The sequence below is a fragment of the Helianthus annuus genome, chromosome 9 (assembly GCF_002127325.2).
Source record: "Helianthus annuus cultivar XRQ/B chromosome 9, HanXRQr2.0-SUNRISE, whole genome shotgun sequence".
NCBI lineage: Eukaryota > Viridiplantae > Streptophyta > Magnoliopsida > Asterales > Asteraceae > Helianthus > Helianthus annuus.
In genome coordinates, this window is record NC_035441.2 from 169,389,172 (window position 1) to 169,461,260 (window position 72,089).

General features: G+C 38.9%; 1 protein-coding gene and 1 long non-coding RNA gene across 2 annotated transcripts; one reads left to right on the forward strand and one right to left on the reverse strand.

The window, feature by feature from the left end:
• The first annotated feature begins 17,488 nt into the window (after positions 1–17,488).
• LOC110874914 lies at positions 17,489–18,227 on the forward strand. Its single transcript, XR_002556333.2, has 3 exons — positions 17,489–17,676; positions 17,814–17,887; positions 18,006–18,227. It is a non-coding gene; the product is annotated as an uncharacterized LOC110874914 (long non-coding RNA).
• Positions 18,228–24,615: 6,388 nt separating this feature from the next.
• LOC118482224 (alpha-ketoglutarate-dependent dioxygenase AlkB-like) lies at positions 24,616–25,639 on the reverse strand. The gene is made up of 2 exons (XM_035977841.1): positions 25,437–25,639; positions 24,616–25,002 (listed from the first exon to the last, which is right to left on the reverse strand). The coding sequence occupies exons 1-2, from the start codon at positions 25,614–25,616 to the stop codon at positions 24,745–24,747; spliced, it is 438 nt and encodes a 145-aa protein (XP_035833734.1). The 5' UTR covers positions 25,617–25,639; the 3' UTR covers positions 24,616–24,744.
• Positions 25,640–72,089: the final 46,450 nt, after the last annotated feature.

Here is a 72,089-nt window from a genome sequence, read left to right on the forward strand (position 1 = left end):
CGCTGGGCACTCCTTACGGATCGTAAGGCAGGACCTTTACGGTCCGTAAGCCTTTACCAGAAGGCAAAAAAATTTAACCTTCCAAGCTTCGAACAGGCAACTTGCATAGTGTGATTTTGAGCTAGGAATTGTCAGTATGAGACCTTTAACCCATGCTTGATCAGTTGTGTCTACCATATCATGTAGAATTATTGGTTTGCACTATGATGGAAAATATAAACGAAGGTTTATCGTGCATTATTTCAAAGGATCCATTCTTGCAAAATTTGGAATCCATTATTATTAGAAATCACCGGATTTAAAGGTATAATAGATGTTTATTATCATGTTAGGGTCTTGGTATTTATAATGAAGTCGTTCAGAGGTATAAATTAACATGTCGACATGTTCAAAAATCCTGCCATACATCTTTAACTAAATCCGGGTTTATAATGCTTTTGTCTTACATGACACGTGTCGTTTATATGTTGAACACAAATTTTCGAGGTGTTACATCCTCACCCCCTTAAAAGAAATCTCGACCTCGAGATTTACTGAAACAACGAGGGTATTTCTCTTTCATTGTGGATTCTACCTCCCACGTATACTCGGGACCTCTACGGGCATCCCATTTTACCTTTACAATAGGCACATGCTTCCTTCGAAGCTTGATGTGTGTAAAATGCAACATATAAAACACATCAATTAAGGCATAAAACTAACCCTTTTTTAGTACTAATGTTGGAAAAAGAGTGTTTTTGTCTTCCTTTTGTATTTTCAGGATGAAATGAGCTCAAAATCACAAAAGAAGCAAAAAGACCACTAATTCTACCATAAATACAAGAAAAGGAACAAAAGTAGACTGCCCGGACCCTCAACGGCATCTCCCAAGGCAAAAGAGAAGAAACAGAGTCTGAACACGCCCCGTGTCCAGCGAACACGGGGGCGTGCCCAGGAAGCAGCAGAAAAGACAAACCAGTAGAAGCTTCCATTGCCCACCACGGGGCCGTGTCCAGCGGGCACGGGGGCGTGGTGAAAGTACAGCAGGCGCATTAATTGTAATTCGCAATTACAATTAATGAGGAGAGAGAGTGTCAGGCGGGCACGGGGCCGTGTCCAGCGGACACGGGGCCGTGTCCAACCTTCTGTTCAGCCTATAAATAGAGGAGCTTGGCTTCATTCTCTCTCATCCCTTGGCACACCACCTCTCTCACACCTCATCCACCACCCACCACCACCATAACACCATCATCCACCACCATCATCCATTGTCCATCGTAGAGTGTGTGAGTCGTCTCGGGATCCAAGATTGATCGTAAGAGTTCTTGACAATCAAGGCCATGTTTGCCTAAGTCTCTTACATCACTTGGTGAAGACAAGTGTTTAGTATAATACTTTTTATTTTTAATCTTTTGCACTTTTTATTTGGTTTTGTATTAATGACTTTAATAACTAGTTACTTATGTTGAAGGTGATCTTTCCTTATCGTTTGTCCGTGGTGTCTTGGCATTATTTTACTGTCTATATAAAATAAAAGATTTTCACCATTCATATCTCCACGGTCTATATGGAGGTATGTTGGCTACCTGGTCGGGGGTTAAGGGAACGGTTTGGTAAGGGTCTTGCCCTTGTTCAGCGTTTAGAGGTCCTGCTTGGGACCTGGGTCAAATTTAGTAGGATCTCCTTCAATGCCCATAGGTATTGGATGGCGGGGATCCAAACTCTTTGACCCCCTCATAAGTTAACTACTATTAATACTATAACCCGGCTATTTAGGACTGTATCCCTGCTGACTCAGACTACTTAGCCGAGGGTAACGTCACCGCCAAAAGCGGGGCCTACCACAATTTGCATTAATAACTTAATTCATTATCTTTCAATAATCCGACCCTTTAGGATTGTATCCTTGCTGACTCAAACTACTGGGTTGAGGGTAACGTCGCCTTCAAAAGAGGGGCCTACTATAATAACTAAGATAATCTCTTAAACAAGTGCAAAAGTGCGAAAATAATCAAAGGTTATACTAATACACGTGTCGGATCCAAGTGATTCATCTTGTCTATCTGTTTTTATTTTATTTTTATTTTCAGCATTTAGTTAGTTTTTATTTTTCTTAGTTTAAAACATTTTTCTAACTTTTTGATTTGGTTAGACGTTGAGGATAAACCGGTATTAAAAGCTCTTGTGTCCTTGGACGACCTCGGTATCTTACCAACACTATACTACGTCCACGATAGGTGCACTTGCCCATATGTGTGTTTAGTGTTAGTGAGTATCGTGTTTTATAAATTTAAAACTTGGCTAAAAGTGTAAAAAGGGATTAAATTATATATTAAAAATATATTACACTACACACGCATCAAAGCTTCTTAACCTGTCGATCCTCGATCGACACAGGTTTTTCAACAAACTTCAAGCTCTCTTCTATGTGCACATCTGTGTGCGGTATGACTAGTTATTCATCAGCGAAACATTTCTTCAGATTGCAGATGTGGAATACATTTTGAATACCACTGAGCTCTTCAGGTAGTTTTAAGTTATAAGCAACTGATCCGACACATTCGATGACCTCGAATGGTCCTATGTATCTCGGGCTTAACTTACCTTTCTTTCCAAATCGCATCACTCCCTTCCAGGGTGATACTTTAAGCAACACTTTATCCCCTACCTCGAATTTCAGAGGTTTACGCTTTAAGTCCGCGTAGCTTTTCTGCCTATCCCTGGTAGCTTTCAGGCGTTCACTAATCTGGACAATCTTGTCCGTCGTTTCGAAGACTATTTCCGGTCCTGACAGTTGGACATCTCCAACTTCCGCCCAACACACGGGAGTTCTGCTCTTTCTACCGTATAAGGCTACGAAAGGCGCGGCCTTGATGCTGGCATGATAGCTATTGTTGTATGAGAACTCGATTAATGGCAGGTGGTTATCCCAGTTACCACCTAAGTCAATTACACATGCACGAAGCATGTCTTCCAAAGTTTGGATTGTACGTTCACTCTGCCCGTCCGTCTGAGGATGGTAAGCCGTACTGAAATTTAAGCGCGTGCCCAAAGATTGTTGGAAACTTTTCCAAAAATGAGATGTGTATCTAGTATCTCTGTCAGAGATAATAGACACAGGTACGCCATGTAGAGATACAATCTGATCTGCGTACAATTGGGCTAACATGTCAGAGCTTTAGGTCTCCTTAATGGGTAGGAAATGTGCTGACTTAGTCAACCTATCAACTATTACCCATATCGTATCATTTCCTTTCCTTGTCTTCAGCAGCTTGGTGATGAAATCCATTGTCACCATTTCCCACTTCCATGTGGGTAGTTCAGGCTGTTGTATCAAACCTGATGGCTTCTGATGTTCAGCTTTGACTTGCGCACATGTTAAACATTTAGCTACATAGGTAGCTATAGACTTCTTCAAGCCTATTCACCAAAAGTTTGCCTTCAAATCCTGGTACATCTTGTCAGCTCCAGGATGAACGGAGTATTTGGAACTGTGAGCTTCCTGGAGGATAACATCTCGAAGTCCTCCATAAACTGGAACCCATATTCGTCCATTTAACCTTAGAATTCCGTCCTTGCCATAGGATAACTGTTCTTTAGTTACTCCTAGCTTTTCATTAGGATAGTTAGCTTCCAGTATAGCTTCTTTCTGAGCAACTAACAGTCTTTCATTCAAACTATTCTTTATCTCAATGCTCTTGGCATTGATTCTTATAGGCTTCACCTTTTCCTTTCGACTCAAGGCATCAGCGACTACATTCGCCTTGCTAGGATGGTATCTTATCTCACAATCATAATCATTCAAAGTTTCCATCCATCGTCGCTGCCTCATGTTTAAGTCCTTTGGGTTAAACAGATGCTGGAGGCTCTTATGATCAGAGTAGATCACACACTTGATGCCATATAAATAGTGCCTCCATAGCTTCAGTGCGAATACTACGGCACCCAATTCTAAGTCATGGGTGGTGTAATTCTTTTCATGCACCTTTAACTGACATGAAGCATACGCAATAACCTTGCCTTTCTGCATAAGCACACATCCCATCCCGGTGTGTGATGCATCACAATATACTACAAACTCTTCTATCCCATCAGGCAATATCAACACAGGTGCATTGCTTAGCTTCTGCTTAAGGATATCAAAGGCTTCTTGTTGCTTCGGTCCCCAATCGAACTTAATTTTCTTCCTAGTCAGAGAAGTTAGGGGTGCAGCAATCCTTGAAAAATTTTCAGTAAAACGCCTGTAATATCCTGCCAATCCCAAGAAGCTGCGAATTTCTGTGGGCGTCTTCGGCTCTTGCCAATTCATGACAGCTTCCACCTTAGCGGGATCCACTTGGATACCACGCTCACTAACCATATGTCCAAGAAATTGGACTTCTCGAAGCCAGAATTCACACTTCGAAAATTTGGCGTAAAGCTTCTCCTGTTGAAGTAGTGAAAGAATACATCGGAGATGCTTCTCATGATCAGCTTGGTTCTTTGAGTAGATGAGGATGTCGTCAATGAAGACGATGACAAATTTGTCCAAGTATGGTTTACAGACACGGTTCATGAGATCCATGAATGCCGCTAGTACATTAGTGAGCCCAAAAGGCATCACTAGGAACTCGTAATGACCGTAACGAGTTCTAAATGCAGTCTTGTGCACGTCTTCATCTCTAACCTTCAGTTGGTGATAGCCTGACCTCAGATCGATCTTAGAGAAGTAGCTTGCCCCTTGAAGTTGATCGAACAGATCGTCGATCCTGGGTAATGGATACCTATTCTTGATAGTAACCTTGTTAAGCTCACGGTAATCGATGCACAGACGCATTAATCCATCCTTCTTCTTGACAAATAAGATTGGTGCTCCCCAAGGAGACGAACTAGGTCTAATGAAACCTTTGGCTAGCAATTCATCCAGTTGTGTTCTCAATTCCTTCATCTCTGTTGGTGCCAACCTATAAGGCGCTCTAGCAACAGGTGCTGCTCCAGGGATAATGTCAATTTTGAATTCTACTTGTCTATCTAGTAGTAAACCAGGTAGTTCTTCAGGAAAAACTTTGGGGTATTCGGAAATGACGAGGATATCCTCAATCTTGGGTTTCGGCTTATCAATAGTTACTTGTGCCATGTAGATGACACAACCCTTCTTCAGACACTAAGAGGCCTTGAGCATAGATACTTACTCCGGTAGTCCATACCGGGTATCTCCCTGAATGGTAAGTGACTCACCAGACGGATTCTTGAGCACAACTTGCTTCTTATCGCAGACAATCTGGGCCTGGTTATGAGATAACCAGTCCATGCCTAAAACTATGTCGAAGCCTGCTAACTTCAAAGGAAGTAGGGACAACGGAAAAGAGTGGTTCTTAATGGATACGAAACATCCATCTAATATGGTTGAGGCGGTTTCTAAGGTATCATCTGCTAATTCCACCTCATACTTCACACTTAAGGTTTTAATAGGTAAATTCAGCAATTTGCAAAACTTATTATCTACGAAAGATTTATCAGCTCCTGAATCAAATAGCACTCTCGCATAAACATCATTTATAAGGAAGGTACCTGTGATCACATTGTCATCCTGTACAGGTTCCTTTGCATCCATCCTGAAGACCCTAGCATTGGTCTTCTTCCCTTCATCAGCTTTCTTTGCATATTTTGGGCAATTTGTCTTGATGTGCCCCTTTTCGTTGCAACTGTAGCACGTTGCGTCTTTCGGTTTCTTGCATTCCAGGGTCTTATGTTCCGAAGATTTGCAAATCCCACAAGGTCTCGACTGAGATTGGGATTTTGAGTCAAGTCTGCACTTCCCAAAGTGGTATTTCTGACAAGTCTTACACTTGGGCTTATCTCCAGATTGGTGCCCATCCTTCTTAGAGCCAAATCCCTTCTTGTGGTCATTGTTTCCTCGGTGCTTCTTGTTTGACCGCCGTGAATTGTCATCATCATGCTTCCTTTTCTCGGCATCCGTGTTCCTCAGCGATCTCTGCCTGACCACGTCCAGTGTGAGGGACAAGGATATATCAGCTACAGACCTGAAAGTAGCTGGCCGAGAGGCTTTTACACTTGCCTTTATCTCTGGGGCTAAACCCCCGATGAAACGAGCTATTCTTTTGGGTTCCGGGGTCACCAGATAAGGAACCAACCTTGACATTGTATTAAAGCTCGTAAGGTAAGCTTGGCAATCTAGATTCTTCATGACCAATGACAGAAAATCTGACTCAATCTTCTCTACCTCATGCTGAGGGCAGTAGTTCTCTCGGATGAGGGCAACAAATTGTTCCCATGACATACTGTACAGTGGAGCCTTCCCAGTAGCCTGAATCACCGATCTCCACCAGGCTAAGGCCTCACCCTTGAACGATTGAGACACAAACTTTACCACATCCTTCTCAGCGCACCCGCTGATATCAACCACTGTGTCCATCTCATCCAACCAAGTCATGCAGTCTATCGCCCCTTTTTCCCCAGTGAAATCCCTGGGTTTGCATGACACAAAGTATTTGTAGGAGCAACCCTTATCACGGGGTCCTTGATTCAGCACGATCCTTTGAGATGGGACACTTTGTCGGTTTGAAGAGTGACGATCGTCATCATCTTTCTTTGGTTCTTCCTTCTTGGAGGGAGGCTTGCTATGCGCCTCAGAATGAGTCTTGGGTTTAGAATGCGGTGCGGATAGGGTCCTACTCCGAGTACCGCTCGATTCGCTATACTGCCTGTCCAAGGCTTTTGCAACAGCATTGTCAATTAACGCTTGCAGTTCAGCACCCGCGATATTAATCCGAGCATCATTCTGATTCTCCCTTGGGTGACTATTGATCTCATCCGAGTCAGCCATGTAGTTGAACTGTCACATAAGATATCGACAAGATTTTATTTGGGAGTTTATTATGGAATTGCCATTTTATGGCAATTCGTTAACCATGGTAAACATAGACCACATTTGGTTAATTTTATTTAGGATTTTTATTTATAATTATCCTAATTACAAAACAATAATAGCATTATTAGCACAAAAGGCCAAGTCATAGGGACATTTTAAATCATAAGCCAGGATTTCATAGAATTATGGCACGAAGGTTTGAACATAGTTCCTTACCTTTTTCTGTCAGGGAGTCGTAGACTACTACTGTCTTTTGTCTTATATGACAATGAGTATGGCCCGTAGGCACTATACTACCACTGTATGGTCAACATATGATCACCTTAATTGATAAATTAAACCCATGATTTATAGATCATTAATTTAGGTTTCTGAATCTTTTGAAGAATCCTTATATAAGAATGACGTGTGTGATTTGTAACGAATCACTTCTGCCAGGAGTGTTAACATGTTTTTAGACGTTAACAGAGATTTGAATCTTTTAACCAGGTCTTACCATCTTGGCCAGGTCTTATCATGACACGAAGGCTAGGTTATACCATTAAGATTCTAAATTAATATTTGAATAGGCAGATATGTTTTAAAAGGAATGATTTTTGATTTATTTATTTCATATATTTATGCATATAATGACAAAATGAAATTTATAAACTTAGCATTCCATTACATATTAAAAAGGATTACACATTGCCCTAAACGGGACTTTTCAAAAGACAAATTACTCACGCAGAGGCTAAACAGAAATACAAGTCCACGCAAGGACCAGATACTAAGATAGGTGTCCTCGCAGGGACTAAGAAGACAAGTCCACACAGGGACTGAAAAGACAAGTCCACGCAGGGACTAAATACACAGATAAATGTCCACGCAGGGACTTGATTGAAAAAGGAAATACAATAATACATATAGGGATTAATGATCCTTCTTCTTCTTTCCTTTTAACAAGCTTGCCAGGCCCTTGAGGAATCCACGGTTGTTCTTACGCTCTTCTTCAAAATCTCGCTCCACCCTGTTTAACCGGTGGAGGATTTCTTCTTGCTCTGGTGGGGAAAAACGTGGCGGCTGCGACTGCTGTTGAATCGGAGGTCTAGCAGGTATTTGATACCCATGAGTTGGGTATCCCATTCCCCAAGGAGTTCCATATGGTCCTTCTGGATGAAGGGCGTTGTAGTTTGCCGCCGCTACCAGGTATGGGTCAGCATCAATATAGTTGTAGTGAGTGTGAGCTGCCTGCTCAAATGGGTTATATGCCATGGAACCGGCGTATGTAGGTATCGGGTTATCATAACCAAATGGTGGCGGTGGTGGTGCAACTGGTGCAGAATTCGCCTCTTGAACTGGGTTTGAGGGTCCACCCATTTGTGGGTCTTCCTACAGTGGCGGGTAATGACTGCCACTAGAGTGTCGAGGGGTGCTAAAATGAAAATCCTCTCTTCGTGTGGACATCCGCGCGCCTGTTCCCCTATGCCTTGGTGGTTCTGGAGGTGCTTGATGAACTGGTGGCGGTGGAGGCGGTGGCGTGACTGCCACGAAACGCGAATCCCCCGAGGGATCCTGTTGCTGCTGATGCTGGTGAGGCGATGATTGGTGAGAGGGCGTAAAATACCACTCATACTGGTTGAACCTTGCTTGGTAACTGTCTGGACCCTGATAGGGTGTCCCGTGGAAGGATGATCCGTCAGAGATCTCGATGGGATGGTTGGGGGTACCTCTTGCAGGCTCGACGGGATTCGTGTCCTCGTCCATGTCCATTGCATTGTCTTCTGAGAAATGGTCCTCTGGTCCTAGTGGGTTAAAACCCACTGGTTCTTGGACATAGTTTGCCGGATTGAATCGGCCTTGAAAGACGGGAGTGGGGTCGCCAAAGGAGTGGTGCGAAAGGGATCGCTGGAGAGGTATATATGAAGGTTGTGGGTTATCGGGCTCGTTTTTCGAGTGCGGCCCAAAAGAGTGACGGTAAGAAGGTGTTGAACTGTGAGAGATAGACCGTCTAGCGGGCTCAAAAAGGTTCCTCCTGTTTCTCTGAGGTTCGGCACTCATTGTAGTGGAAGGAGTTCGCAGGTGAGAAGGCCCGGCCTCGTGATCATTGGGGGCAGTGATTGGCCCCTTGTCTCTTCCTCCTCTTTTGAATCTCGGTGGCATATTCCTGTTTAAACAATTGAAATAAATAACAAACAATAAAGGACAACTTTAAGCAACAACTTGGATTTGTCCTATGTTCTTGTCTAGACTCGAGTATGTGTAATTGTGTCATTGAGATTAAACACATAAGGCTAGTGTTTAATTCACTCAACGTTGGCTCTGATACCAACCTGTCACACCCCGATATTTCCACGTTTCACCGGTGGGCCCAGTGGGGGATTATCGTGACGTAGTTGGTAACATTACAGTCAAACAACACAATATTTAAATGCACAGCGGAAGCAAAAGATAGATATATTTCAACTTTAATTGTAATATCAAGTATCACAACAGTTGAAAGTAATCCACAGGGGGATCAAAAATAAATAGGAAACATTGTTCAACAATTTTGGCATCCAAGCTTGCGAGACTTATTGTGGACGCTAGGAGAAAGCCAGCCTAGTTCGCGTAGTACCTGCACTTAACCTTTTTGAGAAAATACGTCAGTTTACACTGGTAAATACATTCAACCGACTCATTTTGAAAAGTTTAATAAAATTGATTTGAATGCACGAGGCACAAACTTGTTATAACTTGGGATAATTATTTGTATATAATCTTGTAAAAGAATTACATGTTTCTTGTGCGTTCAATAGCCCGATCCGTAGACCGGGTTAAAGATCAATAAACACACCACATTATTTATTCATTTATGCATTGACGGGTGTACGCCTACACCCCGTGCTCAGGTCGTGGCCATCTCGTAAGATGATGCCAAGGATATCCGGGACATGGTCATTAACCCCCCAAAGGCTTTAAGCAACAAAACATTTCAAAACGGAGCATATCAATGATTTAACCTCTAATCGATTAAAGATTGAATGTCCGACCAAGTGGTATTTTATATACCATACCCCAAGCCCATATAGGGAAGATAAGTTAAAAGTATTTACCTTTGCAAGTATCAATCACAAATAGCAAGTGCATGTAGCTTTTACCGGGTCTCCTATTCTGGAACGAAGGTTTATAATAACCTATTAGAATCCTAACGGGTCTTTAATTAAGCCTAAACTTAGACCGGTTAGTTTTTAATGAAAGATACGGTTCGAACGTGTGATTAAGCGAAGACCGGAATAGAATGTGATTTAGACCCGGCAAGTTCGAAGACTTGCATAATATGGTTAATCTAACCACATTCTGGATTTTGAGATAAAAACGACAAGGTTTGACCCGTTTTGGCTAATTTATGCAAACTAGTTACATAAACCGTACCGAACGCGTAAGAAGCGTAACGGGTAACCGTAAGAGTCCTATGCAGGTTTCCTAAGTCAATATGCTTTAAATATGTTGTGATATCAGTAGGATATCTTCCATTATGCCCGAAACGAGTTTAATCTCATATTAAGCCCCGTAAGGGTATTTTGGTCATTTTAAAGGTTATAAAAGAGTTTAAATGAAGTTCTGAGATTCGGGTCCGAATACATCAGCAAAATAACTTATTTCAATAGGTCATATCAGTTGATAATAAGTCTTATGTGACAAAATGGTTTTTAAACTCACACTAGGTGTTTAATACGCGTAAAAAGCCTTTTTAAGCGGTTTCCGGGTTATACCGGAAATCCGAGTTTTATGATCAGGTTATAAAGTTCAAAATACCAAATTTATTATATAAAATCAGTAGCAATTGGATTTGTGTCAAAATATTATGTAGAACTCGTTTTATGGTCAAAAGGGCGTTATGGTCAATATTGAGCAATTAACGGAAACGTGCAAATGACATGGACAATCAACGAACCAATCACAGAGGGTTAAACCATCATGTAACTTGGTCCTAAGGAAGCTCTAAGGCATATCTAAATCATACTAAATCGGGTCAGAACTGAAGTCAAAGCAAAAGTCAAAGTTTTGCGACTTTCGGTTCCGAACCGGGTCAAAACAGAAGATTGTCGGACCAAACAAGCTTAGACCAGTTCTTACACTTATTACCAAGTTATACGAGTGATAAAATAGGTTACATGTCTTCCACATTGTTAATTATGCGTTAATTCATAAATTAGCATTCTGTTGACTTTTTCTAAACAACTTTGACCCGACATTTGATCTAGTTAGAGTGGGAATCAGAGGGTGCCCTTTCAAGGGTTTAATGCCCTCATAATTACCAACTTATATCTATCTTTGATTCGACTAAACACTGAACCATTAGTGATTAATCGCTAAGTCAAGTGCTAATTACGACGGTTTGACTTTTAAGCTAAAACTAAGTGAAAACTCAACTAAGAAAGGTTAAGCATACTTACTGAAGTCCTATGCACGGTTAGAGATGCTTAGGGTCTGCTCTTGAACTCCAAAAAGCTCCAGAAATGCAGAAGAAATGAGTGAACACAATGTTGCAACACAAGGGCCTTTTATAGTGATTTTAATCCATTGTGATCATGACAAACAAGTCTAGCATGGATCCCAGATCATTACAAGTGTTTCCTAGTGCCTAGGAGCAGTTAGGGGTCGCCCATGAGAGTGAAAATATCTTACCAAGTCGGTTAAATGTTTATAACTGCCAACAGCCAACTTGCTGTCGCTGGGCACTCCTTACGGACCGTAAGGCAGGACCTTTACGGTCCGTAAGCCTTTACCAGAAGGTAAAAAAATTTAACCTTCCAAGCTTCGAACAGGCAACTTGCATAGTGTGATTTTGAGCTACGAATTGTCAGTATGATACCTTTAACCCATGCTTGATCAGTTGTGTCTACCATGTCATGTAGAATTATTGGTTTGCACTATGATGGAAAATATAAACGAAGGTTTATCGTGCATTATTTCATAGGATCCATTCTTGCAAAATTTGGAATCCATTATTATTAGAAATCATCGGATTTAAAGGTATAATAGATGTTTATTATCATGTTAGGGTCTTGGGATTTATAATGAAGTCGTTCAGATGTATAAATTAACATGTCGACATGTTCAAAAATCCTGCCATACATCTTTAACTAAATCCAGGTTTATAATGCTTTTGTCTTACATGACACGTGTCGTTTATATATTGAACACAAATTTTCGAGGTGTTACAAGACATAATTGGTGCTATGTTTAATATGAAGTTCTAAATATTTTTTTTTAAATAAAAACACAAAAAGATTGGACAGTCGTCTTCATAAACATACCAGATCATTATTAATAATTTCCAATCTGCTTGTTATTTGTTTGTATTTTCATGTAATCAATTTTGAAAGTTATTGGGTTTAATCGAAATTGGTTATCTGCTTAGTTTTTATACATCTCAAGATAGGTGTTTAAAAAGACAAATTGGGAAAACCAAAATCCATAACCTAAACAACATAGTTGATTAACACCACATATTGATGAAGAAAATTGGTACCTTATCTAAGCTGATTAACAGAGTCGGATATGAGTTGTGTAGGCACCACCATTGCAAATTCCTACAAAACCCTAAACTTAGTTAATTTTCCAAACTTTGTCTAGATTAAACCTCCGTAATCATCATTAATAGATTAAGGTGATGGAAATCAATAACTTTGTTTGGATCAATCAGATTACGTGTTCGTACAACGCCATTGAGAATGCTCATGTGATCAAAGCTTTAATGGAGAAATAACACAGTGCTTTGGGTAGGAGACGGAGAATTGAATTGTGGGAGTTTGGGGTTTTCAAAACCGGTAAAACAACTTAAAGGATATGAATGAATACCGGGTCTCGGGTGTAAAGAGTGAGGTCTCTTCCTATTCTATAACAAAGACACGTGGAACATGATCAAAGATCAATTGTTTGGTGTAATATCTTTAGTTATAAATAAAAATGCTATACACTTGACTTGTTTCAGCCCTTATTTAATTCTCCTAAGTTAATGTATTACTATGATGCCACGTATGCATTTGGTACACCTGTCGATTCGTTCATACGTGTTTTTCCTTCTCAAAATTATGAAACTACCTATATATACAAAAAGTAACTTAAGGTTCGATTAATCATCGCATCACTTCATATCAATACGAGAGAGGCACCGGTTAAACGCTGCAATTAATAAACTGTAACTGCCATACGGCACACCCACAACAAATGCCGTCTCATCACCATTTCACAAGGGTTGTGTTAAATACACCCAAAAGTCAACTTTCTTTTACTCTTTTACAACAAGTCAACTTTGCAACTTTTCATAAACTAATAATTTCTCATTTAATCATGGTATTAGGTCTATAAACTAACTTACTTTTTTATATAAACATTGAAATTAACTTTCTTTTTAATAAAACATACTAAAAAATCTATTTCTGAATTTTTTTATATAATAATGTGATTGTAATAATTTTAATAAAACGTTAAATTTTTATTGTTTTTTAGTTATACATCTTATATATAAATAACAAAATACAACATACTTCAAAAAAGCCTAACTTCATGAGCTAGAGATTTTCTACTCGTTGAGAACGAAGCTCAATATTTATATCTGATTCTATTGGTTTAAAAAACAATATAATAATAAAACATGTATTTTACATTTTTATCGTTCAGTTTTTTTATGATCCATTTATTAAATATTGTATCATTTTTTATTACCCATTTATTAAATATTGTATCACTAAAAGTTTGCAACTTCATAATTCGGCCAGTCAGATTTTTTATTACCCATTTATTAATTTTTGCAACATTAACATGTCTGCGGCTGGATGGTAGACCATGTATAGATGGCGTCTAGAATTATATACCCAACTTTATCGTAGTGAAAGCAGGGGCGGATCTACCCTTCAAGAAGGGGTAACCTCCGTTGCCCCTTAACGCTCTGATGGTAGTGTAAATTTTGAAAAAAAATTAACTTTTTTTCAATTTCGTTACCCCTTTTCTTTGAAACGTTGCTCCTATAATAATTTTCTAGATCCGCCACAGCGTGAAAGTGGTTTTGTCGATCTAGGTGATTAATTGTTTTAATGTTTGCACGTTTACTTTTTTATTAGAGACTCATTATTCATTTATTTATTTATGATGAACTTTTTCATTTTCGTGTTTATAATAAAGTGTCTTGATTATTTATTTAAAATATTGATTCTAATACTAATACTAATAATAGTATAACAAAATATAAAAAAATAACAACAGTATTACAAAATAAAATAAGATAAAAAACATAATTATTACTTTTGACTTTATAATAAAACATAAGTATTACTTTTAACTTTATAATAAAATAATATAATAAAGTAGTTAATCATTACTAAATTTGACTTTTGGGTATATTAATCTTTATCTTGGGTATATTTATCACACCCCTTTCACAACCGCTCCCGGCCTCCCATCGCATCCCTTCATCAACGTAAAAAGCACGGATTCATTCAATAACTGTTCTGCTCACATAAAACCAACTGACCATACTAAAATATCAACCGTCAAAAAAACGTTGTCGCAACCGTTGCATCTCCTCCAAACAGGCACACACCCATACCCGTGGTATATATACATAAACTCACACGCAAATTTTCAGACACACAAATTCGGGAAGAAGGATCTAGAGAACAACGAGTAAGATTGGGGCCTTGCCCCGGAGTCACGCTGCTTATGGTTTCTGTCGTTCGAAATGGGACCGGTGGCACCGCCGTCGATTCCAAAGATTATTTTGGTTCCAGTGTCTTGGTGGCTGTTATCATCTTTCTCTACTCCCTTCCAACGCGAATCATTTATCATCAGCCCAGGGTGTGTAACCCTGCGACAACCAGATTCTGGCTAAGTTTGGTCAATTGATCAACAAACTGACCTTGGATGACGATGTGGAGACATGGGTGCCGGAGAGAAGCCCGGATTCAAATGACCGGTGGTTTGATGAGAGGATGGGAGTCGTCATTGGGTGTGGCGATTGTGGTGTTTAGGGAAAGAGAAGAGAAACTCTAGGGTTTGTGTCATGAAAAACCATTACCCAAAGCAATTTTACAGTGGGCCGGTTTTGCTGTGTTTTGGGCGAGATCTTTCGATTTTATAATGTATTATATCCAAACAAATAAAAACTTTTATTTTCTATACAAAAATAAATAGCTTTTGGTTGAATAGTTTGTAAACAATCATTCCTTTTCTTTTTCGTATACAAAAATCCATATTATTTTTTATAAGTATCCAAGATAACACACAAAAATCCATATTTTTTTTGAAGTATCCAGATTAACTCACCTCACCGAGAGATTCACAGCGGGTTTTGTGGGAACTCCATATTTTTATTAATATTCTTATTTTTATCATAAAAAAATCCAATAACAAAGGAAAGACTATAAGAATTCACATAATCAAACTCGGAATACCTAAAACAAATAAGACCATATTTTTTTAATAGTCTTATTTTTATCATATTTGCTTTATTTTTTCTTCATTGTTACACTTCATGTTTACAATTTCTTTTATTTTATATGTTATGAAATTTGATTAGGCACTTGTTGTATACACATGTTTTATAATATTTTTTTTGGAATTTCAAGAATCATCATGTTAATCTTAACCAGTTATAACTTAACTGGAATTTTAAGAATCATGTTAAGTTTAGGGTGATAATATTCACACTCCACCCCTATATCTATCTCTATATATACAGATATGTATAGAGAAAGATGGAGTGAAAATGGTGTGAGCATAAGATTTAAGGGTTGTGAGAACAGAATGAGCCTAAGTTTAACCATTTATGTCAATTAAAAGACATGTAACCACGTATGTCAATTAAAAGAACTGTAGAGAGCAATTGTGATTGCAATGTTTTAAAAAAAAACGTTTGTTGATGTAAGGCTAGGTTTTCAAAAACGAAAATCAGTAGAGAACAACCATAAAGATATTGTAATTCTATTGGGCAAATGAGGAATGACATACTTTTTTGTTATGTATTTATCAGCCAAGTCGGCTTTATTTTTTTATTAGACCTTGGGGTATACTCTAACGCCCCGATGCATAAGTAGTTAAGGGCGTTAAATACCACTCCCCCTAGGCGTTAAGAGCGTTAAAAGAGCCATTTGTGAACGTGTTAACATGTGTGAAAGAAACTTGGATGGGAGTATTAAAGATATATCTTATTTTAGGGGCGTTAATAGAGGGGGAACCATTTCTTGGAGGGGAGTGAATGAAACTATAAGTGATCTGGGTATTAAAGATGCCTATGTGGAATAAAAGGGCATAAGAGTATACCCCATGGTCTTATGTGATCCTACGTGCCGGTGCCTACAAAAATTATATAGTGAAACCAAATACATTAATAATCAATATCCAGCCGCAACGCGCGGGTTCACGTTAACTCGTTATCTCAAAAAATCTCTAATCTCTAATCTCTAAATTAGGTTTTAATTTTAGACATTCCTCTCTCCTACGCCTACATGAAGAAAACCCTTCTCCAGCCACCGATCTTCAACTATCAATGCCCTAAATCATCAATAGCAGATCACGACATGAAGAAAACCCTTCTCGTGCCACCGATCTTCAACTATCAATGCCCTAGATCATCTATAACAGATCACGACATGAAGAAAACCCTTCTCGTGCCACCGATCTGCAAAAACCCGGATCCGTATGAAGGTATTGTTATCCATTTCTTCTTATTTATGTGTAATCATGTTCTCCTATAATGTTAATCATATTCATCTGATTATCCATTTCTTCTTATTGCATGCATTGGATATCTTTGGTGGCGTAGTGTGTATATACTCTTGGTGTTGGATGTATTGTCTCATATAATTATTGCTACAAGGATCTCATTTTAATACTTATATATGTTTCTTCTGATTATCCTATTGAAATATGCTAAGTTGATTTGTTTAATATCATGATGTTCTGAGTTGTGTGTTAGAGATAGTGCTCATACATCATGTGTTTGGTGATGATAAAATTTGATCAGTTGGTTATCAATTGTTTCATTCTAATTTAATTTATTTAGTATTTCACTTCAACGACTCCATATATTTGTATTTTCATTCGTGTTGACATTGCGGCTGACTTTGATCTTAAAAAACAGCCAAGGCCTTAAGAGGTTCGACGGTTTCATCTGTTTTGACTATAAATGGTCAATGGATGACTCTGGTCGGATGTAGCATTGATTGATGGATGACTCTGCTCGGATGTAGCATTGATCGACGGTGGTTTTACCTTTTATTGGTTACGTACAAAATTTACTTTTTATGTATATCTCAATGAATTTTGAGTATTTTCACAAGTAATTTTATAACGAGGATCCAAATGGTGTTATAGTAAGCTCTTGATATTAATACAAGCCTAAATGGAGTTAGAATTATGTTAAAGATAAGTTTGATTACAATCTGGTGCTAAAAGGGGCTAAAAGGCATGATTGGTCAAAATCTTACAGTTTTTTTTTTTTTTTTTTTTTTTTATAATTTAAGCTTATGTCATGATTGAAATGGTAGATTTTGTGAACTTATTTATAATTAGTTTAATAAAATTATGGGTAAAAAGAATAAATTCCATCATAGGAAGAATTCATGGCCTGCTGAACAATTAGCGAATAGAAAGTTTTTCATATCAAGTTTATGTTTTTATTACTTTTTATTTTATTTGATGAGTTCTCCTATGATAGCTAATCAATTCTCTATAAAGATCTCACTTTTAACGTATGATGTAAATAATTTATACATTTCTAAAGACTTATGTTTTAAATTCAGATTTCTATATCCCGAGATAGTGGGAGTAAAAAATACACCTGGTCAACACAGCGAGACGAGGTAAGATTATAACATAGGTGCATATAAATTTTAGTATCGTTTCTTTTTTTATAGTTTAAGGTGGTGACTTTACATAAATAAAAACTAAAATGTTCTTGGGTTCTTGGATGTATTATTATTGTTCACTTTACTTTTAGAAATGGCTGAATTACTATCGGGTCGTTGGAAGCATCATGAACTTGAGGTCAGGATGAGAAAATCCTTTTCCTTGGTAAGAACATGTTATTGTATTTGGCTTAAGGTAAAATGCATTTGAAGACTAAAGTCATCTGTGAGGAACTTTTTATTTCTTTCAATTTCTCTAATGTTTATTTTCCTTGTACTTCTAGGACCCAAAAGAGATCCAAGGTGGTGCTAATGGAGCCGACTTTGTTGTTCACTTTACTCGAGTCTTCACAAAAAGGACAAGGTTGTTGTGCACTTAAAGTTCTGATTAGTTTTTCGCATTCTATATTGTTGTTTGAAATTCATTTATGTTTAGTTACTATGAATGGTGACGATGGGCCGGTTCTTTAAAAACCTATATTAACAAAAATATTAGTTTTATATATTATGATATTTAACCCGTGTATTACACGGGTAACTAACCTAGTCTTGTTTAAATGATAAAAGAAGAAGAATGCCACTTGTCAAGATAACAGGGTGAGCTTATGTATAAATGAAACATTAGCCAAAATAGCTTTAATATATTAGAATAAATAGATTTATTTGGCGTTTAAATTCCTTTCACAATTTTACAAACCAAACACGATACAATTTTTCGCCGGAATTAATTCCAAACCCTCAAATTCCAATTCCGTTCAAACATTCCAAATCCATGGTAAACATTCTGCAAACCAAATGCCTCCAAGTATTTTGTATCATAATTAATCTCCGTATGAGATGGCAAGAGAGTCAACGTCTATTGTGGTCAACGAAAATATTTTCTTTAGTTGGTCTCTTTTTTCATAATCATACACACACACACAATGTCTTCAACTTCTACTTTGTAAAGTTCTTTTCGATCAAAGTTGAGAATTCTAAAGGGTCGAATGCACTGCTAATGGCCAGGGACGGAACTATAGGGGGGTCATGAAGGTCCGTTGACCCTTCGACTGGCCAAACATTTCTTATAAGGGTTAATCAAAGTCTAATGGTTTATTAGAGTTTGACTCCTCATATTGTCTGTCGCTGTAGAAGCTGAAATGTAGAGAGAAAGGTGAAAAAGACCACAAATCAATTCCGAGTACTCTCGGAGCACCCACTGGACAAACGGAGTACTCCAAGAGTAACCCGAGTTGTCCACCACCAATTCCGGGGAAAACCCAGTAACCCACCCGCCCGTAGGCATGACGGTAAATTACCAGTAAAACCCGTTTGGCTCAAGGATCGAACCCAGGTTTCCCTGGGTCTCCTATCACTGCCCACCATTGCCTCACTCTTTTTTTTTTACACCAAATGGGAATTGAACCTGAGTCTTTAATGAAGAACTCAAGTCCTCCTACAACTTAAGCTAGAGGTCATTGGCTAGTCTTTATTGTCTTTACTCAACGAATTCTAATTCTAAGACTGTGGGGTATGGGGCTTAGGTTGGGGCGTGGCCCAAGGGGCGGGAGTTTTAAGCCAGGCGTGGGGCGGGTCTAGCAAGGTGACATGGCGGGCTCTCAATGGCCAAATCAAACTAGCCGTTGGGGGCATTTTAAAAAAAATATTCCTTTATAAATACCTTACCATATTTAACATTTTTCTCACACAATATCAAACACATAAAACACAATCTTGCCATGAGTTCTTTAAGTTCAAGTGTATCGTCATCATCATCTGACGATGGTGCAGAAATATTTCTACAAACGATCGCGGCGGTGGTGAAAGCTATCGTGGAAGACGAAGACGATGAAGAAGAGACTCCGCAACCTAGACGGAGGAGAAGGTACATCGCTCGTGAACGGCACACCGCTAACAATTTGTTGGTAAGCGATTACTTCTCAGCGGAACCTAAGTATGATGAAAAAATGTTTAAAAGTCGTTTTCGTATGAGTAAAAACTTATTTTTAAGGATATCTAGAGATCTTGAGGAGAAGTATGTTTATTTCCAACAAAAACCGGATGTAACCGGGTAATTAGGATTTAGTATGTGGCAAAAGGTCACGGCCACACTTAGGCAGTTAGCGTACGGCAATAGTTCGGACATTATGGATGACTATTTAAAAATGTCTGCACGTGTAGCTAGAGAAAGTCTTCACAACTTTTGTTCGTGTATTCTAGAACTTTATAGGAAAAGATATTTGAGAAAGCCCTTGTTCAGTGACATGCAAATTGGGACATCACGCAGATTATCATGGGCTACCAGGGAGGCTAGGTAGCTTAGATTGTATGAAATGGCCTTGGGAACTTTGTCCTACCGCATGGCAAGACGCTCACATGAGTGGATTTCACGGGATGCCAGTCATCATGCTTGAAGCGGTTGCGTCCCAAGATCTTTGGATATGGCATGCGTTCTTCGGTATGCCAGGTTCATATAATGATATTACCATCATAAACCACTCGCCCCTTTTCAATGATCAGGTAAATGGTATAGGACCCAAAGGAACTTTCTTTGTAAACGGGGTTGAGTACGTGTATGGGTACTACCTAGTTGATGGGATTTACCTAGAGTGGGGGGTTTTCATAAAATCGTTCACAAGACACGGTACCATAGATCCAAAGAGATTAAAGTTTAACAATGTCCAAATAGCTGCACATAAAGACGTCGAGCGAGCATTCGGTGTTTTGAAGAAAAGGTGGCGAATATTGGCAATGCCTTGTCGACTGTGGGACAAGAATCAGATTGGAAACGTGATGTACGCATGTATCATTCTTCACAACATGATTTTGGAGGATGAAGGTAGAGCGGTCGTTACCTACTATGATGACGATGACCCCCAACCATGTAACGTAACAGACGAAGATAAAACGTCAAATGAATTTTTTATGAAGTCAAGGGATATACATCACAACCTTCGATCTGATTTGGTGGAGCATGTTTCAACGATTCCTGGGTTCGAAACCGACGAAAACGACGGAGAATGATTGTTTTTTATATTGATAATTATTATGTATGTTTATGTAGATTTTAATGGTTATAAATATATATATGTATATTAAAAAAAATGATGTGGCTTGGCCACGCTAGCCCAGCCACGCCCACCATACTTCCTACAACTTGGGTTTGTGTATTAACTTCATCAAGTTCCACGTGTCAACCAATGCACCAAACTCCCGCCCCACCATACCCCACGGTCTAAACAAGAGCATTTCTTTTAAAAGCTTTAATTGTTTTTATTAATAATACACTATTAAAAGCTTTAATTGTTATTACTTCGCTATTTTTTTTATTTAGTCAATACACTATAAAAAAATTTGTATACATTTATTGAAACTTACTAATAATCGGTAAACAAAATTATTGTTTTATGATTTTTAGTATGGTCCAGCTTAACCAGCTAATACTATTTAAATTTCTTTTATATAGAATGGTCTCATTGGCGGCCTTTTTTTTTACCATTATATGATCTTTGATATTGTATATATAGGTTTGGATTTGATAACTTGATGTGTTTGAGGCTTTGGTTTAGTGGTTGGTTGTTCTTTATATTGTATTGTAGGCTGAATTTAAAGAGCCCCAACGCCAAGCCATATACATTGACTTAATACATTCAGGTTCAGCCTGATTCACAACCTGTTTTCTTTCATCATAAAAAGAAGGGGTGTGGTTACAAGTTTTTACCATTTATCCAGTTTGCTACTTTAAGATATCAAATATGTGTAGGATTTACTATTTGATTATCTGCATGATTTACACTTTCGTTTGAATACTCACTTTCATTATTAAGTAAACTCTAATTGCCTCAATTTCTTATTTGTTGACTTCGATCCATTTCATTGTAGTTCTTACCTTTTAGTAAGACAAGAAAAAATAAAAATAAATAAATGTCGCGCAACATGCGACAAGGAATACTAGTAGGGATATTTTAGTCTTTTCAATTTCGTCAAGGACGCAAATTGAAAAATTAGAGATTTTGGACGTTGGAAACATAATGACTATAAAAGGAATTTACTCTAAAAACTATTAACATAATTAATGAAAGTTAGTAAAAGAGAAAGGAAAAGAAAAAGATAGAACCTAAAATTTTCATAGTGAAAATAGGAGGACCAGGAATTAATAAAGTAGAATATGAAAAAGTAACCAACACGCGTATCTAATTACATTCGGTAGGGGTGTGCGTGAGTTGATGTGAGTTAGTTTTTGGCTAAAATCATAACCATAACCACTATGTTGATTAATAAGATAATCACAACCGAACTGATCAATTATGATGGTTATGATTAATCGGTTTTGAAAGTATATTATTTAGGTTTTGGGTGGTTAACCGCTAATTTAGGCCCAGCTAAAAATAGTTATTTTTTTTACACGAAATAAATTGTTATTACATATTTCTATATATTAACATATTACATGGTATAAATATATACATATAATATATAATAGAGTAAAATGCACGGATGCTCCCTGTGCTTTGGTAAAATTTCACCTTTAGTCCTCAACTTTTAGAAATTACACTCTTGCTCCCTGTGGTTTGCTTGATTGTTACTCGAATAGTCCCTGAAGTGGATGATCGTTAGTTTATGGCGTTAAGTAGTTGTGAAATGACAAAAGTACCCTTAAATTAAATAAATATATATGTTTGGAGGCCCAGTTAATCAGTTATTATAAAAACAATATAAGAACTAAAGAACCACCACCCCCACCTGCAATTCCCATATCCTTCTCTGCTACTCTCCTTCATCTAAATATGTTGCATCACCCTCCACTTATTCTTCATTTGACACCATTCTTAACACTCACTCACACACACTTTTGTGAGTAAAACAGAGAAATAGAGATAAAAGCGAGAGAAAGAGAGAAGCGGAGATGGAGGGTGTCTTGCCGGCCGACAAAAGAGGCACGGCAGAGCCACAAGCATCGATCTTCACCGAAGATTATCCGGTGATAATGGTGAGTTGGAGTTGAAGCTGAGTTACAGATAATGTGTTTGTTGAAATCCTCAAAGACTTTCATTTGGTATTTGACTAATTTCGTTCGCAAACCTGTTTGCACAGACTAAAAGTCTTGTTTTTCATAGACCTAGTTGAGTTAAATAGATCATAATGATAAGTTTCTGTGTTAGATTTATCGTTTCAGTTTGGTGATTAGCTTAGTTGATTAAGCTGAGTTGCACATAAGGTGTTTGTTGAAATTCCTCAAAAATTTTTTTTAGGGTTTTGACTAAATTGATTGCTGGAAATTGAAGAAGATGAGTTTGGGAATGGTGGAGGATGATTCCCAACCGGAAATTCATCTGCCAGCTGATTAGTTTGGGTGGTGGTTGGTGGTTAATGGTGGGGGAAAACAGACAGAAAGGTGGGGGTGGGTGGGGTTGGGATCGGGTTGTTTTATTTGTATAGAGTGGAGAAGATGAAGGGTAGGTTTGTCATTTCACATTCATTTAACAGAGAAAACTAACCGTCATCCACTCCAGGGACTATCCGAGTAACAAACTATCAAACCATAGGGAGCACCGGTGTAATTTTTAAAAATTGGGGACTATAGGTGTTATTTTGCAAAATCACAGGGACTATCCGTGCATTTTACTCTATATAATATTAACACATATTATTACCAAATATTGGAATAAAGTGATAGGATATGTTCTATAAATTCATATGAAATAACAAATAACTACTAAAAATGTTCAACCAAAAACATCAAGTATTTAAAAAATTGTCAAAAAGTCATAAATCCAACTAAGATTTTACTGCATGTCGGTTCTGTTATGGTAAGCATGGAAATATTGATGACCATAATCGACCTGCTACTTTCGGTTTTCAAAAAAACTATTAACTGATCCATCGGTTTTTTATTTGGTTAGGTTTTTTCGGTTAATTCATTTTTTTTGCACACCCCTAACATTCGGGTTGGGTTACGTATTTAAGATATACCCAAATTCATGGATGCCAATACTCTCCTCATATCGAGTACTATAATTTGTGCAATTAACAAGCCAGAGTCTAGGAAATGAAATACTGATAGCTAGATAAGTTATAAAATACACCAATGAATCTTCTTAGGTGCTGTTTGTTTTTTTACCAGAAGCACTTCTGACCACTTATGTCTGCGTCGCGCAGACACGCGCAGACCTTTGGGTCCTGCAGCTTGTTTGTTTTCCGGAAGCACTTCTCACCTTTTACCTCTTCCCCACCCAGACATAACCCCACATCTTCTCACCTCTTCTCTCTTTCAAAACACAGACACCACCTCCACCACCACATCTCCGCCACCACCTCCACCACATCTCCGCCACCAAGCCACTGCTGACGTCACCTCGAACGACCAGAACCATGTCGTCGCCGGCGTCCTCTGTTTCTCTCTCTTCCTCTGTCGTCTCTCTCTTTCTCTCTTCGATGCCTGCCGCCGCCGTGGCGGTTGCTGGCCATTATTTAGCGAGGGATCAGGTGGGTGTGGGTGTGATAGGTGTTTGATGAAGTTCTGAGTGTGTGTTACACGGACAAGGGGTTAGTTGTAGGGGGTATACGAGGATGGGGTGGGTGTGCAGCCGGAGTATAGTGGCCGGAGTTTGAAGGCGGTGGTGGTGGGTTCTTCAGTGGGGGCTAGGGTTTGCAGAGAGAGAGAGAGTGAGAGAGAGAGAGAGAGAGAGAGAGGAGTGTGTTGTGTGTGTTGTGAAGGGTTTTTATAGAAGTAAAAAAAAAAAACAAACCCTCTTCTCCTTACAGACTGCAGATCTTTGGTCCATCTCTTCTCCTGCAGATGCCTGCAGATGTGGTCCGCAGACTGCAGACCTTTTGGGTCTGAAAAAACAAACACCACCTTAATCATATTTCACAGTTCTCACTACATTCATAGTAAACTTGTGGCTTGGAATATGAATGGCGTAGGTGACCACCACCCAACATGCGAAACATGGCATAGGAATATCATACTATGACATTATGAAACTCCAACAATACAGAACAGGACCCCGAGGATACAGCACTCCTGAAAGACGAGCAGGGTCAAAACTGCGTTAAAGTAAGGTTTAGACAACCCGCTTTAATCCCTGTTTCTTGTAATAACAATAAAGGCATGTTTTGTTTGATCTGTGTCACACCATGATAAATATGTCTGGACCTACCACCATATATCAATACATCACCAGACTGCATCAAAACACTTTGTGACTTGTTGTCTCCACAAAGGCGATACACAAATTCTGCAGCCTCACCAATGAAGATGGAAACCACAGGGGATCCCCTTCCACTCTCATCGCGATCCTACAATCAAACAGAAACATTCAAATTAACTCTACTATTTCTGACCAATTACCTACAAACGTGTCTGTGTCAAATAGCTTGAGTTAAAAGAAAGGTTGATAGTCATCCATTCTATTAGCATTTCCATAATAATATAGTTCATAAAACCATATGTAACAAAACTTTTAAAATACATCATAATAATTAAAAAAATACTCACAGTATACGCATTTTATACAATAAACGATGACAACACATGTTAATGTGGATAAATAGTTCTAATTTTCAAAACCTTAAGCTGAAAAAAAAAGTTGACAAAGAACTTCAATTTGAATCCTCTTATTGAAAAATGCACCTCTTTATATTATTGTGGATGAGGTATAAATTCAAAAGCTAAGGCACATTCATAGGTGTGTGCGCGTGTGTACGTGCTTGTATGTTATGTTAAAACTAACCTGATGAAGACCAATACGACCACAGGATAATGGATAGAAACAGACTAAACAAGTATTTGGGGACATTGAAGGAAGTTGATCCAGATGGGCTTGAGCATCTTCAACTGCTTTTGCAGCCAATGAAATAAGTTGATGTGGAACTGGTGGTGTTTTCGGATCCCAGCCTAAACCAAAACACATGTGTATTCGATATTCTTCTCCCTTAATGTAATAAGGCTCGTAAAACCCCCCAGGTTCACGCCCCACTTGTCACACACATATACTATATCAACCTAAAATATTAAGAGAATTCAAATATTACAACATATGCATGCATTGGTGGTATGTCAAATAGTGGGAGGTTCAAATGAGAAGAAATTTTTTGTAAGAAGAAAAAAGAAGAAGTTTCAACCAATAAGAATGTTTTATTTTACTTCATTTAATATTTATATTTAATTTTAATATAAGGGTATATTGGTAAACATACACAAATCATTAATTTGTATTCTTTCTTCTTAATAACTAACTAAATTAAATTTGTAACTATTTTTCAAAATATATACTTTTTCCAAATTAAAAAAACAACTTAATTTAAAGTGTAGAATAAATTATTAGTTGTGTAGGATAAATTACGAGTTGTGTAGGATAGGGTAAGGATAGTGTAAAAAGGGCCTAAAGTGTGAGAAGTGTAAGAAATGTATTATAACACTATATATAATACTATATAACACCATATAAACACCGTATAACAATATGTAACACCATGTAATACCATATAACACTATGTAACACTATATATATCATTATATAACAAATATAACACTATACATGTATCATAGACATGCTATCAGACAACATATAGTGTTATATTTGTTATATAATGATATATGGTGTTACATAGTTATATATGGTATTATATGGTGTTACATATTGTTATACGGTGTTTATATGGTGTTATATAGTTTATATATAGTGTTATAATACACTTCTCACACTTCTTACACTTTGAGCACTTTTTACAGGATCCTCTACCGTGTAGGATATATTTCGAGGTGTGTAGGATAATTTCGACTATGTAGGATAAAATTCTATAATGTGTAGGGTATATGTAAGAAAATTTTGATATGTGTAAGTTTTATGGATTATATGTAGGATAACTAATGATTAGTTGACTAATTAATTAAAGAGAGAAAAATTAATGATATGAGTTATAAATAAAATAGTATTTTTACTAATATGCCTTTTCTTCTTTTTCTTCTCACATTAAATTTCTTCTCAAATGAACCTTCCCGATGTCAAATAACTAACAACGTTCCTCAAACCCCTATATAAATCGGATTAAACTACCTACCCATCATATTGTAGCATGGAAAGTAATTAATCTTTTTGGCAATGTAGTTATTCTTTTTATGGACAACCAAAGTGTTTGCATTTGCTTTTGGTACAGATAAAAGCCAAGTAGAAATATGTTTTCTATCTACTAAGGCAGGACGGGGCGGTCCCGTTATGGGAGATCTTCACACGTTATGGGAGATGGTCACACCGCCGCCGCTACAAGTTAAACGCGTTATATATCTAACGCGTTACCACCATTACGCGTTAAACTTTTGAGTTTTATAGGGTATGACTTGTACATTGTGCATTAATACTTGTATATTGGAATCCCCATCACTAGTGATTCCACCCCTCCTACATTTCTATCACTAGTGATGGAAATTGGATTGATGACATGGCATTAGTTGATTGGATAGTGGGAGTGATGGAATCCATCACTAGTGATTCCACCCCTAGTCCCCTAAATCCAAACCATTGACAAACAAAAATGGCATTCAATTGTTCGCATTACTTTCCACGGTAGTTAACTTTCACAAACAAAAAGTGCATACAATTAACGGAAAACAAATACCTGATCTTTGAGGCTGACGTATTGGTTCAAGAGGATCATTTCAGGTCCAAGTATTTTAAAAGTTGAAAGTTTGCTGGGGTTCCTTTCACACACTACCTCTGTGGGCATCCGTAAGTTCCTTAAACTAAATGGTTCTGGTTCTCCCCAACCTTTAGCAAACGGAATGTTGTGATGAAAAGAACCACGGAATGTATCCTGCAAGTATATATAATAACATTATCTTTGCATATAACAACATTATACTAAAGATAGTGGGTGATCAATTACTATCCTGGATGTATAAATAATATTTCTTTGCATGTAACAGCATTATACCAAAAATAGTGGGTGATCATTTACTAGTATGATAAATCAGGCGTTTGTTCTAACTAATGTGCAAAGATGGGGTTTTTGAACAGAAAACTAAATTATTTGACTTTAAATGCCACATTCTGTAGTTGAATTGCTTCGAAATGTTAAAAGGATATATTCAACTTTGACAGATATCTTCAGACTTAGATATCAAGTTATTTCGGGATGGTGTATAATCGGTAGCATACCTTGAAGACGATTGATCGTCTGAGAAACGATGAAGAGGGGAGTTGCGGCCTGCATGCGATTGTGAACCCTAAGTTGGGTTTTACCTGGGCACACGAGTTTTAAATTAATTAATTAAACAAAAAGGTTCAGCAAGAAAACCCTATTTTGCTATTCGAACAGGCCACAGCAAGCTATAAAATTAAACTCAAAGAAAAACTTAATTCAGCAAAACAAAATATTATGATATCATAAATCATAAAGACAAGATAAAGAATTGAAATTGCATTGCTCACCCCCAAAGATGTATACATCGCATTGATATGATTTGAAGACAAGGGGCATGGTTTAAATACTAGATCATGACCTAATGAGCCCATCCTCAAGCCCACTGTATGTATACGTTTATATATTGGCAAAAGATCAAATACAAATAATCTTAACATACTAAACATACAAATTGAAGGAAAACCCAAAAAGACAAGGTGACATTTTTGTAATTACCACCAACAATCAAAGTTACAACAAAAAATACCTAAAAAACACAATTTTTTTTTTAACATTTTTTATTAAAAAATCGCTACATTTCGTTAGCAAAAAAAAAAAATTTTTTTTTTTTTTTGCTACTACTAAAAGTAGCGATTTTTTAATAAAAAATGTTAAAAAAATAAAATAAAATAATTTGTGTGTTTTTTTTATTTTTTTTAGGTTTTTTTGGGGGTTTAGTTTTTAGCATTTTAGCTTGGGTGGGGGGGGGGTTAGGTTTTTTTTAGGTTTTTGGGGGTGGGGGGTGGGGGGGTTAGGTTTTTTTAGGTTTTTGGGGTGGGGGGGGGGGGTTAGGTTTTTTTTTAGGTTTTTTGGGGGTTTAGTTTTTAGCATTTTAGCTTGGGTGGGGGGGGGGGTTAGGTTTTTTTTAGGTTTTTTTTTTTTTTTGGGGGGGGGGGTTAGGTTTTTTTTTTAGGTTTTTGGGGGGTGTGGGGGGGGGGGGTAGGTTTTTTTTAGGTTTTTTTGGGGGGGGGGGTGGGGGGTTTAGGTTTTTTTTGGGGGTGGGGGGAGTGGTTAGGTTTTTTTAGAGGTATTTGTAGAGTAACTTTGATAGTTATTGATAATTACAAAAATGCCACCTTGTCTTTTTGAGTTTTCCTTCAATTTGTATGTTTAGTATGTTAAGATTATTTGTACAAGAACTTTACCCTATATATTTCTTTAACCGTAAACCCATAGAGATCTTGTTAGCGAGAATTTATAGAGAAAGAATCCGAAAGCCTTTATTTGGACAACAAAATAACCCCAATTTTCATGTATATTTTTAATTTAACTAGTTTTTTTTACTATTGCCGCGTCGCGGCGAACGTCTTTTGTTGTTTAGTCTGTGTTTACATGTGTTTTGAAATCACTACAAGCGCATTGCGCACGGAAACCGTTGACAAGAATAAAAAGAAAATATAGGAAAAACCACTAAAAGATAACCAAAAGAAAATCAACCAAAAAAATTGTATCGTAATAATGTTATTTGTATGAAACATGTGGTCAGAGATGAGCAAATGATACTGGGTACCGGTACCGAATTTTCTGAACCGAAAGATCTTAAGTACCAATTCGGTATGACTTTTAGCGTTCCTGGTACCGGTTCGCTACCGTTTTTTACCTTCATATACCGGTACCGTAACTGGTATTTTCGGTACCAGTACCGATTCAGTATTGGTTGGCACCGAGCTCATCCCGACCTCTGAAACTAAAAAAAGAAATCATTAAAAGTTGAAGAAAATCAACAAAAAAAAGTTGCACGATACCGTTGTTGTTCGTACGACACCCGTGATCAGGGATGAGCAAATGGTACCGGGTAGCAGTACCGAATTTTCCAAACTAAAAGATTTTCAAAATCAATTCGTGTTTTCTGTACCAGGCTGGTGTCGGTTTTACCTTCATGTACCGATAACCGTATTGATATTTTCGATACCAGTACCAATTGACATAAATTTATCTAACTTAAAAAGTGAAGAAGATAATAAAAATAATTAAAAAAACTATATTTAATATCATACTTTTCCAAAAAAATATGACGCTTAAAATACTTAATTATATTTTTAAAACATTAGAGTAAATGGTCTAACTAATTTAATTGTACACAACATGCAAGTGTAAGATCGAGATCAATTAGATAGTACACCTCTATCGAGTCCTAGTCCAGTAATGTTTAGTGAATGGTTCGGATTTTATCAACTACTAGAGTTAACTCATAGAATTCATCTGAATCACATACATTTCACACTTAGCCAAAACACAATTCATCATTGACATGATAATACGTACATACAAAACGATAATCGTTCATAAATTGTTAATTTTATTTTCACATGACACACTCACTACTACAAAAAGGAGTATTAGACGGGGTTGAATTTTTGCTTTAGACGGGTTCAAGTAATAACCTTGTCTTCAAATAAAAAAACTAGACAAATATGATTAAAATATTCAACGGAATTCAAAATAACCTCATCTTATAGTTAAACACTGTCTTATACGAATTTAAGCCCACTTTAGACGGAGTTTCATTAAACCGCATCTTATATATGCTATATTAAAAGTAAAAGAGTAAAAACTAATGCAATTAAAAATCATTGTTCATAACCCTTATTGTAACCCTCCCCCTCCCTTACAGCAGACAATGACGACCAAACCCTATCGCTGCACCACCGCGCGCAGCCCCCTCCCCTTCGACAACGAAGATGGCATATCCCCTTCGACGGCCAAATCCCTACAACATTCCCTCTAAGATTTGCTCGACGACGGCCGCATCTTTGATTCCCCCTTCCTGTTTAGTTTTTCTATTACCCCTTCGACGCGGTTTGTATTATATGTATTATTGAAAAAAAAAAACATTCTTTATTTGTTTATGGAGAGTCTATTACATTTGTTGAAAAATGCATTGAGGTTTCTTTTAGAGACCTAATATGTCTATTGAGTTTTTGATTTTGTTTCTAAAGATTAAGGGGTTCGGGGCTTAGGAATGGACGGGTGATTTTGAAAAGTTGATATATATCAATTTTAGGTTGTTATATTGAGATTAGTTTTAAGCTAGTGTAAATTAGAAAATTGATATGACATTTTGTTCGTTTTTAGTGGTCTGGGACCTGAGGAAGCAAAAACCGATTATAAGGTAAATTTTAGAAATCTCATGTAATGATTTTGTGATGTTAACAAAAACTTTTTTAACTTGCCGATTTGGTAATAATTTTTCAATTTATAATTTTTCAGATTCATTTAGAAGACAATGTTCGATTTTGGAGTGGCATTTAGATTTTGCCACACAACTTATTGTTGTTTTAGATGATGATATCTTCTCTCGGGTATAACAACTCTCCTAATATTCTTAAGATACACTTATATAGGTACATATCCGAAGATATCTAAACATAGGTAGGCAAATAGATATGACAACTAATCTAATATATCAAAACCACGTACTTCCTTCAGTTACCTCCATAGATGTAGTAACTCTCCCGGAACCTTTAACGTGACCCTAAAACGCTCCTAAATACACCCCGTATACGAAAACCGGACCCGAAATACCTTTATACAATTAAAAATCAAATAAAAACAAATTCAAGTCTGTCGCAGGGAGCGACAAACTCTCCTTCAGCCGTCGCGGGCCGCGACCGAGAAACAAGTGGCGAGATCTGGTGACGCCACGTGGCAGGACACACGTCAACCTCACCCGATGACTCAGCAACACTGCCGCCGCCTTTCTGGCCCTAGCGGGGCGCGACGGCCCCCTTTGATTCCGTCGCGGGGCGCGAGAGATGCCTGGACAGGCCCTATAAATAGAATCGATCGACATTCAACTCAAAATCGTTCACAATTGATTCTCTCTCTAAAATTCTAAAGTGTAGACATTATATCGGGTATTATACCCACTAAAATAGCGAAGCACTGCCTCGTTGTAAGTATCATAACCCCAGGTTACGTATTAGATACACTGCCCGATTGATCTAGGGTTCCGTAACGGCTGTCGAGGTTCTTCCTGACGTAGTCGTTGGAATTCTGTCTCGAGGAGGATATAACTAATGTAAATTTGGGTTATTATACTAACGCGTGTCCATTATTTAAAATTTATAGATTATAACCAGGAAGCCACAGGAAATTTCCTAAAATAGCAATGCGAGTAATCTCCTTTTTGCAAACTGTTTTTACAAAACATCAAATGTTTTACATTATATTAAACAGTGATTGAGTATTTGTATTCTACAATTATCGTCGGTATGTTGGGGTTTTGTATACAAAATTTGTTACTACATTGTGAGTACTAACATGACCACAAGTCGGGTTGACAGTACCGTGGGTGGTAATTAAGGTAGATGGAAACAATTGTAATTGCACGACCGCCCTCAATGCTGTAAAATGATAAAATCTGTTTTGATTAAACTGGGATTCACTCACCAGTATTTCTTGCTGATAAAATGTTTTAAACACGTGTTTCAGGTAACTTAGTGTGAAGCCAATAAAAGCCAGCTGGAGAGCACTGAAGGCTTAGAAAAGTGGCTATAAAAGTTACTTAATTAAAAAGGAGAATTGTTTTCAGTATTAGGGTTATTCCCTATAAATATATTAAACATGAAAATCGGGTTTTGTCCCACTTATTTATTACGAATGTATTATCAGAAAAACTTGGGTTTTATTCCATTTATTTATTTTACACATTTTGGTGTTTAACTCTGATAAAATATTTCCTAACTACGGTTCTGATGAAAATTTCCGCTGCCAAATTGATAAACACCAATACCACCAAAACTGGCCGCGGCCGCCCGTTCCCGGGTAATTAGGGGACAGGGGTTGTGATATCAGGGTATCGTTTTTTTAATCATATGTACACATAAATGTGTCATTCATGTAATTGATCAACTTTGGCGATGCAGTTATGGAATATGCAGAACACAATGACCCCACTGCGGGAGTTGTGTCGCAGCCCCCGACCCCTTCCCCAGGAGCAGGCGGCCGCGAGACGCGTAGAGAGCGGGTGGTATCGGTGTTTATTAATTTGGCAGCGGAATTTATACATCAGGACCGTAGTTAGGAAATATTTATCAGAGTTCAAAACACCAAACTATTATAATAAAAAAATGGGATAAAACCCAAGTTTTTCGTTACAATACATTTATAGGGATAAATCCTAATTACTGAAAACAAATTCTCCTTTTTATTTAGGTAAATTTTATAGCCACTTCTTTAAGCCTCAGTGCTCTCCAACTGGCTTCTATTAGCTTCACATTAAGTTACCTGTAACGCATTTTAAAAAAAAAAATTATTAGCAAGAAATACTGGGGAGTGCATCTTAGTTTAATCAAAACAAGTGTTTATACTTTACAGTATTAAGATTCACAATGTTTATATCTATCCAGTTATTCAATACAGCATTGCTACTGGGCAACCTTTATCCCTCGTGCTTGCGGTCATGCTGCTATTCGCAATAGTAACGAGTGTCAAGTAATGTATACAAAACCCCACATACTGATGATAATTGTAGAATTACAAGAACTTAATCACTGTAAGTATTTTGATAAACAGTTAGGGTTTTGTAAAATATTTGAAACAATGGCTCACAAAAAGGGTTTACAAAAAGAGAATGTACTCACAAAAAGGGTTTATAAAAAGAGAATGTACTCACTTTGTTGACTTAAGTGTTACTATAGCTTCCTGGTGCTTTTCTTGGTTATTATCTATTAAAATTAAACAATGCACATGCGTTAGTAAGATAACCCAAATCACATTAGCCATACAACACGAGATAGAACTCCAATGAACTGAGTCAGGCAGAGTCTTGACATGCATTACAGAGCCCTAGATCAATCGGGTAGGGTAACAAATAGGTACTTCGGGGGATATAATACTTACAACGAGGTAGAGCTTCGCTTTTTAGGGGTTATTATTCCCGTGTATAATTGCCTACTAGAGATTTGAGAGAGAAAAAAGAAATTGAGCGACGAATTCTAAGGTCGAGGCCTCCATTTATAAGGTTGATCGAAGTCCGGCTCGCGCCCTGCAACTCCATGGGGTTAGCACTTCGCGGCCCGTGAGAGATGTAGACTAGGTTCTAGCTTAGGTGAATCAACGGTCTAGACTTAACACGCATGAGGACACGTGGCGTCGTAGGGCTTCGCTAGCCGTCACTTGGTCGCGGCCCGCGACTCGCAAGTCCAAGGGGGTCGCGCCCCGCGAGCGACATTATTCATTTGTTTTATTGGATTTTTATAAATATTAATGTTATTTAGGGTCGTTTCTCATATACGGAGTGTATTTTCGGACGGTTTAAGGTGTTTTAAGGGTTTTAGGAAGGGTTGTTATAAGTTGGTGGGTCACACTAAAGGTGTGATGACAAGCATTTATCAGTTTAAGTCTGTAAAGGATTTCATCTTCTATTATATATAGCGACACAAGTATATAATTTAGGGGTTCAAACGAGCCGAGCCGAGCTCGAGCTTGTTTAAATTATGAAGGCTCGAGCTTGAGCTTGGCTCGATTCAAGCATTGTTTTTAAAGCTCGAGCTCGGCTCGTAGATAGTTTTTCAAGCTCAGATTCGGCTCGTTTAATGTGTATTAATTAATTTATATTAATAATACTTATTATTTTTATATAATTTAGTTATTTTTTCATAACATTATGTTTACCGTTGAAACATCCTCAAACTCCATGGCCATGCACACCCCTTTAAACCCCAATTTAAGTAAGAGATCACCATATTAACATATCCACCAAGAATAAGAATCATAATACATCAACCTTAACACACATACACTTACAATATACTAAATCAAACAACTATCACACACAAACAAAAAAAGAAGCCCACGGCTCCAAACACACACCTATATACTTTTAAAAATCTCATTTTTGGCCATGAGTTTTCCTCGTTAAATCCAAAACACTTGTTAACATCTCTTGGTGTCCTTACTTGTATAAGTAAACACTTAAACAAGGTTAGATTCATACCTAAGCTAAAACTCCTTAAAAACGGATGGATTGAAGGCTTGATTTTGAGGTATGGCTTCAATATACTCCCAAACTTCTAATACCTCATCATTTAGGGGATCCTAAAGTGTTATTTTGTGTGCTTAAGGTGAAAGAAAAAGGCTTGGGGTGGGTTCTTTGGTGGATCCGAAAATAGAGAAAAATTGAGTTCTTGAAGTGTTTGAGTATGTGAAAAGAGATGGTAAAGTTCCTTAAGTTTTTGTCCTCCAAAATATCTCTAACCAAACGATTGTACCTCACTTAATAATTCAAGACACCATCCTTTAACAACAACATTTTTCAAACTTAACAAGTAGGGGTAGGGGGGCCTTTGGCCAAGTATGGGGAGTATGGTTTGGGAACAAAAGTCAAACCAAGTCGTTTCCTTGTCACATTGTAGTTCTTACCCTTCAGAAAGACACGAAAAAATAAATAAAAATAAATGTCATGCAACATGCGACAAGGAATACTAGTAGGGACATTTTAGTCTTCAGTTTTGTTAAGGACGTTACAAATTTAAATAGTTACAAATTGAAAAATTAGAGATTTTGGACGTTGGAAACATAATGACTATAAAAGGAATCTTACTACATCTCGACCCGACATAATGTTTTCCATATGTTTATGTGCTAGGTACCAAGCCACTCAGAGAGAATCACATTTGAAAGCCGTCAAACGGATTTTTCGCTATCTTAAAGGCAAACCAAGACTTGGATTATGGTATCCAGTCGAGGGAGGCTTATATTTGATAGCATATGCGGATGCGGATTTTGGCGGGTGCCCGATCAATTGGAAATCAACCTCTGGTGGTGCTCAACTGCTTAGAAGCCGTATGATATCTGATATCCTGGCAATGCAAAACGCAACTTTCAGTGTCGCTGTCCACATGTGAAGCAGAATACATCTCAGCTTCGAGCTGTTGTGCTCAAGTCCTGTGGATACAACAGCAATTGCGGGATTACGTATTGGATTATACATAAACTCCCATCATGGTAGATAATAATTCAGCTATTTCAATAACAAATAACCCAGTACACCATTCACGCACTAAACATATAGATGTTAGGCATCATTTTATTTGTGATTGTGCTGAAAAAGGTTTAATTGGTGTAGTTAGAGTTGACACCTTAGACAACTATGCAGACCTATTTACAAAGACATTCGATCGAACGAGGTTTGAAAACTTAGTCCGAATGATCGGGATGATAACCCTGAGTAGGATGGTTGCATATGTCACACCCTGACTTTTGCAGAAGCGTGATTACGGTGTGACTTTCTTAATATCATTGCATTCAATCATAACATCAACTATATGATAAAACCATAGATTTTTCATCCATTAATTAAGTGTAAAACATAACAACATCGTTTTAAAATGTAGACTCCAAATTCAAGTTTTACAAATCATACAAATTGTTTATGAGCTTATTAAAGACCCGTCAAAAGTTAATGAATAACACCAAGGTTTGGAAGACGTGTCTCGTCCAGGAATAAGACACACTAACCAAACTCAAAGACCATGGATGACATCTTTATTCTTAACGCAGCATAAAAACTTCCAATGCCCGCCAGATCCACTTTACAAATTCCCTGAAATACATGTAGTTTGAAAAACATCAACAAAAGCTGAGCGAGTTCATGTGTTCGTTTGTGCGTATGTATAAACCTTTGAAACGTTGTAAGTATGTATGTAAGTCCCTGGTATGTAGCAATAAGGAAAAGAGATTACCAACGGTTTGCAAGGCCATTGATATGTGTGAAGTGATGCAGGAAGACTCAAACCTAGCAAATTTCGTGTAACACCCGTAGTAATTTTTAACAATTCTATAATATTAAAGTAAGCATTTTATATGAAAAATGCCACTTAACAAAAACTTTTACATTATAAGTAATTAAACATATTTACAACATTCCAAAACATACTTGAATGTGTTTTCATAAATCCACTTTTGATAACACAAATTAAAACATCCCCGGAAGCTTCATTTGATGTGTGTACGGTTCGTTCCATCGAGCTTGATCGTCCTCCGTTTATGTACAATATACCTACATTTCATAAAACGTGAAATGAGTTAGTCATTTGCCATTTAAAAACATGTTCGAGCCAGTTTGTGGGACAAAATAAGCCAACAAAAAGTTCAGCAACAATTTCTAGATTTTTAAGCCATCGCGTGTCGCGACGGCGTTCATATATTCTGTCGCGTATCGCGACGATCGTCGCGTGTCGCGCCCCAAACTAAGTCCTCCGTCGCGTGTGCGGGGGAACCCAATTTCCAGCGGGTTCATTACTGAAACCTGCATTTTCTGCCCAGCACCATTTTTCTTAAAAATTCAACTTCAAAGTCTCATAACTTTCGTTTCGTACGTCCGTTTTACGCGATTCTTTTTTCCTACGCGTTCGTAATTTAATTCCCCATCTTGTGAAGTTAAAATTCAACATTCAAACAAATAAAATTCTATATTTTTAAACCTTCGGCTTATTATTCAATTTCAACATTTTGACCCGTTTATATTTATAACCACAAACTTGTTCAAAATAGTCATGGGGCATACGCCCATGTAATGTCACACCCTGGCTTTGCGGAAGCGTGAGTTGATTTGGTGTGACTTCTTAATACCATAGCTTAATCACAACAAAGCTATATGAAAGTAAAACCATGCAGATCATCCATTGATTTAAGTTTCGAAATAAAAGTACCACAACATTGTTTTAAAGTGCTGACACATGCAACGGAGATTACAACCTAATAACGTAAAAACATTATTCAGAATTTATAACCACAAACATAAAGCAGACGTAGTTTAAGAACTGTGGCTCGTCTAGGCAAGAGCCACGACCCCTAAACTTGGATGACCTTATTTCTCTTATGCAGCGTGAAAAACGTAGCATACCATGCCAGATCCTTAATTACCTGAAATACATGTAAGTTGGAAAAATCAACAAAAATTGTTGAGCAAGTTCATGTGTAGTGAGTAAGTAAAACTTTTATAAGTATAAAAATCCTGGTATGTAGCAAATAAGGAAAAAGAGATCACCAATGGTTTGCAAGGCCATTGATATGTGTGATGTGCAGTAGGAAGACTCAAACCTAGCATATTTTGCGTTGGGTACAAAGTCACCCCGAGGTCCGTTACGCTGGGCCTGGGGCTGGGCTCGCTACACCCAGATAGATCTACCGCTACTGTCCCTCGGTCCTACAATGAGGATTAATGGCCTCAAGTTGCGCCTACCCACTCACATGATCTAAGTAGTAACCCTCCTTACGCTAACCATACCATGTAAAAGTACTTGTAATCATAGTAACATGTATTTCACCCCCGCAGTTTAGAAAACTGAAAACAGTTAAGAGAAAAGGGGGACATGAACTCACAGTGGTGCGTCTCTATCAAGTAAATCTCCTGATCAATCTGCTGTGCGACGACCTACATGTACTAACTTCTATTAGATGGACGGCTGTGCCTTAGCTTAAGGTTTAATGTCTTTGGGAAATAGTTAGACAACTATTTCGTAATTACTCTTTGCAAATATTTGGTAAACATTTTCCTTCCCAAGGATGGAGGCTTTAATACATGTGCGTTTGTGAATTAGCGAAATATATTATTAAGTCTCACTTAATCAAATATATTTTATTTCATTTATAAAAAATACTTTACTTCCAAATTATAAATATTTTTCCCAAAAATATTATATTTAATCCATATAATTTTTCCCAAAATAACACTCGTCAAAATACACACTTATGAGTATTTTCTAAAAATGCGCGAGTTATGTTTAAAGATCGGGTGGTATTAATAATACCGTTGTAACTTAATATTTATTGTGAAGGCGTTCGTATTATTTTGGAGTTGTTAACATTCGGTAATATTATTTTTACTTTAAAAATAATATTTACGTAGTTCACAAAATAATCACAAAAATTTACACAAGTGTTGTTATGAAAATATATATTCTAAATATATATTTTAGCAAGTTTTATTTGTGAAAATCCCACCTCCGACACTTAGAAATTTGTAATAAAAATCGTGGTGAAATTTACATTTTTGAAACAAGTTAAAAATATATTTATAACACTTGTGATAAAATATTTCCAAGTGTTAGATTTTTGGAAAAATTTCGCCAGAGTTTCCCCTGTAACTGGAGGTGGCCACGCTTTCTAGCGTATCATTTTCTTTTAAAATTCACATCGACAATGTGCCCAACATTAACAAACAATATTTCAATCATCAAACTAGTCAAAATAGATATAAATCGCAAAAATACATGAACTTGCGGTTTATCTAAAATATGTAGTAACTTTCCATTACTTTTAGTGAATCTTTGGATAAATCAACTCGGTTTCTTAGGAGTCTCGTTTTTAAAGAAGTTACATCTTTACAACTTCTTGTCAAATACTTCAAAAATAGTTCTTTTGTCAAAACTTTTTGTTACACAAGTGTCTACACACTTGTGTGTTTACAAAAATCACTCTTGTTCATGTAAAACCCGGTTTAGAAAATATGATTTCTTTTGACACTTGGTCCTTTGAAAACACCACTTGTAAATCCGTAGATCTACTAGTTTACAAGTCTATTTCATAAGAAAAATTATCTTTACACAAGTTCATGCTTGATATGTAGTAGTGTTCATCATTTAACCTCTTTCATATTTTTAACATATTCTAGGTCATGTTTCATGGACATGACTTAGCCGGGTTAGATGACGATCCGAGCTACTACTAGCATAGATCAACACTAAATAATCACAATGAAACAAGTCTTACAAGTTTTACACAACTCTATTGCTTTTATCCAACATGTTTATCATTTTTGTAAACTTTTAATATGTAATCTTGTATGTTCATGATTTTTAACCGACAAGGTTCATATTAACCACTTTAGAATAGATCAAGAAGGCGTATAGAGTCACTTACTACTAGCTCGAGGCTAGGGAAGAAACTAGTCGAAAAATAGGCTGTTAAAAGCAATGTAGTGAGGTCCTTTGCAATCCGAGTGCACCGAGCTTCCTTATCCGTGATCCTTCACACTTGTATATGCTTGAAATAGCTTGTATGAAATTGAAAGGTGGTTGTGGATGGTGCTAAGGTTTCGGCCGAATGGAGCAAGGAGGGAGAGAAGAAGTGAATTTTTTTTGTTAAGTGGATGAAAGTGATGGATGGACTAATACTTGTTCTTATAGACAATTCCCTTTCTAATTATCCAAAGGATTTTATGTCATTTAGATCTCAGACATATGGATTATTTTAATCAAAGTTGTAAGATGGTGTCTCCTATGGGGGGGGGGGGAATTCAGTTACAAGGGAGGGGGTTTGGTTCGATTCCAACTAGCCGGTTAAGCATTAGTTAGTTAGTTAGGAGGTTAATTTAATTACTAGTGTATTGTAAGTTATAGCGGGTGTTAGGGTATTCGGGGACCCTAACTGGCTCAGAAAAATAAAAACAATGTTAATGACAATAATTTTTATGTCCCGGGTTAAGTCCGGTTGTTCGGTTGGATACTGATCCGTTAAAGTGCTAAATAAATATATAAAGTGTCGTTGATATTATTTTTAGTGACACAATTTATTCCCGACACTTTGGAAAGTGTCTAGTAATATTTTTCTCATGTTTTGGCACTTTACTAGTTAGCTAAATGCTGAATTTTTAATTAAAGTGCAGAATTTTGTACATAAAGTACGTTATAGGCACATCCGGTCACTATAACTATCACCTAGTGACACAGTTCTACAATCCTCATTTCCCTACACTCTCTACAGGTGTAGTAAACTATCTCTGGCTCACACAGGCCTTAGAGGCAGTGTCTGCCTGGTGCTGGCTATGTCCGCACGTTTACTGGGTTATCCGTTCGAGTGCTACTGTGCTTTTGTGCATCAAGTTTGTCACTAAGGTTTTTGTGTAAGTAAATGGAGTGACAACAAATAAAGTATGAGGCATGGTTATATATATTTCAGAAATCATGTAGAGGTTTATTTACAACTGTAAGCTGATACGTGGTTGAAAACCGGTGCTTGTAATTGCTTAATTTGATGTTATTACACAAGTTTTAGTTTCGAATAGCCTACTTTTGATTAGATATGTATTTTGCAGGTCTAGCAGAGTTTAAGGAGCTTTTCGAGAGCTTTACAGGTCACCGGGATGAAAAACGGGTCAACCGGGAGTCAGGGAAGCGAAAAAACAGAAAGTACAGTTTTTGGGCACCGTCGCCGACGCCCAGAAGGGCTGTCGCCGACGGTTGGTACAATTGACCGTAGCCTAAAATTCTCCGTAGACAGTAACATTGGCCGTCGGCCAATAGTGGAAAAACAAGTACCGTCGCCGACGGTAGGGTTGTCCGTCGCCGACGGCTCCCAATTATTGACTACGCGAAATTTTGATCTTTTGGGTTTGGAACGAGTAAAATGGGGTTGTTGACCATTCAAGACGGGAGTTACACACTTTTTGGAGTTTGAAACTTGATCTTGGAGCCTTATTCACCAACCATTACATCTCCAATTCCATCTATCACTACATCCCCAATCCGAATCAAGAGTCATCATCACCATCTACACAATCAATCATTCCACAAACCCTAATTCTTCCACTATCACCATCCATCACCAACCTTCATCATTCACCAATCATCCGATCAAGCTTCAAAATGACTCCATCCACATTCCAAACCTCCGGTGATCAAGTTGCATCAACCATGAGCGGCTAATCATCTCGGTTTCACCCCGGTGTAGGTAGTTGTTAATTTTAGGGTTTCGAATTGTTCTTGTTTTAATTTAGTGACAATTTGTATTTGATTTTTGAAACTCTTGATAATAGTGTTACATATGTTGCGAATTCGTGAATTGTCGAGCGATGTTAAAAGTTATGACTTCACGAAATGGTGATATGTAATTGTGCATTATCATTGTTAGGATTTACTTGTGTTGATTACAAAGTGTCTTTTTGTCCGTTCTTCGGGGCGTTGATAGTTAGTAGCACCTAAGTCACGGTACACTAAATCCGTTAATCAAATGCATTTGAGTTAAAACTAAAACTTGTAGAGATCCTAGGTCAGCAATTATCGAAACCGGGTGTGATTCCTTTTTATTATTATTGTTCTCGTATCCAAATTTCTCGCAATCGTTAAGTAGTAGTTGTTAATTAAGTAATTCGATTTCAGTAGTCCAAATTCACATCTTTCCACTAAACAAAAATACAAAAATATCTGGCAAGCTTCATAATTGTGACAAGTCTTTATAATTCAGTCAAATCCATACACAAACCACATACTCTTCGTGGATCGACCCCTTACTACCACTAACACATTGTTAATGGTAATTTGGGCTTATAAATATTATCTTTGACCGGAGCGCGACAATCCGATCAAATTTTGGCGCCGCTGCCGGGGAGTGCGTGCGCTTTGTGTTTGGATATTGTTTGAATTTGTGTGATTAACTGTTTAAGCTGTTTAGCTTTCTTTTTGTATTTGTCTTTTTCCTTGTTACGCGGGGTGTGTTACTTGTGCAGGTTACAGGTAGTGCATGCGTACACGAAACTCCGGGAGGACTTCACCTTTAGTCTACGAACCGGAAATCGAAAGACTCGCAAGAAGGAACCTAGCAAGCTGGTTAGAAGCAACTCTTGCTTCTAATCAAACCAACCAAACACCACCACTCACACCGACCATTGAAACCGATTCAATGGCGAACCATAATTCCAATCAAAACCTCAATTCCAACCAAAATCTTCATCCAAATCAATTTCAATCTCGAGGAACCTTTTATCCCGCCCAAAATGTCCAACCCATACCTCAAGAACAACCGGGTGGTAATACCAACGCTAGACCACCCACTCCACCTTTCCGAAACCAAAATACCAACAACACCCAACGAACACCTCAACAACAAACCCTTCACCGACAAGCATCGTTACCTATCAACCTTGATGATCGGAATGTCAATTCCGATCGTAGAGGAAACCGTGATCGCGGCAATCCTGCAAATGAAGACCCGTTTTTCAACATCGACGATTTAAGGAATGCAATCCCCGATGATGAACCGTATAGTGTTCCCGGTTATCAATCGCCGGAACATGTAAGCATTCATACGGAAAATTCGGACGATGGGGGGTACTACGATGATCGGGTTAACGATGATGAAGATTGGGGCTATGTGAATAGGGGAAACATCTACAATGCTAGAAGGTATGATGATGAGGAATTTGGCTACCAAAATGCCAATTACGTTGGGGACGATGAATACGGTTACGGAGGTGGAAGAAATGATGGTTATGGGAACAACCGTCAACCACGGAACAATAACCAACGAAACCGGAATGATGGGTTTTATAATAACAACAATGCAAACCCTAACCGGATTCCTCGTTTTGTGGGAGGTGGTAACCCAAGGGATAATCGAAGGGAGGATCGAAGAGGTGAAAGACGGGATAATCGGAGACCGGTCGATCAAGAAGTTAATGGTCCACCACGTCGTCAACAACCTCCACGGGGAGTAAATGACCGTTTCCGACCGATAGTGACCGAGAATAATTCTCCGATAGTATGCGAAAGGAGGATGTTTGATTGTAAACCGCATTACATCAACATACTTCCTCACTTCAATGGGAGGTCCAATGATGAACCATACACACATTTAACGGAGTTCTCTTCCATTTGTGATACTATTGGGGGGCACAATTTCGCACTAGAGGAAGTTAAGCTTCGGTTATTTCAATTTTCGTTAAAAGACAAGGCAAAACAGTGGTTCCTCACACTTCCGGCCAACAGTATTCGAACTTGGGAACAAATGCAACAAGCATTTTTGGACGAATACTATTCTATGGCAAAGACCGACGATGCTAGAGATGAAATTCGGTCGTTTCGTCAACTTTCGAGTGAGCCTTTACATGAAGCATTTACCCGATTCAAAGAGCTAATGAGGAGATGCCCACATCACCAAATAGAAAAATGGGAGTTGGTGAAATGCTTTGTAAGGGGTTTAGATGATGCGACTTGGAATCGTCTCGAGTCAACAAGCAATGGTACACTCTTGAGCAATCATGAAGACGATGATTGGGAATTTTTGGAAAGGATGAGTAAGCAATCCAAGGAAAAAGAATCGGCCGATAGAGCAAAGAGACATCCAGTTTCCCGGTCACTCCCCGATCTCGATTCCAAAGACCGGATTTCCACCTTAGAACGGGAAATGGCCCAACTGAAGAAGAAGAAAGAAGTGAACGCGGTTCAATTCGAAGTTTGTGAGGAGTGTGGTGATATTGGACATAGAGCGGAACAATGTCCAACGGGATCGAGTGGTTACACTGAAGAAGTAAATCAAGTGTATGGAGATAGAAAACAATATGACATGAACTCCAACACTTACCATCCGGGTTTGAGAAATCACCCCAATTTCCGATATGGCAACGCTTCAAATCAAATGAACCCGAATTTCCAGTCGGGTAATCAAGGAGGAAGTGGGTCATCATATCAAAACCGTCAAGGTGGTAACCAAGGAGGTTACCAACGAAATTACAACCAAGGGTACCAAGGTGGGTACCAAAAGAATTACAATAACCAAGGCGGTAACGGAAGTGGGTCAAACAACCAAACCGGTGGTGATGACTTGAGTGTCAAGATGGATGCTTTGCTAAACATGCAAAAGGAGACTCACAGTGATGTTAAAGAGATAAAGAAGGCAAACGAGATTCGAGACAAAGCACACGAGGCATTGGCGAAACAAGTGGGTCAACTAGCGGAAGAAGTGGCCCAAATAAAGGGAAGTATGGGGAAGCTTCCAAGTGACACCACGGTAAACCCTAAGCATCAAGGGTCGAGCTCGAGAAACCCACGTGAGGTACACTTAAATGAAATTTCTTTACGTAGTGGTCGAGTCATAGATAATGGTGTTAAACCACCATCACCCCAATTTGTTGAAGGGGTGGTGGAAGATGCGAGTGAAGATGAACGTGAGGATGGTCAAACGGGTCAAAATAAAAATGACTTGAAAAAGAAAAACAACCCACCCGTTGGGACCATCCCCGTCCCCAAGGCTAAGGAAAAGGGTGTGGAGGCTAATACCGCCCCTTATCCCGAAGCATTGAAGGGACCCATGAAAAAAGTTGTAAACAAAAGAGGTCCACAACAAGAAGAGTTGTTGGAAATCTTCAAACAAGTCAAAATCAATTTACCTCTTTTGGATGCAATTAAACAAGTACCGTCGTATGCTAAGTACTTGAAAGATTTGTGTACCCAAAAACGCACTCACAAATTTCCAAAAAAAATAGATTTAACCGAAAATGTGAGTTCGATTCTTTCGGGTGCACTACCACCCAAGCTCCAAGATCCGGGTGCGCATATCATTTCAATTCAAGTAGGCGATTTTAAAATCAACCGGGCACTTCTAGATCTTGGAGCTAGCGTAAGCATTCTCCCGGGTAGTTTGTATGACCAATATGAATTTGGTCCACTTCAATCGTCAAACACCACCGTGGTGTTAGCCGATTTGACACCCAAGTTACCCCGTGGAGTTGTTTCGGATGTGATAGTGAAAATCGAGGATTTCTACTATCCGGTGGACTTTCTAGTACTTGATTATGTGGCCAAAGACCCAACCAAACAACCTACGGTGATTTTGGGTCGACCGTTCTTAGCAACTGCAAATGCTCAAATTGACTGCAGAACAGGAACGGTTGACATGACATTTGGAAACCGAAGGTTGAGGTTGCATGTTTTTTCCGGACTTATGAGCCCTCCAGTTGATGATGAATGCTATATGGCAGACATTGTTAACACGTGTATACCTCTTTGCGACACAGTCGTTTATGGGGAAAACACAATGGAGGATTGTTATATGTTTGACAGGTCACAGGTGGAGGTAGAGCAAAGCATGGACGAGGAAGTAAGAAGTTTGGAGGTGCTTGCGGTTAGAGAGGGAAAACCGACATGGACGCACCAAGTTGAAAGCTTACCGGAGAGCATTGACACTAAATTAAAGCCGTCATTAGTAGAGCCTCCGGAAGTTGAGTTGAAGGCATTGCCAAAGCATCTCAAGTATGCTTACGTTAAAGAAGGCAATACCCTCCCGGTTATTATTGCATCGAATTTAACCGTGGAGCAAGAGAAAAAGTTGATGGAAGTGTTGGTCACCAATCGGGCGGCGATTGGATGGACCATTGCGGATTTGAAGGGTATTAGTCCCTCGGTGGTGATGCACAAAATCATCACAGAAGAGAATGTGACCCCCGTTCGAGATGCACAAAGGCGGTTAAATCCGAACATGCGGGAGGTCGTGAAGAAAGAAGTGTTGAAGTGGCTGGATGCGAGTATCATTTACCCGATCTCGGATAGCCAATGGGTGAGCCCAACACAGACGGTTCCCAAGAAAGCGGGTATACAAGTCGTCAAAAATGACGCAGGTGAAGAGGTAGCCACCCGGCCGGTAACCGGGTGGATTATACATAAACTCCCATCATGGTAGATAATAATTCAGCTATTTCAATAACAAATAACCCAGTACACCATTCACGCACTAAACATATAGATGTTAGGCATCATTTTATTTGTGATTGTGCTGAAAAAGGTTTAATTGGTGTAGTTAGAGTTGACACCTTAGACAACTATGCAGACCTATTTACAAAGACATTCGATCGAACGAGGTTTGAAAACTTAGTCCGAATGATCGGGATGATAACCCTGAGTAGGATGGTTGCATATGTCACACCCTGACTTTTGCAGAAGCGTGATTACGGTGTGACTTTCTTAATATCATTGCATTCAATCATAACATCAACTATATGATAAAACCATAGATTTGTCATCCATTAATTAAGTGTAAAACATAACAACATCGTTTTAAAATGTAGACTCCAAATTCAAGTTTTACAAATCATACAAATTGTTTATGAGCTTATTAAAGACCCGTCAAAAGTTAATGAATAACACCAAGGTTTGGAAGACGTGTCTCGTCCAGGAATAAGACACACTAACCAAACTCAAAGACCATGGATGACATCTTTATTCTTAACGCAGCATAAAAACTTCCAATGCCCGCCAGATCCACTTTACAAATTCCCTGAAATACATGTAGTTTGAAAAACATCAACAAAAGCTGAGCGAGTTCATGTGTTCGTTTGTGCGTATGTATAAACCTTTGAAACGTTGTAAGTATGTATGTAAGTCCCTGGTATGTAGCAATAAGGAAAAGAGATTACCAACGGTTTGCAAGGCCATTGATATGTGTGAAGTGATGCAGGAAGACTCAAACCTAGCAAATTTCGTGTAACACCCGTAGTAATTTTTAACAATTCTATAATATTAAAGTAAGCATTTTATATGAAAAATGCCACTTAACAAAAACTTTTACATTATAAGTAATTAAACATATTTACAACATTCCAAAACATACTTGAATGTGTTTTCATAAATCCACTTTTGATAACACAAATTAAAACATCCCCGGAAGCTTCATTTGATGTGTGTACGGTTCGTTCCATCGAGCTTGATCGTCCTCCGTTTATGTACAATATACCTACATTTCATAAAACGTGAAATGAGTTAGTCATTTGCCATTTAAAAACATGTTCGAGCCAGTTTGTGGGACAAAATAAGCCAACAAAAAGTTCAGCAACAATTTCTAGATTTTTAAGCCATCGCGTGTCGCGACGGCGTTCATATATTCTGTCGCGTATCGCGACGATCGTCGCGTGTCGCGCCCCAAACTAAGTCCTCCGTCGCGTGTGCGGGGGAACCCAATTTCCAGCGGGTTCATTACTGAAACCTGCATTTTCTGCCCAGCACCATTTTTCTTAAAAATTCAACTTCAAAGTCTCATAACTTTCGTTTCGTACGTCCGTTTTACGCGATTCTTTTTTCCTACGCGTTCGTAATTTAATTCCCCATCTTGTGAAGTTAAAATTCAACATTCAAACAAATAAAATTCTATATTTTTAAACCTTCGGCTTATTATTCAATTTCAACATTTTGACCCGTTTATATTTATAACCACAAACTTGTTCAAAATAGTCATGGGGCATACGCCCATGTAATGTCACACCCTGGCTTTGCGGAAGCGTGAGTTGATTTGGTGTGACTTCTTAATACCATAGCTTAATCACAACAAAGCTATATGAAAGTAAAACCATGCAGATCATCCATTGATTTAAGTTTCGAAATAAAAGTACCACAACATTGTTTTAAAGTGCTGACACATGCAACGGAGATTACAACCTAATAACGTAAAAACATTATTCAGAATTTATAACCACAAACATAAAGCAGACGTAGTTTAAGAACTGTGGCTCGTCTAGGCAAGAGCCACGACCCCTAAACTTGGATGACCTTATTTCTCTTATGCAGCGTGAAAAACGTAGCATACCATGCCAGATCCTTAATTACCTGAAATACATGTAAGTTGGAAAAATCAACAAAAATTGTTGAGCAAGTTCATGTGTAGTGAGTAAGTAAAACTTTTATAAGTATAAAAATCCTGGTATGTAGCAAATAAGGAAAAAGAGATCACCAATGGTTTGCAAGGCCATTGATATGTGTGATGTGCAGTAGGAAGACTCAAACCTAGCATATTTTGCGTTGGGTACAAAGTCACCCCGAGGTCCGTTACGCTGGGCCTGGGGCTGGGCTCGCTACACCCAGATAGATCTACCGCTACTGTCCCTCGGTCCTACAATGAGGATTAATGGCCTCAAGTTGCGCCTACCCACTCACATGATCTAAGTAGTAACCCTCCTTACGCTAACCATACCATGTAAAAGTACTTGTAATCATAGTAACATGTATTTCACCCCCGCAGTTTAGAAAACTGAAAACAGTTAAGAGAAAAGGGGGACATGAACTCACAGTGGTGCGTCTCTATCAAGTAAATCTCCTGATCAATCTGCTGTGCGACGACCTACATGTACTAACTTCTATTAGATGGACGGCTGTGCCTTAGCTTAAGGTTTAATGTCTTTGGGAAATAGTTAGACAACTATTTCGTAATTACTCTTTGCAAATATTTGGTAAACATTTTCCTTCCCAAGGATGGAGGCTTTAATACATGTGCGTTTGTGAATTAGCGAAATATATTATTAAGTCTCACTTAATCAAATATATTTTATTTCATTTATCAAAAATACTTTACTTCCAAAATATAAATATTTTTCCCAAAAATATTATATTTAATCCATATAATTTTTCCCAAAATAACACTCGTCAAAATACACACTTATGAGTATTTTCTAAAAATGCGTGAGTTATGTTTAAAGATCGGGTGGTATTAATAATACCGTTGTAACTTAATATTTATTGTGAAGGCGTTCGTATTATTTTGGAGTTGTTAACATTCGGTAATATTATTTTTACTTTAAAAATAATATTTACGTAGTTCACAAAATAATCACAAAAATTTACACAAGTGTTGTTATGAAAATATATATTCTAAATATATATTTTAGCAAGTTTTATTTGTGAAAATCCCACCTCCGACACTTAGAAATTTGTAATAAAAATCGTGGTGAAATTTACATTTTTGAAACAAGTTAAAAATATATTTATAACACTTGTGATAAAATATTTCCAAGTGTTAGATTTTTGGAAAAATTTCGCCAGAGTTTCCCCTGTAACTGGAGGTGGCCACGCTTTCTAGCGTATCATTTTCTTTTAAAATTCACATCGACAATGTGCCCAACATTAACAAACAATATTTCAATCATCAAACTAGTCAAAATAGATATAAATCGCAAAAATACATGAACTTGCGGTTTATCTAAAATATGTAGTAACTTTTCATTACTTTTAGTGAATCTTTGGATAAATCAACTCGGTTTCTTAGGAGTCTCGTTTTTAAAGAAGTTACATCTTTACAACTTCTTGTCAAATACTTCAAAAATAGTTCTTTTGTCAAAACTTTTTGTTACACAAGTGTCTACACACTTGTGTGTTTACAAAAATCACTCTTATTCATGTAAAACCCGGTTTAGAAAATATGATTTCTTTTGACACTTGGTCCTTTGAAAACACCACTTGTAAATCCGTAGATCTACTAGTTTACAAGTCTATTCATAAGAAAAATTATCTTTACACAAGTTCATGCTTGATATGTAGTAGTGTTCATCATTTAACCTCTTTCATATTTTTAACATATTCTAGGTCATGTTTCATGGACATGACTTAGCCGGGTTAGATGACGATCCGAGCTACTACTAGCATAGATCAACACTAAATAATCACAATGAAACAAGTCTTACAAGTTTTACACAACTCTATTGCTTTTATCCAACATGTTTATCATTTTTGTAAACTTTTAATATGTAATCTTGTATGTTCATGATTTTTAACCGACAAGGTTCATATTAACCACTTTAGAATAGATCAAGAAGGCGTTTAGAGTCACTTACTACTAGCTCGAGGCTAGGGAAGAAACTAGTCGAAAAATAGGCGGTTAAAAGCAATGTAGTGAGGTCCTTTGCAATCCGAGTGCACCGAGCTTCCTTATCCGTGATCCTTCACACTTGTATATGCTTGAAATAGCTTGTATGAAATTGAAAGGTGGTTGTGGATGGTGCTAAGGTTTCGGCCGAATGGAGCAAGGAGGGAGAGAAGAAGTGAATTTTTTTTGTTAAGTGGATGAAAGTGATGGATGGACTAATACTTGTTCTTATAGACAATTCCCTTTCTAATTATCCAAAGGATTTTATGTCATTTAGATCTCAGACATATGGATTATTTTAATCAAAGTTGTAAGATGGTGTCTCCTATGGGGGGGGGGGGGCGAATTCGGTTACAAGGGAGGGGGTTTGGTTCGATTCCAACTAGCCGGTTAAGCATTAGTTAGTTAGTTAGGAGGTTAATTTAATTACTAGTGTATTGTAAGTTATAGCGGGTGTTAGGGTATTCGGGGACCCTAACTGGCTCAGAAAAATAAAAACAATGTTAATGACAATAATTTTTATGTCCCGGGTTAAGTCCGGTTGTTCGGTTGGATACTGATCCGTTAAAGTGCTAAATAAATATATAAAGTGTCGTTGATATTATTTTTAGTGACACAATTTATTCCCGACACTTTGGAAAGTGTCTAGTAATATTTTTCTGATGTTTTGGCACTTTACTAGTTAGCTAAATGCTGAATTTTTAATTAAAGTGCAGAATTTTGTACATAAAGTACGTTATAGGCACATCCGGTCACTATAACTATCACCTAGTGACACAGTTCTACAATCCTCATTTCCCTACACTCTCTACAGGTGTAGTAAACTATCTCTGGCTCACACAGGCCTTAGAGGCAGTGTCTGCCTGGTGCTGGCTATGTCCGCACGTTTACTGGGTTATCCGTTCGAGTGCTACTGTGCTTTTGTGCATCAAGTTTGTCACTAAGGTTTTTGTGTAAGTAAATGGAGTGACAACAAATAAAGTATGAGGCATGGTTATATATATTTCAGAAATCATGTAGAGGTTTATTTACAACTGTAAGCTGATACGTGGTTGAAAACCGGTGCTTGTAATTGCTTAATTTGATGTTATTACACAAGTTTTAGTTTCGAATAGCCTACTTTTGATTAGATATGTATTTTGCAGATCTAGCAGAGTTTAAGGAGCTTTTCGGGAGCTTTACAGGTCACCGGGATGAAAAACGGGTCAACCGGGAGTCAGGGAAGCGAAAAAACAGAAAGTACAGTTTTTGGGCACTGTCGCCGACGCCCAGAAGGGCCGTCGCCGACGGTTGGTACAGTTGACCGTAGCCTAAAATTCTCCGTAGACAGTAACATTGGCCGTCGGCCAATAGTGGAAAAACAAGTACCGTCGCCGACGGTAGGGTTGTCCGTCGCCGACGGCTCCCAATTATTGACTACGCGAAATTTTGATCTTTTGGGTTTGGAACGAGTAAAATGGGGTTGTTGACCATTCAAGACGGGAGTTACACACTTTTTGGAGTTTGAAACTTGATCTTGGAGCCTTATTCACCAACCATTACATCTCCAATTCCATCTATCACTACATCCCCAATCCGAATCAAGAGTCATCATCACCATCTACACAATCAATCATTCCACAAACCCTAATTCTTCCACTATCACCATCCATCACCAACCTTCATCATTCACCAATCATCCGATCAAGCTTCAAAATGACTCCATCCACATTCCAAACCTCCGGTGATCAAGTTGCATCAACCATGAGCGGCTAATCATCTCGGTTTCACCCCGGTGTAGGTAGTTGTTAATTTTAGGGTTTCGAATTGTTCTTGTTTTAATTTAGTGACAATTTGTATTTGATTTTTGAAACTCTTGATAATAGTGTTACATTTGTTGCGAATTCGTGAATTGTCGAGCGATGTTAAAAGTTATGACTTCACGAAATGGTGATATGTAATTGTGCATTATCATTGTTAGGATTTACTTGTGTTGATTACAAAGTGTCTTTTTGTCCGTTCTTCGGGGCGTTGATAGTTAGTAGCACCTAAGTCACGGTACACTAAATCCGTTAATCAAATGCATTTGAGTTAAAACTAAAACTTGTAGAGATCCTAGGTCAGCAATTACCGAAACCGGGTGTGATTCCTTTTTATTATTATTGTTCTCGTATCCAAATTTCTCGCAATCGTTAAGTAGTAGTTGTTAATTAAGTAATTCGATTTCAGTAGTCCAAATTCACATCTTTCCACTAAACAAAAATACAAAAATATCTGGCAAGCTTCATAATTGTGACAAGTCTTTTTAATTCAGTCAAATCCATACACAAACCACATACTCTTCGTGGATCGACCCCTTACTACCACTAACACATTGTTAAGGGTAATTTGGGCTTATAAATATTATCTTTGACCGGAGCGCGACAATCCGATCAAATTTTGGCGCCGCTGCCGGGGAGTGCGTGCGCTTTGTGTTTGGATATTGTTTGAATTTGTGTGATTAACTGTTTAAGCTGTTTAGCTTTCTTTTTGTATTTGTCTTTTTCCTTGTTACGCGGGGTGTGTTACTTGTGCAGGTTACAGGTAGTGCATGCGTACACGAAACTCCGGGAGGACTTCACCTTTAGTCTACGAACCGGAAATCGAAAGACTCGCAAGAAGGAACCTAGCAAGCTGGTTAGAAGCAACTCTTGCTTCTAATCAAACCAACCAAACACCACCACTCACACCGACCATTGAAACCGATTCAATGGCGAACCATAATTCCAATCAAAACCTCAATTCCAACCAAAATCTTCATCCAAATCAATTTCAATCTCGAGGAACCTTTTATCCCGCCCAAAATGTCCAACCCATACCTCAAGAACAACCGGGTGGTAATACCAACGCTAGACCACCCACTCCACCTTTCCGAAACCAAAATACCAACAACACCCAACGAACACCTCAACAACAAACCCTTCACCGACAAGCATCGTTACCTATCAACCTTGATGATCGGAATGTCAATTCCGATCGTAGAGGAAACCGTGATCGCGGCAATCCCGCAAATGAAGACCCGTTTTTCAACATCGACGATTTAAGGAATGCAATCCCCGATGATGAACCGTATAGTGTTCCCGGTTATCAATCGCCGGAACATGTAAGCATTCATACGGAAAATTCGGACGATGGGGGGTACTACGATGATCGGGTTAACGATGATGAAGATTGGGGCTATGTGAATAGGGGAAACATCTACAATGCTAGAAGGTATGATGATGAGGAATTTGGCTACCAAAATGCCAATTACGTTGGGGACGATGAATACGGTTACGGAGGTGGAAGAAATGATGGTTATGGGAACAACCGTCAACCACGGAACTATAACCAACGAAACCGGAATGATGGGTTTTATAATAACAACAATGCAAACCCTAACCGGATTCCTCGTTTTGTGGGAGGTGGTAACCCAAGGGATAATCGAAGGGAGGATCGAAGAGGTGAAAGACGGGATAATCGGAGACCGGTCGATCAAGAAGTTAATGGTCCACCACGTCGTCAACAACCTCCACGGGGAGTAAATGACCGTTTCCGACCGATAGTGACCGAGAATAATTCTCCGATAGTATGCGAAAGGAGGATGTTTGATTGTAAACCGCATTACATCAACATACTTCCTCACTTCAATGGGAGGTCCAATGATGAACCATACACACATTTAACGGAGTTCTCTTCCATTTGTGATACTATTGGGGGGCACAATTTCGCACTAGAGGAAGTTAAGCTTCGGTTATTTCAATTTTCGTTAAAAGACAAGGCAAAACAGTGGTTCCTCACACTTCCGGCCAACAGTATTCGAACTTGGGAACAAATGCAACAAGCATTTTTGGACAAATACTATTCTTTGGCAAAGACCGACGATGCTAGAGATGAAATTCGGTCGTTTCGTCAACTTTCGAGTGAGCCTTTACATGAAGCATTTACCCGATTCAAAGAGCTAATGAGGAGATGCCCACATCACCAAATAGAAAAATGGGAGTTGGTGAAATGCTTTGTAAGGGGTTTAGATGATGCGACTTGGAATCGTCTCGAGTCAACAAGAAATGGTACACTCTTGAGCAATCATGAAGACGATGATTGGGAATTTTTGGAAAGGATGAGTAAGCGATCCAAGGAAAAAGAATCGGCCAATAGAGCAAAGAGACATCCAGTTTCCCGGTCACTCCCCGATCTCGATTCCAAAGACCGGATTTCCACCTTAGAACGGGAAATGGCCCAACTGAAGAAGAAGAAAGAAGTGAACGCGGTTCAATTCGAAGTTTGTGAGGAGTGTGGTGATATTGGACATAGAGCGGAACAATGTCCAACGGGATCGAGTGGTTACACTGAAGAAGTAAATCAAGTGTATGGAGATAGAAAACAATATGACATGAACTCCAACACTTACCATCCGGGTTTGAGAAATCACCCCAATTTCCGATATGGCAACGCTTCAAATCAAATGAACCCGAATTTCCAGTCGGGTAATCAAGGAGGAAGTGGGTCATCATATCAAAACCGTCAAGGTGGTAACCAAGGAGGTTACCAACGAAATTACAACCAAGGGTACCAAGGTGGGTACCAAAAGAATTACAATAACCAAGGCGGTAACGGAAGTGGGTCAAACAACCAAACCGGTGGTGATGACTTGAGTGTCAAGATGGATGCTTTGCTAAACATGCAAAAGGAGACTCACAGTGATGTTAAAGAGATAAAGAAGGCAAACGAGATTCGAGACAAAGCACACGAGGCATTGGTGAAACAAGTGGGTCAACTAGCGGAAGAAGTGGCCCAAATAAAGGGAAGTATGGGGAAGCTTCCAAGTGACACCACGGTAAACCCTAAGCATCAAGGGTCGAGCTCGAGAAACCCACGTGAGGTACACTTAAATGAAATTTCTTTACGTAGTGGTCGAGTCATAGATAATGGTGTTAAACCACCATCACCCCAATTTGTTGAAGGGGTGGTGGAAGATGCGAGTGAAGATGAACGTGAGGATGGTCAAACGGGTCAAAATAAAAATGACTTGAAAAAGAAAAACAACCCACCCGTTGGGACCATCCCCGTCCCCAAGGCTAAGGAAAAGGGTGTGGAGGCTAATACCGCCCCTTATCCCGAAGCATTGAAGGGACCCATGAAAAAAGTTGTAAACAAAAGAGGTCCACAACAAGAAGAGTTGTTGGAAATCTTCAAACAAGTCAAAATCAATTTACCTCTTTTGGATGCAATTAAACAAGTACCGTCGTATGCTAAGTACTTGAAAGATTTGTGTACCCAAAAACGCACTCACAAATTTCCAAAAAAAATAGATTTAACCGAAAATGTGAGTTCGATTCTTTCGGGTGCACTACCACCCAAGCTCCAAGATCCGGGTGCGCATATCATTTCAATTCAAGTAGGCGATTTTAAAATCAACCGGGCACTTCTAGATCTTGGAGCTAGCGTAAGCATTCTCCCGGGTAGTTTGTATGACCAATATGAATTTGGTCCACTTCAATCGTCAAACACCACCGTGGTGTTAGCCGATTTGACACCCAAGTTACCCCGTGGAGTTGTTTCGGATGTGATAGTGAAAATCGAGGATTTCTACTATCCGGTGGACTTTCTAGTACTTGATTATGTGGCCAAAGACCCAACCAAACAACCTACGGTGATTTTGGGTCGACCGTTCTTAGCAACTGCAAATGCTCAAATTGACTGCAGAACAGGAACGGTTGACATGACATTTGGAAACCGAAGGTTGAGGTTGCATGTTTTTTCCGGACTTATGAGCCCTCCAGTTGATGATGAATGCTATATGGCAGACATTGTTAACACGTGTATACCTCTTTGCGACACAGTCGTTTATGGGGAAAACACAATGGAGGATTGTTATATGTTTGACAGGTCACAGGTGGAGGTAGAGCAAAGCATGGACGAGGAAGTAAGAAGTTTGGAGGTGCTTGCGGTTAGAGAGGGAAAACCGACATGGACGCACCAAGTTGAAAGCTTACCGGAGAGCATTGACACTAAATTAAAGCCGTCATTAGTAGAGCCTCCGGAAGTTGAGTTGAAGGCATTGCCAAAGCATCTCAAGTATGCTTACGTTAAAGAAGGCAATACCCTCCCAGTTATTATTGCATCGAATTTAACCGTGGAGCAAGAGAAAAAGTTGATGGAAGTGTTGGTCACTGTAACACCTCGAAAAAATTTCGTCCAATAATGTCTTGACACGTGTCATAAGGTTCCGTTATGTGAAAACATACTTTAGAGGGACTAAAAGTGACAAATAGTGAAAACTATGGAACGTAAGGGTCCAAAGTGTCAACAATGGATAAATAGGCTCTATGATAACCCCACATAATGTTTATAACCTTTAACGGATGGTTCATGGATCATACGACGCGGAAATTGCACAAAAGTGAAGTATTGTAAACTATAGGGGCCAAAAGTGTCAACATGTTTAATTTATACCTCTGAGTGAACTTTTGGCAGACCCGAAGCTTTGTATAGCTAAAATATACTCACTAGAATATGTGGTAAAAATTTCATGAAGTTTCGTCAACGTATGAGAAAGTTATGGCCAAAACCGTACTTAAGGGACTAAAAGCGTCAACGTCGAATTTCAGGGCTTTTCGGTTGAGCGCAAAGTTATCCGAGGGCATTACCATGTTGGTAAAAGTCCTAAGGTTCTTAAAAACCAAGTTTGGGGGTTTACGGGTCGAGAAAAGTAGCCGAAACATCACGTACAAGTCCAGGGGTCAAAGCTGTCAACAATTGAAAGTTGTTTGGCTGAACCAGGGGTCAGGCGACCCGCCTGGGAAAGCCCAAGCGGGCCGCGTGGGTTGCCCAGCGTGCAGAAATTCGAAAATGGGTTATTTGAGTCCGATTTTGGGTGCCTAACAGCTGGTTTCGCCTCCAAATGCACCAATGACATGTCTTGCATGGCTACTACTACAGTAGCCTCGAAAATTCTGGTTTAAATCAAGTTTTGATCTCATTTTGGTCATTTACAATTGAAGAACAAGTGCTCTCAACATTCAAGAACTTCAAGCAAGCTTTCTGGAGGAAATCTGAGCAACAAGGCCAATCCTAGTGTTCACTAAACATCTATAGGACTCTTGTAAGCCTTCAATTCGTTCTTTAATCCGTTTTTGTAGTGATTATTGCTAAAAGTCAAACTGGGTGTTAATAACCTTTGACTTTCTGATTAAACGGATTTCTTTCAGTCATTTCTCGAATTGAAACTTGTTATAGATTGGTATTTATGTGGGAAACAAACCCTCTAAAGGGTACTAACTGATTCCCACTACATGCATGCTTAATGTCGAGTCAAACCTATTTCTAAAAAGTCAACAGAAGCGATTTTTGTGAAAAATGACATGATTAATGATATAGATGACATGCAACCTGATTGATCATTAAAAATAACTTGTAACACATATAAGAATGTGTTTTAATCATCATCAACTCGACAATCTATAGTATAGACACGAATCGGAACCGAAAGTCTTGTAAAACGATTATTTCGTAGACTATCGATTCGGATTCGTACATGCATGTTAGAGATCTGTATTGGAAAGTATTTTTGACTATTTTTATTTTAGTTAAACTTTCTGGAATTTTCTTTGATTGAGTCTATGCTTAGCCTATTCGAATGCTTGTTTCCGGTTTATGCATAAAGTTGACTATTTTGCCCTTTTTGATTTAAAACGGGATTTTTGGAAAAGTGAAAGGATAGAAATCTTTATTTTTATTATATAAACTTGCACCGAAAGTTTCGAATCAGTTGGTGGTCCAGATTGTGAGTTATGGCCATTAGCGTAAAACTATATTATAAATTTACATAAACGGTCCTTTTTGCGTAGAACCCGTTTCTGGCCACGTTTTGATGCAAAACTTTTTACCAACTGATGTATTATAATATTCTGGGAATTTTGATGATTTTTAATAAATTTTTGGCTGAACGGATCCCAGATCGCCTAGCTATTTCGGGTTATGTCGGTTTTGACCGTTTAGGCCATAAAATGAGTTTTACACATCCTTTTGACCCGAAACCTTTTTCTACTGATTTTAAATGTTAAATAAATTATTTTAAGTATTCTGGAAATATAAAAATCTCAGATTTATTGTGAAAACCCGAAAACACCCTTAAATCGCATTTTAGCGTTTTTAACGCATAGTAAGCGTTATACTTGTTTTTAACATATAAAGACTTATACCTACTGATGTAATTATCATATTCTCATATAATAACAGTAAGTATAAGTATATAAACTCAGACTTCCAGTTTTGGCATTTTTAGCCCTTGTGAAATTACTAAAATACCCCTTCGGTGCATAGTTTGGTTTTAAATGGTAAATTTGATATTTGGGTCATACCCTACTGATATAATATGTTATATTAAGTATATTTACTGTATGAACCAGACCCGAAACTCAGATTTCAATTTTACTCTTTTATTATCTTTTAAATGACCAAAATGCCCTTCTAAGGCATAAATTGGGTTTAAAATTATTCCGGGCAATATAGAACATAACTTACTGATATAATATCATATTCTAAGCATATTAATTCAGGGAACTTGCATTTGAATCTTTTGGCTACCCGTATCGCCCTTTTCGCGTTCGGTTCGGTTTACGTAACTAGTTTGCGTAAATTGACCGAAACGGGTCAAACGATATCATTTTTATTTCAAAATCCAGAATGTATTTAGTATACCCATATTACACAAGTATTCAAACTTGTCGGGTCTAAATCACATTCTATCCGGTCTTTCGCTTAATCGTGCGTAAACCGTATCATTCCTAAAACTAACCGGTCAAAGCTTAGGCTTAAATAAAAGACCCGTTAGGAATCTAATAGGTTAATTATAAACCTTTGTTCCAGATTAGGAGGCCCGGTAAAAGCTACCAACACTTATCGTTTGTGACTTATACTTGCTCAGGTAAATACATTTTGACTTATTTTCCCTATACGGGTTTGGGGTACGGTATTTAAAATACCGCTTGATCGGGCGCACAAGTCCTGCGCCCTATGGGTGTACAGTCTTGAATAGCTTGTGTGATTTCGTTTAAACAGTCTTGTCTTACTTAAAGGCTTTGGGGGGTTATTGACCATGTCCCGGATATCCTTGGCATTATCTTACGAGATGGCCACGACCAGAGCACGGGGTGTAGGCGTACACTCGTCGTGTATAACTCTTTGATGTGGTGTGTCAATTAAATCTCTAGCCCGGACAGTAGATCCCGGGCCACCAGAGATATAAGTGCATGTAATTCGTTCACAAGATTATATTATATAATTATCCCAAGTTAATAAAAATATTTATGCCTTGTGCATTTAAATAAATTTTCAATCATTTTCAAAATGAGTCAGTCGATTTGTATTTACCAGTGTAAACTGACGTATTTTTCCCAAAAGGTTAAGTGCAGGTACTATACGGAAATAGGCTGGTTGTTTCCTAAAGAGCGTCCACTATAGTCTCGCAAGCTCGGACGACATATATCTGTTGAACTATTTTTATCTTATTTTATTTGATCCGCCTGTGGATCCATTTCAACTATTGTGATATTTATTATTACACTTTATTTAAAAGTTGAAATGTTTCTATTCTGCTTCCGCTGTGCATTATTATATTGTGTTGATTGTCTATGACGATGCCAACTACGTCACTGTACCCCACACCGGGCCCACCGGTGACACGTGGAAATGGGGGTGTGACAGGTTGGTATCAGAGCCAACGCTGAGTGAATTAAACACTAGTCTTTTGTGTTTAATCTCAGTTACACAATTGCACATTCCTCGATTTTCGAGTCTAGACAAAGAACCTAGGAAATGTTCAACATTTCGTTTAATTTATTTTTAATTATTATTGCATTGTCTTATATATATTGTTGTGCAACTTGCTTGATTTTTGACAGGATCACTATGCCGCCAAGAATGAGAGGTCGAGGAGGATTTGCTACTACCCACGACCATGAGGCAGGGCCCTCACATAGGCGAGCACCATCCGCCACGCACAACACAGCCGCCAACGACCTTTGGAGGTCTTTCGCCGAGCCTGCTAGACACTCGGTGTCCGCCAGCACTTCACCGTCTTTACCCCACTCGTTTGGGCCCCACTCGGAGAACGGGCCCCATGGTTCGCATGGATCGTACATACCATTGCACCAGTCACCGCAGCAGTATCCAGCGCCAGCCTACCAGGGTTTATATAACCCTAATGCTTATGTGGAGGAGCCAGTGGGCCACAACCCACTCGGGCCGGAGGACCATTTTCCGGGAGAGCACGAGATGGACGTAGACGAGGATACGGACCCGTCGCTACCACCATCAGGTACGCCTAACCATCCGATTGAGATATCGGATGGGTCGCCATTTAGGGGATCACCCTATAATGGTGGGGACAGCTTCCAGGAGAGGTTTAAGCAGCATGATTGGTACTTCACCCCTAGCCACAACTCTCCGATGCTTCAATCACTCCATGGTACTCCGATGCTCCAATCGCTCCATGGTTCGCCGGTGCACTCACAGCACCACTCGCAGCAGCAGCAGCTCCAGCAGCAGCCGCCTCTACCGCAGGACCTATCTGAGGCCCTGTGGCGTGACGTGATCACTCCGTCACCACCGCCGCCGCCAGTTTTACCTCCTCCACCTCAGAGGCCGAGGAGGAATGCGCGCATGTCTACGCGCGGAGGGATTCGCATAGGCACCCCTCCACGTGTTAGTAGCAGCCGCTACACGTCTCTTCCCGGGGAGTCCGAGACAGGGGAGTCTCAGCATCCCGTATCGGAGGTTACTTCTGTTCCGATCCCGCCTCTGCCGCCGCAGAATTTTGGAGAGCCGATTCCGGCTTATGCTAGTGCCGCTCAGTTCAACCCGTTCGAGCATGTATTCCCTCAGGGTTATGATTACACGGGAGACCCTTATTGGCAAGCTGTGAACTACAGCTCACTCCCTCCTAGTGGTCCATTGGGAGACACTTGGACTGCTGGGCAGTCTACTTTTGGTTACCCTCCGGGTTACCAGCAGCCACCGCAGCCGCAGCCTTACCAGCCGCCGCAGCCGCAGCACTACCAGCCACCACCACCGGCGCCTATGATGTCGCCGCCGCAGGTTCAGGAGATCCTGCATGGGATTGATAGCATGCGACGGGAGATGCAAAATGATCGCCGTCACAACCGTGGCATGTTCCAGAAGGTATTCGATTTGCTCAAGGGTAAGAGCAAGAAGGATCGTTGAATCCTTCGATTATCATTTCATGTACTCATGTCCCTGCGTGGACATTTATTCCAGTACTCTACCCCTGCGTGGGTATATCTATCTTATTCTACCCCTACGTGGGTATGCTATTCTGTTGACCCCTGCGTGGGTTTGCTTTATTTTGTTTTGTTATTGTTGTTACTTGTTTAGCCCCTGCGCGGGCCTGTTATTCATGTTATCCATGTTATTTCAAAGTCCCGTTTAGGGCAAATATGTACTGGTATTTTATTGGAAATTTAAATGGTTAATTTGAATTTATCATTTTATTTATATGCATGAATAATATTAAAATAATGGAAAATATCAATTTTTATTTGATTTGCCATTTTATAAGAATCTTAGTAAGGTATAACCTAGCCTGAATGCCTTATTAACAGGCCTGGCCCCGATGGTAAAACCTGGTTGAAAAGATTCAACTCCCTGTTAACATCTGAGAACATGTTAACATTCTTGACTAAGCGTGATTCGTAAAATCACACATGTCACCCTTTTTAATAAATTATCTACAGATTTTTATCTGTATACAAGTCTATTAATGACTTGATACCTTCGGGTTATAACTATGTCATATAGTGGCAGTTGTGGTTTATGACTCCCTGCCTAGTAAAGAAATATCTACAGATTATATCTGTACACAAGTCTGTTTATGACTTGATACCTACGGGTTATGACTATGTTATATAATGACAGTTGTGGTTTATGACTCTCTGTCTAGTAAAGGATTATTTGTTTAATTATACAATTTATAATCCTATAAAAATCTAAATTTATAATTTAGTAATTGTCCATGTGACTAGGCCTATGGTGCCAATGTATATATATTTTCATTCCATGATTGCTAATAAGAGCCCGAATGAAATTTATTAAATTAACTGCTAAGGTTCTTGATACCATGGTTAATAAATCGTCTAGAACGATAATACTGTTAGGTTCTAAATAAGACCTTGTCCTTTATTGTAGCTTAAAGCTACGATGGCCAAATCGGAAGAAACCAACAGTCATTCTGGGGAACGCTCAGACAATGCAAAGATTCACGTTACCGGTGCAGAATTGCAAGCACTGATTGATAATGCTGTCGCCAAGGCTATGGATAGGCAGTTCAAAGAATCTAGTACTCAGAGTAGAACCCGCTCAGTGACGCATGTCAAGGCTAAGACTCATTCTGGGGCTCATAGTAAGCCGCCGTCTAAAAAGAGTGAGCCGAAGAAAGCTGAGGATGATAATCATTCCTCCAACCACAGCAGCGTCCCAAAGCAGGATATTGAACTGAAACGTGACACGTACAGCAGGTCCTGTACGTACAAATACTTTGTATCTTGCAAGCCCAGAGATTTCACTGGGGAAAAAGGAGCCGTCGACTGCATGACGTGGATTGACGAGATGGACACTGTAGTTGATATCAGCGGGTGTGCTGATAGGGACGTCGTGAAGTACGTGTCCCAGTCATTCAAAGGAGATGCGTTAGCATGGTGGAAGTCACTCCTACAAGCTGCCGGTAAGGCCACACTGTACGGTTTGTCATGGGAACAGTTTGTGGCCCTGATTAAAGAGAACTTCTGTCCGCAGCACGAGGTCGAGCGAATCGAATCGGATTTTGTATCCTTGGTTATGAAGAACCTCGATTGTCAAGCGTATCTTACTACGTTCAACACGTTGTCCCGATTAGTGCCTTACTTGGTGACCCCGGAGCCGCGTAGGATTGCTCGATTTATCGGGGGTCTGGCACCGGAAATAAAGGCGAGTGTTAAAGCTTCAAGACCTACAACATTTCGATCCGTAGCGGATCTATCCCTCTCCCTCACTCAAGACATGGTTAGATTGAGAGCCATGAAGAGCTCTGAGGAGAACAAACGGAAACGTGAGGATGACACCTCACGAAGATCTGAAAAGCGACATAGAGGGAACAACGACCACAGGAAAGGGTCGGGGTCTAGGAAAAGTGATCATCAGTCGGGTGAGAAACCCAGATGCAAGATTTGTAGGAGACACCACTTTGGGAGGTGTCGGTTTGAAACAAAATCCCAGTCTTCGGAGAAACGATGTGGAATCTGCAAGTCCACAGATCATAAGGCTGTGGATTGCAAGAAAATGAAGGATGCAACGTGTTTTGGTTGCAACGAAAAAGGTCACATTCGGCCCAACTGCCCAAAGTTTGCGAAGAAGGCCGAGGAAGGGAAGAAGACTAATGCGAGAGTCTTCAAAATGGACGCAAAGGAAGCAGTCCTTGATGATAACGTCATTACCGGTACGTTTCTTGTAAACGATATTTTTGCTAGAGTCTTGTTTGATTCAGGAGCTGATAAGTCGTTTGTAGATGATAAGTTTTGTAAACTGTTGAACCTTCCTGTTAAAACCTTAAGTGTGAAATATGAGGTGGAATTAGCCGATGGAACCTTAGAAACCGCCTCAACTGTTTTAGATGGATGTGTTATATCCATTAGGAATCATTCCTTCCCGTTATCCTTGCTTCCCTTTAAGCTAGCTGGATTCGACATAGTGATAGGCATGGATTGGTTGTCGAGTAACCAAGCCCAGATTCTGTGCAACAGAAAGCAAGTAATAGTTAAGACTCCGTCTGGTGAGTTACTTACTATTCAAGGAGATACCCAGCATGGATTGCCCGAGCAAGTGTCCATGCTCAAGGCATCCAGATGCATGCAAAAGGGATGTGTCATTTATATGGCACAAGTTACCATAGATGAGCCGAAGCCGAAGATTGAAGATATTCCTGTTATCTCGGAATATCCTGAAGTGTTTCCTGAAGAACTACCCGGTTTGCCACCGGATAGGCAAGTAGAGTTTCGGATAGATATCATACCAGGTGCAGCACCTGTAGCAAGAGCACCATACAGGTTGGCACCAACGGAGATGAAGGAGTTGAGGACGCAGTTGGATGAGCTTTTAGCCAAAGGTTTTATTAGACCTAGCTCGTCTCCTTGGGGAGCGCCAATCTTGTTCGTTAAAAAGAAGGATGGTTCGATGCGTCTGTGCATCGATTACCGTGAGCTTAATAAGGTCACTATCAAGAATCGGTATCCGTTACCCAGGATCGACGATCTATTCGATCAACTGCAAGGAGCAAGCTACTTCTCAAAGATTGACCTCAGGTCAGGTTATCATCAGTTGAAAGTCAAGGAGGAAGATGTACACAAGACCGCGTTTAGGACTCGTTATGGGCATTACGAGTTCCTAGTGATGCCGTTTGGACTCACTAACGCACCAGCCGCGTTCATGGATCTCATGAATCGCGTCTGCAAACCTTATTTAGATAAGTTCGTCATCGTCTTCATTGATGATATTCTTATCTACTCGAAGAGCCAAGCTGACCATGAGAAACACCTTCGTTGTATTCTCAAACTTTTGAATCAAGAGAAGCTTTATGCCAAATTCTCGAAGTGTGAATTTTGGCTTCGAGAAGTCCAGTTCCTTGGACATGTTGTAAGTGAGCGTGGTATCCAAGTAGATCCCGCTAAAGTAGAAGCAGTCATGAATTGGCAGGAGCCGAAGACTCCTACCGAGATTCGTAGTTTCCTCGGATTGGCAGGATATTATAGGAGATTCATCGAGAACTTCTCAAGGATTGCTGCGCCCCTAACCTCATTAACCCGTAAGAAGATTAAGTTTGATTGGGGCCCTAAGCAGCAGGAATCCTTCGACATTCTGAAGCAGAAGCTGAGCAATGCGCCAGTGTTGACATTGCCCGATGGTATAGATGAATTTGTGGTGTATTGTGATGCATCGCATACGGGCATGGGTTGTGTACTCATGCAGAAAGGCAAAGTCATTGCCTACGCTTCTCGACAGCTCAAAGTGCATGAGAAGAACTACACCACCCACGATTTGGAATTGGGTGCGGTTGTATTTGCTTTGAAGCTATGGAGACATTACTTGTATGGAACCAAGTGTATAATCTATTCGGATCACAAGAGTCTTCAGCATCTGTTCAATCAGAAGGAATTGAACATGCGTCAAAGGCGATGGATGGAAACTTTAAATGATTATGACTGTGAGATAAGATACCATCCAGGCAAGGCAAATGTGGTTGCCGACGCCTTAAGTAGAAAGGAAAGGGTTAAACCGATCAGAATCAATGCCAAGCGCATTGAGATAAGAAATAATTTGAACGAAAGGGTGTTAGCTGCACAGAAGGAAGCTGTGCTGGAAGCTAACTATCCTGCAGAAAAGTTGGGAGTAACTGAGGAGCAGTTATCCCACGACAAAGATGGAATGCTACGACTAAACGGACGAATATGGGTTCCAGTCTATGGAGGACTTCGGGATGTTATCCTCCAGGAAGCCCACAGCTCTAAATATTCCGTTCATCCTGGAGCTGATAAGATGTACCAGGATTTGAAATCAAACTACTGGTGGATTGGTTTGAAAAAGTCCGTGGCCGAGTATGTGGCCAAATGTTTGACTTGTGCGCAAGTCAAGGCTGAGCATCAGAAGCCGTCAGGTTTGCTTCAACAACCTGAAATTCCCAAATGGAAGTGGGAAATGGTGACAATGGATTTTATCACCAAGTTACCGAAGACGAAAAAGGGAAATGATACCATATGGGTCATAGTTGACAGACTGACTAAGTCAGCTCATTTTCTACCCATCAAAGAGACGTATAGCTCAGATATGTTAGCTCAATTATACGTCGATAAGATAGTAGCGCTACATGGTATACCTATATCTATTATCTCTGATAGGGATACTAGATATACGTCACATTTTTGGAAGAGTTTCCAACAATCGTTGGGCACTCGTTTGAATTTTAGTACGGCTTACCATCCTCAGACTGATGGTCAGAGTGAGCGTACTATTCAAACTCTGGAAGACATGCTTCGTGCATGTACGATCGACTTAGGTGGTAGCTGGGATAAGAACTTACCACTGATTGAATTCTCCTACAACAATAGCTACCATTCCAGCATAAAGGCTGCGCCTTTTGAGGCCCTATACGGTAGGAAGTGTAGATCGCCCATTTGTTGGGCAGAAGTTGGAGATGTCCAGTTGTCTGGACCAGATATCGTCTTTGAGACGACAGACAAGATCATTCAGATCCGTGATCGTTTGAAAGCTGCCAGGGATAGGCAGAAAAGTTATGCGGATCCTAAGCGCAAAGATTTTCACTTTGATGTGGGTGAAAAAGTGTTGCTTAAGGTATCACCTTGGAAAGGTGTGATGAGATTTGGAAAGAAAGGCAAGCTAAGCCCGAGATACATAGGACCTTTCGAGATAATCGAACGTGTCGGGGCAGTCGCTTACAAGTTAAACTTGCCTGAAGAGCTTAGTGCCATTCATAATGTGTTTCACATCTGTAATTTGAAGAAGTGTTTCGCTGACGATTCACTGGTTATACCGCATACAGATATACACATAGACGAAAGTCTAAAGTTTGTTGAAAAACCTTTGTCGATTGAGGATCGACAGGTAAAGAAGCTTCGAAGGAAGCACGTGCCTATTGTAAAGGTCAAATGGGATGCCCGTAGAGGTCCCGAATACACGTGGGAAGTGGAATCCACGATGAAAGAAAAATATCCCCATTTGTTTGAATAAATCTCGGGGTCGAGATTTCTTTTAAGGGGGTGAGGATGTAACACCTCGAAAAAATTTCGTCCAATAATGTCTTGACACGTGTCATAAGGTTCCGTTATGTGAAAACATACTTTAGAGGGACTAAAAGTGACAAACAGTGAAAACTATGGAACGTAAGGGTCCAAAGTGTCAACAATGGATAAATAGGCTCTATGATAACCCCACATAATGTTTATAACCTTTAACGGATGGTTCATGGATCATACGACGCGGAAATTGCACAAAAGTGAAGTATTGTAAACTATAGGGGCCAAAAGTGTCAACATGTTTAATTTATACCTCTGAGTGAACTTTTGGCAGACCCGAAGCTTTGTATAGCTAAAATATACTCACTAGAATATGTGGTAAAAATTTCATGAAGTTTCGTCAACGTATGAGAAAGTTATGGCCAAAACCGTACTTAAGGGACTAAAAGCGTCAACGTCGAATTTCAGGGCTTTTCGGTTGAGCGCAAAATTATCCGAGGGCATTACCATGTTGGTAAAAGTCCTAAGGTTCTTAAAAACCAAGTTTGGGGGTTTACGGGTCGAGAAAAGTAGCCGAAACATCACGTACAAGTCCAGGGGTCAAAGCTGTCAACAATTGAAAGTTGTTTGGCTGAACCAGGGGTCAGGCGACCCGCCTGGGAAAGCCCAAGCGGGCCGCGTGGGTTGCCCAGCGTGCAGAAATTTGAAAATGGGTTATTTGAGTCCGATTTTGGGTGCCTAACAGCTGGTTTCGCCTCCAAATGCACCAATGACATGTCTTGCATGGCTACTACTACAGTAGCCTCGAAAATTCTGGTTTAAATCAAGTTTTGATCTCATTTTGGTCATTTACAATTGAAGAACAAGTGCTCTCAACATTCAAGAACTTCAAGCAAGCTTTCTGGAGGAAATCTGAGCAACAAGGCCAATCCTAGTGTTCACTAAACATCTATAGGACTCTTGTAAGCCTTCAATTCGTTCTTTAATCCGTTTTTGTAGTGATTATTGCTAAAAGTCAAACTGGGTGTTAATAACCTTTGACTTTCTGATTAAACGGATTTCTTTCAGTCATTTCTCGAATTGAAACTTGTTATAGATTGGTATTTATGTGGGAAACAAACCCTCTAAAGGGTACTAACTGATTCCCACTACATGCATGCTTAATGTCGAGTCAAACCTATTTCTAAAAAGTCAACAGAAGCGATTTTTGTGAAAAATCACATGATTAATGATATAGATGACATGCAACCTGATTGATCATTAAAAATAACTTGTAACACATATAAGAATGTGTTTTAATCATCATCAACTCGACAATCTATAGTATAGACACGAATCGGAACCGAAAGTCTTGTAAAACGATTATTTCGTAGACTATCGATTCGGATTCGTACATGCATGTTAGAGATCTGTATTGGAAAGTATTTTTGACTATTTTTATTTTAGTTAAACTTTCTGGAATTTTCTTTGATTGAGTCTATGCTTAGCCTATTCGAATGCTTGTTTCCGGTTTATGCATAAAGTTGACTATTTTGCCCTTTTTGATTTAAAACGGGATTTTTGGAAAAGTGAAAGGATAGAAATCTTTATTTTTATTATATAAACTTGCACCGAAAGTTTCGAATCAGTTGGTGGTCCAGATTGTGAGTTATGGCCATTAGCGTAAAACTATATTATAAATTTACATAAACGGTCCTTTTTGCGTAGAACCCGTTTCTGGCCACGTTTTGATGCAAAACTTTTTACCAACTGATGTATTATAATATTCTGGGAATTTTGATGATTTTTAATAAATTTTTGGCTGAACGGATCCCAGATCGCCTAGCTATTTCGGGTTATGTCGGTTTTGACCGTTTAGGCCATAAAATGAGTTTTACACATCCTTTTGACCCGAAACCTTTTTCTACTGATTTTAAATGTTAAATAAATTATTTCAAGTATTCTGGAAATATAAAAATCTCAGATTTATTGTGAAAACCCGAAAACACCCTTAAATCGCATTTTAGCGTTTTTAACGCATAGTAAGCGTTATACTTGTTTTTAACATATAAAGACTTATACCTACTGATGTAATTATCATATTCTCATATAATAACAGTAAGTATAAGTATATAAACTCAGACTTCCAGTTTTGGCATTTTTAGCCCTTGTGAAATTACTAAAATACCCCTTCGGTGCATAGTTTGGTTTTAAATGGTAAATTTGATATTTGGGTCATACCCTACTGATATAATATGTTATATTAAGTATATTTACTGTATGAACCAGACCCGAAACTCAGATTTCAATTTTACTCTTTTATTATCTTTTAAATGACCAAAATGCCCTTCTAAGGCATAAATTGGGTTTAAAATTATTCCGGGCAATATAGAACATAACTTACTGATATAATATCATATTCTAAGCATATTAATTCAGGGAACTTGCATTTGAATCTTTTGGCTACCCGTATCGCCCTTTTCGCGTTCGGTTCGGTTTACGTAACTAGTTTGCGTAAATTGACCGAAACGGGTCAAACGATATCATTTTTATTTCAAAATCCAGAATGTATTTAGTATACCCATATTACACAAGTATTCAAACTTGTCGGGTCTAAATCACATTCTATCCGGTCTTTCGCTTAATCGTGCGTAAACCGTATCATTCCTAAAACTAACCGGTCAAAGCTTAGGCTTAAATAAAAGACCCGTTAGGAATCTAATAGGTTAATTATAAACCTTTGTTCCAGATTAGGAGGCCCGGTAAAAGCTACCAACACTTATCGTTTGTGACTTATACTTGCTCAGGTAAATACATTTTGACTTATTTTCCCTATACGGGCTTGGGGTACGGTATTTAAAATACCGCTTGATCGGGCACACAAGTCCTGCGCCCTATGGGTGTACAGTCTTGAATAGCTTGTGTGATTTCGTTTAAACAGTCTTGTCTTACTTAAAGGCTTTGGGGGGTTATTGACCATGTCCCGGATATCCTTGGCATTATCTTACGAGATGGCCACGACCAGAGCACGGGGTGTAGGCGTACACTCGTCGTGTATAACTCTTTGATGTGGTGTGTCAATTAAATCTCTAGCCCGGACAGTAGATCCCGGGCCACCAGAGATATAAGTGCATGTAATTCGTTCACAAGATTATATTATATAATTATCCCAAGTTAATAAAAATATTTATGCCTTGTGCATTTAAATAAATTTTCAATCATTTTCAAAATGAGTCAGTCGATTTGTATTTACCAGTGTAAACTGACGTATTTTTCCCAAAAGGTTAAGTGCAGGTACTATACGGAAATAGGCTGGTTGTTTCCTAAAGAGCGTCCACTATAGTCTCGCAAGCTCGGACGACATATATCTGTTGAACTATTTTTATCTTATTTTATTTGATCCGCCTGTGGATCCATTTCAACTATTGTGATATTTATTATTACACTTTATTTAAAAGTTGAAATGTTTCTATTCTGCTTCCGCTGTGCATTATTATATTGTGTTGATTGTCTATGACGATGCCAACTACGTCACTGTACCCCACACCGGGCCCACCGGTGACACGTGGAAATGGGGGTGTGACAGTCACCAATCGGGCGGCGATTGGATGGACCATTGCGGATTTGAAGGGTATTAGTCCCTCGGTGGTGATGCACAAAATCATCACAGAAGAGAATGTGACCCCCGTTCGAGATGCACAAAGGCGGTTAAATCCGAACATGCGGGAGGTCGTGAAGAAAGAAGTGTTGAAGTGGCTGGATGCGAGTATCATTTACCCGATCTCGGATAGCCAGTGGGTGAGCCCAACACAGACGGTTCCCAAGAAAGCGGGTATACAAGTCGTCAAAAATGACGCAGGTGAAGAGGTAGCCACCCGGCCGGTAACCGGGTGGCGAATTTGTATTGGTTATAGGAAGTTGAATACCGCAACTTCCAAAGATCATTTTCCGTTACCTTTCATAGATCAAATAGTTGAGAAATTGTCGGGGCAAAAATTTTATTGCTTCTTAGATGGTTATTCCGGTTATAACCAAATTGCCATCCATCCGGAAGATCAATCAAAGACTACGTTTACATGTCCCTACGGTACATTCGCATTTAGGCGAATGCCGTTTGGATTATGTAACGCTCCCGCCACCTTCCAAAGGTGCATGATGAGTATCTTCTCCGATATGGTGGGAAAGTCTTTGGAAATCTTCATGGATGATTTCTCAATTTTTGGATCATCCTTTGAGACTTGTTTGGACCAACTAGATAAGGTGTTGAAAAGATGTGTTGAAACTAGTTTGGTCTTAAGTTGGGAAAAGAGCCATTTTATGGTTCAAGAGGGAATTGTGTTGGGATACGTGGTGTCAAGTCGTGGGATAGAGGTTGATCGTGCTAAGGTACAAGTCATATCTACTTTACCATATCCCACGACCGTTAAAGGTGTTAGGTCGTTTTTAGGTCATGCGGGGTTTTATAGGCGGTTTATTAAGGGTTTTAGTGATATAACAAAGCCTTTATGTAATTTGTTGCTAAAAGACCAACCGTTTGATTTCAATGAAAATTGCCAAAATGCTTTTAACAATTTAAAAGAGAAGTTAGTGGAGGCCCCAATCTTGCAATCGCCAAATTGGTCTTTACCTTTTGAAATCATGTGCAATGCAAGTGATTATGCGGTAGGGGCCGTGTTGGGACAACGGGTTGACAAGAAACCCGTTGCCATATACTACGCAAGTAAGACTCTTTCGGATGCGCAATTGAATTACACAACCATCGAAAAAGAGCTACTTGCGGTGGTATATGCATTGGATAAATTTCGGTCTTATATATGGGGTAGTAAAGTGATTATTTATTCGGATCACACTGCAGTTAGGTACCTCATGGAGAAGAAAGATGCGAAGCCGAGGTTAATCCGATGGGTGTTGTTGCTCCAAGAGTTTGATTTGGAGATACGGGACAAGAAGGGTATTGAGAATGTGGTAGCGGACCACTTGTCCCGGTTGATGGTGGAAGATGATCCGAAAGCCTTAGAAATCAATGAGTCTTTCCCAGATGAGCATATAATGAAATTAGATAAATTGCCATGGTATGCTAACATT

What these genes read in the sequence shown, in the direction of transcription:
- LOC118482224 (XM_035977841.1), bottom strand. Translation starts at nt 25,616, where the DNA reads ATGTGTTTTGGTTTAGGCTGGGATCCGAAAACACCACCAGTTCCACAT. An exon ending in GTCGTATTGGTCTTCATCAG is followed by an intron (nt 25,003 to 25,436) that starts GTTAGTTTTAAC and finishes GTTTGATTGTAG; the next exon opens with GATCGCGATGAGAGTGGAAG.